Below are 72,089 nucleotides of genomic sequence, written 5' to 3' on the forward strand. Positions count from 1 at the left end.
AATCCCCAAGCTTGTATGTGCAATATAAGTCGTAATAAGTTGATTGACCTTTAGATCTAGGCAAGATTGAGCTCCAAGAGCTCAGATCTGTTACCTTTATGGACACATGTTGCTTGTTCACCCTAGATCTACCCTTTTGAGGCATTTTGAGCCCTAAATCCCTCATTGGTGAGTATCTACACGTAAAGTTGGAAACTTTACGTGTCATTCGTGCTCTAGGAACCCAGATCTGTAAATGGCATGGACTGGAATCGAGCAAAATCGCGTATATATTGATTGCATGGTGACGACTCGGCGAGTCGTTCATCAGACTCGGCGAGTCTGCTCGCAAATCTTCGAGTTGTCCCCTTTTCGTAGAGTCGAGTGTGAGCAGTGAGTCTCGGGGTGTGACTCAGTGAGTTGGAAGCTGAACTCATCCATGGAGGAACTCGGCGAGTCAATGCCCTGACTCGGCGAGTTCAAGGCAATCTCCTTAGATCAAGAACAGACTCGGCGAGTTGTTCATACAACTCGGCGAGTCGCAGCATAAGTGTTCATCGGATGTAGATGAACTCGACGAGTTGTTCATACAACTCGGCGAGTAGGATGAAGGACTTGAATATTAGTTTAGAAGGAGAACTTGTCGAGTCATCGCCTAACTCGACGAGTAGAAATGGGATTCAGGACAATCGTCTGGGTAGGGATCGGTGAGTTGGAGAGCCAACTCGGCGAGTTGGCTCAACTGAAAGTTGACTCTGACTTTGACTTAGGGCATGATCAGGGGTAAAATGGTCATTTTACCCAAAGGACAATTAGCAGTGTTTGATTTAGTATGTTGTGGGAATTGCAGACGGAGGATTTCCGGAGCAGCAGCAGCAGCAGTAGACAGTCAGTTCCTGATCGGTTCGGCAGCTACTTTGAGGTGAGTTACCTTCCAGTAGTGGTGGGTCTAAGGCCTCAGTGTCGGCCCACTAGTAGGAGACGTATGATAGATGATTGTCTCTGTGATATCATCTAGGTTTGCTACTACTTGATATGTTATATGCTAGCATGATATGTTATATGTGATAGTAGTATAGTTCGGTTGTTAGGACCGAAGGGTAGTTCAGACACCCCAGATATGTCTGATAATATATTATGATATGATATGTGATAGTAGTAGCAATAGGGGGTGAAATAGTCCCCGAGGATCGGTTGTCAGGACCGACGGGTAGTCAGCACCCCAGAATGGCTTGACACGGGTAGGACGGCACCCTAGAATGGCCGCACGGGTAATCGGCACCCCAGAATGGTCGTACCGGGTAGTCAGGCACCCCAGAATAGCCTGGCAGTATGTATGATATGTGTTGTATGGTATTTGGTACGATGGGGGAACTCACTAAGGTTGGTGCTTACGGTTTTTAGTTTTGGTTTCAGGTACCTCCTCAGATAGGGGAAAGGAGCCGGCGCGGTAGCAGCATGTCACACACACACACACTCTCTTGTTTCCGTAGTTACAAGTTTATTCTGGGATTGATACTCTGATATTTTGATTGATCGAATGTTGTGGTTTTTAATTTGGTTTTCGATGTGAAGTGGTTCAACTAAACAACGTTTTAATTGTTAACGTTCTCTATGTAATGTTTTATAAACGAAATTTTTGGACGTGAAATTTTGGGTCGTTACATCCTAACTCCAAGTCGTGCGTAGTATAGTTGACCTCGTGTGCTTTCAGCTGTCTCGAGGCATAAGAAATTATCTTTCCTCTTTGCATAAGCACACAGCCTAAGCCTTGATTAGATGCATCGCAGTAGACAACGAAGTCCTCTATTCCTTCGGGCAGGGACAGCACCGGTGCACTACACAAGGCTCGCTTTAATGTTTGGAATGCGTTTTCTTGCGTTTCACTCCAACAAAAGGGTACAGCTTTCTGTGTCATAGTGGTTAGAGGTTTGGCGATTCTGGAAATTTTTTGGATAAATCTCCGATAATAGCCGGCGAGACCCAAGAATTGACGGATTTCTGTTGGTATCTTCGGTGCCGACCAATTCTCTATCGCTTTAATCTTGGAAGGATCCACGTGAATACCCTCCTCGCTTACCACATGACCGAGGAAAGTCACCTTCCGAATCCAGAATTCACACTTGGAGAATTTCGCGTACAACTTCTCGGATCTAAGGGTTTCCAACACTAGCCTCAAGTGTTGTTTGTGATCTTCTTTGCTTCTGGAGTAGACAGGTATGTCATCAATGAACATAATGACAAACTTGTCCAGGAAAGGGCGACACACCCGGTTCATCAGATCCATGAACACCGTCGGTGCATTGGTTAGGCCAAAGGGCATCACTACAAACTCGTAGTGTCCATACTGAGTTCTGAAAGCTGTCTTGGAAACATCACTCTCATGAACTCGTAGCTGATGGTACCCTGACCGAAGGTCTGTCTTTGAGAAGTAGCTAGCTCCCTGGAGTTGATTGAAGAGGTCATCTATTCGCGGGAGAGGATATCGGTTTTTGATGGTTAACTTGTTTAGCTCACAATAGTCGATACACATCCGAAAGGATCCATCTTTCTTCTTTACAAACAATACCGGAGCTCCCCAGGGTGAGGAACTCTGTCTAATGAATCCTTTACTGAGAAACTCACTGTGTTGGCTGGATAACTCCTGCATTTCTGCTGGAGCTAAGCGATACAGAGATTTCGCTACGGGGGTAGCTCCAGGAATTAGGTCAATGCGGAATTCGACCTGACGTTCGGGAGGAATTCCTAGAAGCTCTTCGGGAAACACATCAGGAAAGTTACAAACTTCGGGGATGTTCGCAAGGTCTTTAATTTCCTGTTTCTCATTGATTACATGTGCTAACAATGCATGACACTCCTTACGCAGGAGCTTTTGAGCTTTGATGCAGGAAATGATACGAAGATTGGAGCTGCGTTTATCGCCATAGATTATGAGAGTCTGACCCGAAGGAAGGTTAAGACGGATGGCTTTTTCGAAACAGAGAATATCAGTATGATTGGGACTCAACCAATCCATGCTAATGATAACATCAAAGCTCTTTATGGAAACTGGCATAAGATCGATGGGAAATGAATGATCATTCAGGGTAAGGGTACAACCTACGAACACCTCACTAGCGCTTTCTTTCTCACCGTTAGCCATTTCGACAGAAAACGTTTCGGTTAATGGTTGGGGATTAGGTTTAAGATTATGTTTGAACGCATGACTAACAAAGATTCTTTCAGCACCCGAATCGAAAAGAATACTAGCTTAATAGTTGTCGAGAAGGAACGTACCCGAAACAACGATGGGATCGGCGACTGCCTCTTCCCGTCCCATAGCTAGGACTCTTCCAGTGTTACCAGCAGTTGCCTTCTTGGGGCAGTTTCTCTTGAAATGCTCGACTTCTCCACAATTATAGCAGGCTTGACCAACACCTGCTCCAGAAGATTGATTGGCTGATTGGGCTGGTGCTTTGCAGGATCGGATCGTGTGCCCCTTTTTACCACAGTTGGTGCATGTAAGTTCACGACAAGGGCCGGGGTTATGGTGGTATTTACACTTTTCACACTGGGGAAGGTTACCAACATACCTGCTAGTAGATGTTTGAGCTGAAGATCCCACAACAGAAGCAGCAACAATGGGGGTAGTAGCAGCATGGACCGCTACTGTCTGTTATTTCTTTGAGGACGCTTGAGAAGATTGGCCCTTCTTCTTCTTCCAAAACATCCTTTTTTCACCACTACTCTTGGTCGGTTTGGGGGTGGCGATTGTTTCCTCAACATCATCACTGTGGTCAATCAGGGTTTGGGCTAGGCTTTTGGCACTGTCATATGTATCCGACCTCGCAGCTAAGACATTTCCTTTTGTTGGTTGAGTCAGCCCCCAAATAAATCTCTCTATCTTCTTACTCTCCGGGGTAACCAATCCCGGACAGAGTAGCGCCAGGTCATCAAATCTTCAAGTGTATGCGGCAATATCGGAACCCTTCATCTTCAGATTCCAAAGCTCGTGCTCTAATTTCTGAATTTCCCCCCGAGGGCAATACTCAGCTAGAAGGAGTTCTTTCATGGCTTCCCAACCCATAGCATTGGCTACTTGTAGAGTTAGGGATTTGACTCGGCCGTTCCACCAAGTCAGGGCTTTATCAATAAAGGTACAAGCTGCGAACTTCACTTTGTCAGATTCCGAGCAGGCACAAATTTCAAAGATGAATTCGATTTTCTCGAACCATCGGGTGAGGGAAATGACACCTCCAGTGCCGTCAAAGGACGTGGGTTTCACGTTCATGAAATCTTTATAGGAACCCTCTTTTCGATGCCCTTGGCTATCTTCTTGGTTTTGGGACTGGGGACCACCTCCTGAACCACCAAGGTTCATTTGAGACATGGCGGCTACGACTGCAGCAGTAACAGTTGCCTGGAACAGCACAGGGTCAAATTGAGGAAGAGGTGGTGGCGGAGGAGGAGGATTGTTGTTCTTTGAGCTGGGTCTCTTTCTTGGAGGCATCTTGATCTATAAAGATCAGGAAAGAGAGGATGGTAAGTCCTCTGAATTGAATCAAGAGATATGACAGATATATATTCCGAATAAGCGATAAAGCAGGAATGAATTGTCAAAGCAGATAAATTATCGCTAAAAGAATGATCGAGGAGCAACGCTTGAATGAGGATTTCTACAAATGATTGACTCAAGAAATACTCCCATAGTATTTCATGATTCGCTACGACGACGAATCATTGTTTGGGTATTGGGGTAAGTTTTAGGCATGCCGCATACCGTAATCACTCCCAAGCACATGTTGGCCATGTCTCGAATGAATATAGTTGGCCATGCTATATTGACCCTAGACACGATTACATAACTGCCCAGGTTTAACCGCAGCATACAACACCCATTTACTTATGTTTTGTTCTACTTGTAGTTACGGATCTCGACGGTTAGGTATACTTATATACTTTTCGAATATACTTATATTTTAAAGTATACTTTTAGTTCAGAGCACTTAGGCCCCTTAGGGCTTATAGTCTTATACCATGTAAGGTTTGGTATACTTAGTTCACTATAAACATGGACTCCGATACCAACCTGTCACACCCCGAAAACCGAAGGCGGAAACATTTTCCGGGGCGGACTCCACATTGAGTATCAAATCCAATGTACATAGTAAGCAAAGTAAACAACCATTACATTACATATAAAAGTTTACACTTGTTCAAAAGTAAGTTGTACAAGTGTGATACATAGTATATATGAAACAAAAATAAGACATGCCTTCTATGCACTCCATCTTCGCCAAAAGGGATCATCGGGTACCTGTCTAATGCGGACCTGAGAATACAATCGGTTTGAAAATGAACATAAATCTGGTGAGTTCGTAAGCAGTTTTGTTTTCTGAAAATGTATTTGTTCCTTTTCTGTTTCTGAAAAGTTACGCACCAAGAAAATCCCATATTTTCTTAAAAGTTGGTTACTAATCCGAAATGTAATGTAAAAGATGTTCACTGAAAACATGGTTAATCTTGTGAATTGTAAAGTTTAGTTATCTGGTTTATTACATGAATCTGGTTATGTACAATGTTTCCCAGGAAAATCCCATATTTTCCTAAAAGTTGCTTACTAATCCAAAATGTGAAAGATGTATACTGAAAACCTGGTTGTCCTTGTGAAATGTATTAGTTTTAACACGTATATAAAACTAATAAGTACAAAGTAAACTAGTTACTAAATCCATTATTACTATAAAGTAAATCTCTGTTATCCAAATTGCGAGTTCCATAACCATACGATAGACTAGATATGGCAATAAGTAGTCCACATCACCTTATGACTTTCGTCACCCTTGAACCTTTCGGTTCGGCTGTAGCTAGCAGCCAGGTGTGGGGTAGTCAGCCCCGTATAGATCTATACACTCAAGTCACGCTCTCCCTCCAGGAGATTCTGATTACAGGGGCGGTCCTCCACTCGCGTATCTCTATGGAGTGTTTCCGAGGATGTGTCTCTAATTTATAGGAATAACAGATTTACTAGTAATAATACAGAAAGGTACTGATGCAAACGATGATCCTCCACTTGCGTATCTCTGTGGAGTGTTACCGAGGACAAAACAATGTACTAGGTTTCATGTTCAAAGTTCAAAGGTTATGCTTTTTGTAACACCAAGAATTTAAAAATAATTTTTCGCATTTCATAAAGACAAACTTCATTTAATATTCATAAAAACATCATTGCTTGTAATTCATTTCATAAAATATAAAAACCCCAAGATCACACAATATAGAATCCCGCATGTGTGCACTGATCAGGCCGGCGCCTTCCCGCGATCCTCACTAGTACCTGAAACAAATAACACCAACACTGTAAGCATAAAGCTTAGTGAGTTCCCCAAAATACCACATAACACATATTAGCCACTCGAGGCTATAACTCTGTGGGTCCGTGCACCCATACTCTGTGAACCCTCAGGTTCTAACTCTGTAAACAAGCATAGCATAAATCACATAGAAGAATGCAGTGCAACACATCACATACATAGCATACAAATACTCTATCATATAACTCTGGTTACCTACTCAAGGTAAAGTATAGTGAGAAGACTCACCTCGCGTGTCTCGATATCTCACAACCCTGGGAATCCCTCGTGCCCGATTCTCCGAGCTCTAATCCTCCTATAACATTATATGTCCCTAGTTAACACTTTATATCTCTAATGTTGACTATCCCTAAGAAGTCAACACAGGTCCACTCTGGTCAACGGTCAACGGTCAACTTTGACCGGACTCGGCGAGCGCTAGGGCGACTCGGCGAGTCTAGACGTCCTCACCAATTCTCTAAGATTCCCTTTCTACACGTCGAGTATCTCCCCTGACTCGAAGAGTTCCTCCTGGAAGAATCGCGGGGCCACCCCGACTCAACTCGCCGAGTCTGAAGAACAACTCGGCGAGTCCCAGTTCGAATCAGACCACCTGTTAACCCTCTCTAACTGGCCCTGACTCACCGATCCAACCCATAAACCGGACAGGACCATTCTAAGGCAATCTTCAAGCTACTCGCTGAGTCTGTTCATCAGACTCAGCGAGTCCATGCCCTGCAACCGCTCAAACTGCTTTCTAAGGTCAGATCTGCTCCGGCAATTCATAGGTCTGGCCTTCCTAGACTGGTTCATCACGTAAAGTCCTTATTTCGGTGCTCATAATACACCTCATGACTCATAAGGATTCCAATCCAAAACCTCCATTGATTCTCGAAAAACTCAGGCATGGGACACTCTGGACTTCCAAGGGTCCTAATATAGGGTTCCAATCGTTTGGGGGACTAAGGAAACACTCGATCTAGCCACAAAAGGGTTCAATAAACCCTAAATCCATATACACATCAACATAGAAGGGAACAACTCGAAAATATTACCTGAAGAACGTTGCTCTGTGTCCCCAACCCTCAGAATATGGCTTCTCCTGTTGTTCCCTTAACCAAGCCTCCTCCTCCTTGCAAAATAATACTTCCAAGATCAATAATGGTCTTCTACCTTGCTCCAGATGCTCACAATCGAATTAGGGTTTCACTCAAAGGACTAGGGTGAACAATGACGGCCATAAGGCCCCTTATATATGTCCCAAACCTGGGAAGTTAGGGTTTCGCTAAACAGCACGAACTCGCCGAGTCCATATCCGGACTCGCTGAGTCCAGTCGCGAACCCGCGACCAGATCCGCGATCCTACTCGGCGAGTCTGAGCTCCAACTCGCCGAGTCCCCTCTTAAAATACCCAAAATCATAAATATAACAATACCTGGAATTCCGGGCTGTTACAACTCTCCCCCACTAGGACTAGACTTCGCCCTCGAAGTCTCACTCTGAAAATAGCTCCGGATGCTGCTCCCGCATCTCACGCTCCGGCTCCCAGGTCATTTCCGATCCCTTCCGGTGCTGCCACTGAACTAACACCAGAGGTATTTCCTTATTCCTCAGAACCTTGATCTTCCGATCTCTGATGGCCACTGGTCTCTCGGCATAATTCAGGCTCGCATCCACCTGAATGTCCTCTAATGGAACCACTGCCGACTCATCGGCTATACACTTTCTCAATTGCGACACATGAAAAGTGTCGTGGATCCGTCTCAATTCCGTTGGCAACTCCAAACGGTAGGCCACCCGGCCTACCCTTGCAATCACACGAAAAGGCCCAATATACCGGGCCCCAACTTGCCCCTCTTCCTGAATCGAATCACTCCTTTCCAAGGAGAGACCTTCAGGAGTACGAAATCGCCGACCTGAAACTCAAGCTCGGACCGGCGTCTGTCTGCATAACTTTTCTGTCGGCTCTGGGCGGTCAATAACCTCTGTCTAACCTGCTGAATCTGCTCTGTCGTCTGAAGCACGATCTCTGTACTGCCCATCACTCTCTGTCCCACCTCTCCCCAACAAATGGGGGTCCGACACCTCCTACCATACAACAGCTCAAAGGACGGCATACCGATGCTCGAATGATGGCTGTTGTTGTAGAAAAACTCCGCCAAGGGCAAATACGCATCCCAGCTACCCCCAAAATCCAACACACACGCCCGAAGCATGTCCTCGAGCGTCTGAATCGTCCGCTCACTCTGACCGTCTGTCTGGGGATGATATGCGTTACTAAAATGCAATCTAGTACCCAACTCCTCATGAAATTTCTTCCAGAACCTGGAAGTGAAACGCACATCACGATCTGAAACAATCGAGATCGGCACCCCATGCCGAGATACTACTTCTCTCACATACACCTCCGCCAATTTCTCCGCTGAAGAACTCTCACTAATGGCAAGGAAGTGAGCGCTCTTCGTCAATCTGTCTACAATCACCCAAATTGCATCAACTCCTCTGGCAGTCCTCGGCAATTTGGTGATGAAATCCATAGTGATCTGTTCCCACTTCCACTCGGGAACCTCCAATGGTTGCAACTTGCCATGCGGTCTCTGGTGCTCGGCCTTAACCCTACGGCAGGTCAAGCACCTCTCGACAAACCACGCGACGTCCCTCTTCATGCAGGGCCACCAATATTCTCTCCTCAAATCCAAATACATCTTTGTAGCCCCGGGATGGATCGAGAATTTCGATCGATGTGCCTCCTCCATCAAAGTAGTACGCGTACCGCCCACAAACGGTACCCAAATCCGACCCTGGAAGGTCATCAACCCTCGAACATCCGTAACGAACTCCGAAACCAAACCAACGACCCGTTCTCTCTTCTGCATCTCCGGTTGCATAGCCTCCGATTGTGCCCCACGAATGGCATCCAGTACTGGAGCTATCACGGTCAACCTCAAACATACATTTCGTAGTGGAGTGCTCTCCCCCTTACGGCTCAACGCATCTGCTACCACATTAGCTTTGCCCGGGTGGTACAGGATCTCGCAATCATAATCCTTGACCACATCCAACCACCTCCTCTGACGCATGTTTAGGTTGGGCTGGTCCATCAAGTACTTCAAACTCTTATGGTCCGTGTATATCGTGCAACGAACCCCATACAAGTAATGACGCCAAATCTTGAGGGCGAACACTACCGCCCCCAGCTCTAGATCATGCGTGGGATATCTCGCCTCGTGAGGCTTCAGCTGCCTCGATGCATATGCTATTACATGCCCTCTTTGCATCAGAACTGCACCCAACCCCGAAATAGATGCATCACAATAAACTACAAAATCCTCCATCCCTTCCGGGAGAGCTAACACCGGGGCTTCGCACAATCTCTTGCGAAGTGTCTCAAAAGAGGTCTGCTGCTCGGGTCCCCATGAGAATGCAACCCCCTTTCGGGTCAATCTAGTGAGTGGCACTGCAATTCTGGAGAAGTCCTTAATAAATCTCCGATAATACCCTGCCAACCCAAGGAAACTCCTGATCTCAGAGGGTGACTTCGGCACCTCCCAACTCATCAACGCCTCAACCTTGGCCGGATCGACCAATATCCCTTCCTGATTAACAAGATGTCCTAGGAATTGGACCTCCCGCAACAAGAAGTCACACTTGGAGAACTTTGCATAAAGCTTCTCCGATCTCAAAACCCCAAGGACCTCCCTCAAATGCTCCTCATGCTGCTCTCTAGATCTCGAATACACCAAAATATCATCGATAAATACAATCACTGACCGATCCAACATCGGTCTACATACCCTGTTCATGAGATCCATGAATACAGCCGGGGCGTTGGTGAGCCCAAAAGGCATCACCACAAACTCATAATGCCCATATCGCGTTCTGAATGCTGTCTTCTGTACGTCCTCATCCCGCACTTTCACTTGATGATATCCCGACCTCAAGTCGATCTTGGAAAACCAAGATGCTCCCTGCAACTGATCAAATAAATCGTCGATCCTCGGTAATGGGTAACGGTTCTTGACCGTCAACTTGTTCAACTCTCGGTAATCAATGCACATCCGGTGTGAACCATCTTTCTTCTTGACGAACAGAATAGGTGCTCCCCACGGCGAGCTGCTCGGCCGAATGAATCCCTTCCCCAGCAACTCCTGAAGCTGCGAGGATAACTCTTGCATCTCTGGAGGTGCAAGACGATAAGGCACCTTAGCGATAGGCGCGGCCCCCGGAATCAAATCAATACCAAACTCCACTTGCCTCACAGGAGGTACTCCCGGCAGCTCCTCGGGAAAGACATCTGGAAACTCACGCACCACCGGTACCTCCCCAACTGAACTCGGTCTCTCGGAAGTCGCTCGCGTATCCATCACATACGCCACAAAACCCTTACAGCCCTACTGTAGACACTGCCTCGCTCTAGCGGCCGAACAAAAGGCTGATCCCGAACGCGTACCCTCGCCGTACACCGAAAGAACTCCCCCACTATGGTCTCGTATAGTCACCAGTTGACGCTCGCAGTCGATGACTGCGCCGAATCGGCTCAGCCAGTCCATGCCCACAATGACACATACATCACCCATCGCAATAGGAATCAGGTCAATCAGAAACTCAACCCCGAAAATCTCTAACACACATCCCCGGAAGACCCCCGTGGCACAAATCACTCTATCATCAGCTATGAAAACTCTCAGAGGCCGACTCAATGCCTCACGACCAACACTGATATGCTGACTAAAGGCCAAAGATACAAAAGACCGACTCGCACCCGAGTCAAATAACACTAAAACAGGCACGAAATTCACAAGGAAGGTACCTACGCATAACCTAATATAAGCATAATATTTCGACAACAATATAAATACATGAAAGGAAACGTACCAGCCACCACATCGGGCGCAACGCGGACTTCCTCCGCAGTCAGCTGGAAGGCTCTCCCTCGAGCTCTCGGTGCCTCGGTCTTCATAGGCCGACTCTCTGTAGCTCTGATGGCGGCAGGAGCAGATCCCTGAGGTGCTCCGCGCAGCTGCGGACACTCAGCCTTCCGGTGTCCAGTCTGGTTGTAGTGAAAGCACACTGCAAGCCCCTTGGGGCAGTCCTTGGCCAATTTGCCCCTCCTTGCCACATTTGTAGCAAGACCCCGCTCGACAAACTCCGTCATGCCCCTTGCCGCACTTTCCGCAAGTGCGGCCCTTCTGGCTTCCTGGTCTGGGATCAGCAGGCTTGGGCCGCTTGGCGGCCGGCTGCGACTGTGCCGGTCGCCGATCCCTCCCCTGAGACTCCGCCTCCTCCCTGGCCTGAGTCTCAAGCTCGATCTCCCTCTTCCGGGCATTTGCCTGAAGCTCGGCAAATGTCCGGTACGAGGAGTTCGCAGCGAACTCCCGAATATCCCGCCTCAAGATGCTCAAGTAGCGGCTCATACGTGCCTGCTCAGTGGGCACGTGCTCAGGGCAGAACATCGCCCTCTCGTGGAACATCCTCATGATTGCTGTAACAGACTCAGTACCCTGCTTGAGGGTCAGAAAATCCTGTGCTAAACGCTCCCTGTCCACCTGGGGAACGTACTCATCTCGAAACATGGTGGTGAACCTCTCCCAGGTCACCGCAGAAAGCTCAGCAGGTGTATAATGCGCCGTTGCAAACTTCCACCAGTCCTTCACTCCCAAGCGAAGCTGGTTCAGCGCGAATCAGACCTTCAAATGCTCAGGAGACGAGCAAGTGAAGAAGCACCCCTCAATATCAAATATCCACCTCATCGCTGCCACCGGATCCTGGGTCCCATCGAACTCTGGTGGTTTTGTGTTGCTGAATTCCCGAAATAGTAACGCATCCCCACCCTGCGGCCTTGCAGCAGTCACCGCTGCGGTAGCCGCTGCAGCAGCAGCCTCAGTAAGAGCGGCATAACGCTCGTCGAACGTCTCAATCAGCGTGGTCTTTATGGACCCAAACATCTCCGGAATCTCTGCCCTGATGGCTGCAGCTACCTCCTCCTGGATGATCCGACGGATATCCTCCTCACTGGTACCACTGCTCTCGGACGTGAAACGTGTCCTCACCATGATCTGCTGTTGAAATACGACATACAATAAATTTAGAATCCCCACGAACACACTCACACTCGTCAACTCTTTCCTCCTTGATTCTTGGCATTCCAAAGATTCTTACTTGGGCTGCACCCCGCTCCGGTGCTTCCAGTAGTACGGGCCCAATACTACTGTCCGCACCGCACCAGAATACACTCCAAGTCCTCCTCTTCGGATTCCAGGTCTCAAGTACTCTATCATGCGTAGACCACTCTCTAATAGATCTCTCATAAGTCCCTCGCTGCTACCTACTCACTCTCAAGCGTCTCATAGCAGCTCACCTCTCCCTAGGCTAAGGCATCACAAATCAGGCCAATCTAGTTCTAATAGCAATGCCTAGCCTACTCTAGCATGCAGATACATCATATCAATATTAACATCACATAATGTAAGGGTATTTTGGGAAATCACCGTTCGGGCACGGGCTGATCGTACACACATCTCTTGCTCTGCGTCTTTTCAAAAATCTTTTAATCTTTTGAAAATTACATCTCAAATCCTCAGTTTGAGTTCAAATACGCCCGGAGGTGTACTCGAATCCCTCAAACCAAGGCTTTGATACTAAATTGTAACACCAAGAATTTAAAAATAATTTTTCGCATTTCATAAAGACAAACTTCATTTAATATTCATAAAAACATCATTGCTTGTAATTCATTTCATAACATATAAAAACCCCAAGATCACACAATATAGAATCCCACGTGTGTGCACTGATCAGGCCGGCGCCTTCCCGCGATCCTCACTAGTGCCTGAAACAAATAACACCAGCACTGTAAGCATAAAGCTTAGTGAGTTCCCCAAAATACCACATAACACATATTAGCCACTCGAGGCTATAACTCTGTGGGTCCGTGCACCCATACTCTGTGAACCCTCAGGTTCTAACTCTGTAAACAAGCATAGCATAAATCACATAGAAGAATGCAGTGCAACACATAACATACATAGCATACAAATACTCTATCATATAACTCTAGTTACCTACTCAAGGTAAAGTATAGTGAGAAGACTCACCTCGCGTGTCTCGATATCTCACAACCCTGGGAATCCCTCGTGCCCGATTCTCTGAGCTCTAATCCTCCTATAACATTATATGTCCCTAGTTAACACTTTATATCTCTAATGTTGACTATCCCTAAGAAGTCAACACAGGTCCACTCTGGTCAACGGTCAACGGTCAACATTGACCGGACTCGGCGCGCGCTAGGGCGACTCGGCGAGTCTAGACGTCTTCACCAATTCTCTAAGATTCCCTTTCTACACGTCGAGTATCTCCCCTGACTCGACGAGTTCCTCCTGGAAGAATCGCGGGGCCACCCCGACTCAACTCGCCGAGTCTGAAGAACAACTCGGCGAGTCCCAGTTCGACTCAGACCACCTGTTAACCCTCTCTAACTCGCCCTGACTCACCGATCCAACCCATAACCCGGACAGGACCATTCTAAGGCAATCTTCAAGCTACTCGCTGAGTCTGTTCATCAGACTCGGCGAGTCCATGCCATGCAACCGCTCAAACTGCTTTCTAAGGTCAGATCTGCTCCGACAATTCATAGGTCTGGCCTTCCTAGACTGGTTCATCACGTAAAGTCCTTATTTCGGTGCTCATAATACACCCCATGACTCATAATTGACGTTTTGACCTAAGGCATAAGGATTCCAATCCAAAACCTCCATTGATTCCCGAAAAACTCAGGCATGGGACACTCTGGACTTCCAAGGGTCCCAATATAGGGTTCCAATCGTTTGGGGGACTAAGGAAACACTCGATCTAGCCACAAAAGGGTTCAATAAACCCTAAATCCATATACACATCAACATAGAAGGGAACAACTCGAAAATATTACCTGAATAACGTTGCTCTGTGTCCCCAACCCTCAGAATATGGCTTCTCCTGTTGTTCCCTTAACCAAGCCTCCTCCTCCTTGCAAAATAATACTTCCAAGATCAATAATGGTCTTCTACCTTGCTCCAGATGCTCACAATCGAATTAGGGTTTCACTCAAAGGACTAGGGTGAACAATGACGGCCATAAGGCCCCTTATATATGTCCCAAACCTGGGAAGTTAGGGTTTCGCTAAACAGCGCGGACTCGCCGAGTCCATATCCGGACTCGCCGAGTCCAGTCGCGAACCCACGACCAGATCCGCGATCCTACTCGGCGAGTCTGAGCTCCAACTCGCCGAGTCCCCTCTTAAAATACCCAAAATCATAAATATAACAATACCTGGAATTTCGGGCTGTTACACTTTTAACTGATATAATATGGAAAACCATTTGTGAAAATATAAAATACCGCATTATATAACATTTTTCACAAATAATATGATAATGTATTCTGCAAGTTCTAACTGTTATCTGTTGAGATTATCAGTGTTAAAAGCATATGTAATATGGAACACAACACATGTAAAAAATCATGTTTTGAGTACAAGTATTCCTTGTACTTTGCTTGTATTCCACCTGAAAACAGTGAAAAACATTGAAAAAGAGTAGGGGTATGAACTCACCGCTTAATGTAGGGTTCGAGTGTCAATGGATGCCCTGAACGCCTATGGCCCCTATTATTCATGTGATGACACATAAATGAGTTAGAACTAAGGTGTTTCATGACTAAACATGATGGGAAAACATCCTTAGGGCTTGGAATTACTAAGAACAAGTGTCCTATGATCCAAACTTAATGATTTATGCAAGATTAGGGCCAAATATGGGCATTAGAGTGGGTGTATGGTCTTGAATATGAGTGTGCGGTTGGGGAGTGCGGCCAGGAGTGTGTGTTAGGCAGCACACAAGAGTGTGCGGCCGTACACTCCTTATTTGAGTCCATATGATGATTTTGAAGTGTATGCTCTTCATACTTGGGAGTTTTGAATGTGTGCTACCCCCATATGAAGGTGTGCGGCCGTACACCTTCAAGGGATGATGAATATGATGAACATAATGAGTTTTAAGCTTGGTATTCAAGTGTTTACCACTATAATTAGCTTGAAGATGGAGTAGATCATGATTATGAAGCCTTTAAAGTGTTCTTGGTTGATGATTTAGAGAGAGAAAGTAGAGAGAGGGAAGAGAAACATCTAAATGAATGAATGAAGGGGTTTCCATCCATATATTGAATTGGGTGTGAGGTTGAGGGTGTTTGCGGTTGGGTGTGTGGCCGTAAACACAGGTGTGTGGCCGCATACACCTTATTTGGTGAGTTTGGCCCGATTTTGTGATACTAAACACTCTCCGACCCTTCCTAAGACTCATATCTAGATTATACTAAGTCCAAAGCACCCATATGGAACCACAAGATTTAACAAAAGATGATGGATTCAAATTGTAATGTTGATACGCGGATCAATTACATAGGTTAGAAGCTTCGGGTTGTCACATCATACCCCTACGCTTTTTGATGCGTGCAAATAGATACATAGAATTCTAAATTTATAACCTAACTACTTAACTAACTAAAATGCACCTAGGCCATTAGTTAAATTATAGAATAGTTTGGGTAAGTCTGGTATCGATCACAGGGAACGGTTTTAACTAATTAATCTACCTACTATTAAATTAACCTAATTTCTAATAAAGAAAGGGGTTTTGTCTAATTTTGCAAGTTTATAAGAACTTAATTCTTTAACACAAATTCAATCAATAAACAAAACACTTCTGTTAGTTCGAATCCACTTTCCCTCAATGGTTTATAAATTAGTCATGAAAATTATTGTTGGTTACTAATTAAGATAGTATTAGCAATTTAGTTCTAAATTTACTAACATTAATTAATTCATGTAAATCTATGTATAGTCACACAATAGTCAACACATAATCAATTATTAAATGGAATTGGAGCCATGTAAGATTGATTTGAAAAACACACTTATCGTCATAATATGAGTTCTCTAGCACAACTTAATTCAGTAGTTCAATTACTTATCTAAGATTGGTTTGATCTTAACTCTAATAATCTAGTGTCCACTGAGTTATTAGGTATTCAAATTCATATTCACTAATTACACAAAACAAGAATTTAAAGCAATCAAATATTAAATCAAACATGCTAGGTTCAATCAATCAAGCACAAGTCATGACCAACAAGTAAATCAAATCTAAGGTATTAAAACCATGAGTTCCAGCTTCATCTAGCTAACAGAAGCAGCTAGATTTAGCTGGACATGCTAACAAAAAACTAACATAAATCATATTCAAAGACATATTTAAAAGTACCAAACTATTTAGCTAGTTATGAACTTCTCCTTCTTCCTAGGTATACAACCCAACTTCTAGACCTCCAAACTCTGTAAATTTCAACTTTTGAAACTCTCCAAGTTAGCCAAAAGCCCTTTAAAACGTAATACTCAATACTCACGTTGAGCAAGTATGTCTCATGACGTGAATTTGTAAGTATCCGTGTTTGACAAGGATTCCTCTACGTGATGCTAATCTTCTGGAATATTCTAACTCACGTCATGAGTAAGCAATCCTCATGTCTTGAGTTTAGCTTCTTACGTGGGTTTCTTCTTCTTTTATTCTCCAAGCCTCCAAAGTTCCAAGCTTTGTTGTTTTTAGTCCCTTTTCTTCAAGAATGCTTCTATTTGGCTGCAAAGTATACTTTAAACTTATAAGTATCATTATTCAATGCAAATAACCAAAATATGTATAAAAATATAAGTAAATATTGCCTAAAAACGTGCATAAATATGGCAATATCAGTTTTACTATTTTTAACGTTTTCAGGGGGAGAATACAAGCCAAACACAAATGATTTTTGTGAACTTAAACCAAAGAATTTCAACAGGTTTAAACTTATGCAATTGATACAACCAAAAGATTTCCATATTTTATAAAATATTTAGATATTTTATCCCTTTTGTAACATGCTGAGCACAAGGGACATTTTCAACTTACAACCATAATTGCATAGTTTTCAGATCAATACATGAACCAATTACATAACATACATACAAACTATAATAGGTATAGTTTGGGATTTCAATACACAATTTTACAAACTCAGAGCTTATACATTAACAAACATATAAACTATGGCAGACTTAGTTTATGATATACATTACTACTTTCGAATTCAGGAGTACAATAATAAATAATTATTTAAGTATAAATATTATTATTTTACAAAGTATACAAACGGATTCAAATACAAGAGAAAGATACAAAACTACACGCAAACTAGTTAATATATGCTTGTGAGACATCTCTTCAATTGTACCCTTCGGGGTACGGAATAAATCCTATCATTTAGTCTAACCAAAGTCTCCTGGAGGGAGAGCGTGATATTTGTGAATAGATCTATTCAGGAGTGGCAATCCCACACCTGAACTGCTAGCTACAGTTAGGCAGACATGACTGGGGTGACAAATATCATAACGTCCGACGCCTGAAGAACGTCGCAGAGGTCAATAGTCATATCAAGCATGGTTATATGACTCAAAATAATATAAACTAACCTTTGTTTATAGGATTTCATTCTTCATTAATTAATAAAACTACTATACATTACACTAGAGGATTCCAGGGGAACAATACATGGTTTTATTTTAAATAATGAAACTACTATACATACTGGTGGTAACCAGGGTTTTCAAATAGAACATTCTATACATTACTAGTGATAGCTAGGGTTTTCATTCAAAACAACGATATACAATACAGCTGGTGGTAACCAGACATACGAACTAGTACTATATACTCTACAACAAAACACAGTAACAATCATACATGTTAGAAAATATTGGATTTTCTTGGGATGCATACAAACATTTTTACAGATTCATGATAGGTTTTCATTACAAAAACACTTTTATGAACTCACCAGCTTTATGCTGATACTCTTTCAAAATCGCTTGTATTCTCAGGAATCAGTAGAATGGTACTCCCGCAGGCTTTTGAGAAGACGGTGCGTATAGAGTCACATCTTTTATATTTTTTCATACTTTTGATGTATACAAACTATGTATCAAACAAATGTAAATATCTAAATTTCAATGTAATGGTTGTGTTTGCTTTGATTACTATGATGCAATTGTTGTGATACTGTACATGACGTCCTCCACTCCCGAACGTTTCCGCCGTTTCGGTTTGGGGTTGTGACAGCTGCTGCTATCAATCTCGGGCAATCGGCCTTTTTATGGCCCTTCTAATTGTAGTGGAAGCAAATTAGGTCTGATGTCTGGAAGGTGGGGGTAGGGGCAGTACAATCCTTGCCAAAGTGTCCGAGCTTGCTGCACTTGTAGCAGCATGATGATCCCAATCTACAAACCCCCTCATGGGTCTTGCCGCACTTCCCGCAGCGGCCCCGGCCCTGTTGGTCCTTCGACCTAGTGTCGGATGCCTTGGGCTTCTTCCCCCAAGCCGCAGTAACATGCCAATCTCCTGCCTTCCTCTTCCCGAGGTGTTCTATATCAATCTCCCTCTCCTTCGCCCTCTAGGGATGGCAATCCTCGACCCAACCCGTAACCCGAAACTGACCCAACACAAAAATAAACGGGTTTACGTTGTGATTTTTGACCCGCCAACCCGTTTATTTCATGGGTTGGGTTGGGTTATCTGTTTGGGTTCGCGGGTCAACCCGCCTACCCGATTATATATATATATATATATATATATATATATATATATATATATATATATATATATATATATATATATATATATATATATATATAATGTTTAAAAAATATATTTAATTATTTATCAGTTTTGAATATTTGATTATCGTTTAATCGTTTTCCAAATTCCAAAACTACAAAACATCTTCGAGTCGTCTTAGCATGCCCTAGCCCCTAAAAATCCCCTAATCAAAAAGAAATTCAGTCTTTAGTCTCTAAACTCACAACTCCGTGTCTCCCGTCTCCATCGATTGATGTATTGAGTCATCAAATGTCGCAGTGTCGCGCACACACCACTCGTCTTTTCGTCCTCCACCTATCGCACACCACTCGTTGTCATCACTCCTGTTTATGAATTTATGTTTATGACTTTATGTTGAATATTTAAGACTTTATGACTTCATTTTATTTGTATTTTTTAATTTCATTTTAAAATGTGTTGCTTATTAAATGGGTTATACGGGTTGAGTTCGACCCACTGACCCACGAACCCATATACTTATACAGGTTATATGGGTTTGGGTGGGTTGATGTTTTCAACCCGCCAAACCACCAAACCATATATTATATGGGTTGGGTTGCGTCAATGTATTCTGACATGCCAACCCTCCAACCTGTGACCTACCAACCCGAACCCAACCCAATTGCCAAGCCTATCGCCCTCGCAATCATGTCATCCAAGGTCGGACATGCTGAGTAGCTGACATGTTTCGGGATGTCAGCCCTCAACATGTCGTGATAGCGGGTATTCCGCATCTTCTAATCCCCTGCGTACTGAGGCACCAATAAGGCCCTCTCCCGGAACTTAGCGGTGATCTCCGCCACTGTCTCTGTAATCTGTCTCATGTCAAGAAACTCCCTGGACAACTGTTGGAGCTCCACAGCCGACACAAACTGTGCCCTAAATCGGGCCACAAATTCTGACCAAGTCATGGCCTCGATGGTTGAGGCTCCTAGTGAATCACCAACTAACTCCCACCAATCTCTAGCTCTGTCCCTCAAACAACCTGCATCATACCAGACCTTCGACCCCTCAGGGAAAAAGCTCGTTAACTAAGCAGACTCCATGTCTACAATAAGGCCCTCTCCCGGAACTTAGTGGTGATCTCCGCCACTGTCTTTGTCATCTGTCTCATGTCAAGAAACTCCCTGGACAACTGTTGGAGCTCCACAGCCGACACAAACTCTGCCCTAAATCGGGCCACAAATTCTGACCAAGTCATGGCCTCGATGGTTGAGGCTCCCAGTGAATCATCAACTGACTCCCACCAATCTCTAGCTCTGTCCCTCAAACAACCTGCATCATACCGGACCTTCGACCCCTCAGGGAAAAAGCTCGTCAACTAAGCAGAATCCATGTCTACAATCCATCTCCTGGAAATAGTGGGGTCCTTCACCACGTGGAAGTCTGGTGCACCACATCCCCTGAAGTCCTTGAAGGAGAGTGTACGTGTCCCTGCCTAGCCAGATGCCATATCGCTCCTGAATGCCCTGAGGCGATCCTCCATCAGCTCGATGATCCCTTCCTTGATCGACCTGAAAATCACCGGGATTGACTCAAGGATGCCTCTCGTGATCTCAGACGCGATAAACTCGCGTAGTCCCTCATCAACTGGCTCAGAACCTGAACTCGAACCTGATCCCGATCCTCCTGCTCCGTGACATGTAATCACCACCATTCTAAAACAAAATACATAAGTGTCATGGCCATAAATATTCTCGAGATGTCTCACACACTCTACAAGTTCCCCGGTTCTATCTCGACCCTCCTTGATTCGAGTATGGATCCTCTGCTTTCAGTAGTATGGGCCCATACTACCTTTCACATCTATCCATACTTTCCTCAAGGATTGCTTTGACTTTACCAAGTCCCTTCTACTACTGCTGCACTCTGTGCTAATCTCATCCTAGGCTTATCCTTGATTAACTCTCCAACACACTCTCCGTCATCAGTTGCATAAGAAGTCTCTGTTACCTTTACCTAACTAGCTCGCGAATACCATCATATATTACTAAGACCAGATAATTCTTCGGATGAGAGGTCCTACCTACAACGGTTGGACTCAAACAAGAGCTGTGAAATAGAGCTAGACCTAACCTTTTGAAATTATTTAGTCCCTGCAATATATGACTTAGCGTATTCATTTGCTACTTAGCTAAAGTTAACTAAAACTTCTAAAGCACAAAGCAAGCAGTATTCGGACATCGAGTAACCCAAACCAAGCATATCCGGTCCAGACTATTATATCACTGTCTAATCAGTACTATCATGCAGCTCAGTAAGCACCTACTACAAGCATATTAGGCATCTTCCTAGATCCTTAGCCCTAATCTAGCATGTAGTTTTCATACACATATAGCAGACATAAAAGGCATCCCTCCTAGATCCTTAGCCCTAAGCTAGCATGAAATCCTCATAATCATATCATAACATAACATAAAATGTATGGGTATCTTGGGGAAAACTCACTTGAGCTCGGCTGGTCGCGCACATCACACACCTTGTTCTTTATCAAAACTTTTTACTTTAACTTTTAGAAAAACATTTTCTTGTAAAAAATCTTTCAAACCCTTGATTTGAGTCCATACACTACTGAAGGTGTGTCCGAATCCCTCAAACCAAGGCTCTGATACCAACTTGTAACATCCTAATTTTCAAGACCAAAAAGATCATTTTTGATATAACAGTTTAGAAAATCGTTTATAAGAAAATACCATCAGGTCATATCATTTCATCGAAACCACAATTACATGTCTCAAAGTCATATCTAGAAAACAATAATAACATCATAGTACAATCCCAAGAATGTCATAGTGCAGAAATCTTGTGTTTGTGTGTGTGTGTGTGATGTGTAGCTACCGTGCCAGCTCCTTCCCCTTCGCTGAAGATGTACCTGAAATAAAACTAAAAACTGTAAGCATGAAGCTTAGTAAGGTCCCCCATCATACCACATACCATAAATAACACATACTGTATAACATAACTGGGTACTAACTACCCATTCGATCCTGTCGACCGGTAATTTGCCTAGCATATCCGGGTGCTGGCCTCCCCTTTGGTCCTGTCGATCGGTACCTTGCCAAGCATATCAGGGTGATGGCCTACCCCTTCGGTCCTTTTGACCGGTACAGGGGACTATTTCACCCCTACTCTACCACATAGCATCTCAGTGCATAAACATACAAGTCATATACTACCTAACTTATCTGGGTACTGGCATACCCCTTCGGCTCTATCGACTGGTACTGGGGTCTATCCTACCCCTTCTATTACATATCACATAACATCATAGCATACTAGCACATAATCAAAACAGATAACACTATACCAGATAATTATCACAAAGACAATTATCTCTACTATAACTCTTACTAGTGGGTCGGCCTTGGTGCCTTCGACCCACTTCTATTAGAAGGTAACTCACCTCGGTGTCGTGATGTGTCTAAACTTTCCTCGCTTCCGGGATCAACTCCTCTCAATTCCTACACATAAAAATGTTCCTTAATTACCATTTCATGGTCAACTCAGGTCAAAGTCAAGGTCAACACCTTGGTCAAAGTCAACTCTGGGTCAAAGTCAACATTTGGTTGACTCAATTCGCCGAGTTTACCCAACAACTTGTCAAGTTCCATAATCCTTAGAATGCTAAAACTTCGACCCTACCCGCCGAGTCTTTCAAGAGCTCGCCAAGTTCACTTTTAAACAAAGTCGGGACCTTCTATAACTTACTCGGCGAGTTCATCCTTGAACTCGTCGATTCCTGCATCATGCAAGATGGCACATCTAGTCCTGGACTCATTGAGTTCTCCATGAACTCGTCGAGTTCTTCTTCATGCAGTTAGGGCTTAGTCTCGAACTCGTTGAGTTCCACGATCTTCAGATCCACAATGAACCCAACTGGATGAGTGTTCTTCCAACTCAAACCATTGTCCATTATCAAAAGAGGTTTGGGGGAAACTGCGACCCGACTCACTGAGTCGTATGAGTAACTCGTCGATTCCCTCTATGTCCAAAACTATTCAGTGGATTTCAGTTAATCTTAATGCATCCAAAACATAGATCTGGCCTCCTAGGGTCCATATTACACGTAAAGTTACAAACTTGACATTCATGCATGGGGTATTTGACTCAAATGGTCCTAAAAAGAGGTTTATATGATGCACGGGACTCGCATGGCCACAAAGTTGGCACCTTTATGCCATGGGGTCCCTTTAAGGCTATGGATCCAAAGTTATAACTCCCCAAACAAGCTTGTACCCGTGTATGGTTCCATAAAATGCTCCACAAAACCCTAACTTACCCCCATCGAGGGATCTAAGGAAAGAATAAGCAAGGTATAGGATTTTTACCTCAAATGAGATGGTAAAGTGGCACAATCTTTGGATCTATTTTCTTTTCAAAGAACCTTCAAGCTTTCTCTTCCTTCTCTAGCTTCAAAATCACCACAAACACACAACTATGGCTCAAGAATACTCAAAATGGGCTAGGGTTTCGTGAATGTTGTTTGGAGGTGATGGAGGCTGTAATGAAGGCCAGTTAAGGTGTTTAAATAGGGTGCAATCCCTTAAAATTAGGGTTTTATACAGTTAGGGCTACTCGTCGATTCGGGGCATCTGACTCGGCGAGTAGTCCTTCCACCCGCGTCCAAAATTCGCTTCGACTCGACGAGTTGGGGCCTCCAACTCGCCGAGTCCCAGAGTAAAATGAAAAAATTCATACTTAAGATACGTACCAAGAACCGGGCACTACAAGTTCCCACCTTTATCTTCATGCATGGCCTTTTGGGCTAAAAAGGCCAAAACAACATTTTTAAGCTTGCTTGGGCTTCCATGGTCATAAAGTTTGCACCTTTATGCCATGGAACCCCTTCTAGATCTCAGATTTAAAATGTAGACCATTTGGGACGTCCAAACCCCAAGGGACAAGGTTCTTGAATCAAAACCCTCATACAATGTTAGAGAATAGATCTAATGAATGAATGATCAAGTTAGAGACTTGATTACCAGAAAGTGATGAGGATGGAAGGAAATCCTTGGATCAACAGCCTTTTCCTTGAACCTTCTACCTCCTTCTTCTTCTTTTATCTTCAAGAACACACAAAATCACTCAAAAAATTGCTCACACACTCACAAAATGCTTTAGGGTTTCGTGGATTAAGGTTTAGGACCTGGAGGATGGTGATGCGTGCAAATAGCTACACCTAATTTTATTATTTATAACCTAACTACCTTAACTAACAAATTGCACCTAGGCAGTGTACCTAGTCAAAATTATAGAATAGTTGGGTAAGTCGGGTGTCGATCTCAGGGAACGGTTTTGATTAATTAATTTATCTACTATTAAATTAACCTAATTTTAGAGCAAAGAGGTGGTTTTATCTAATTTTGCAAGACCAGACGAACTTAAATCACAGAATTCAATCAGTTAATTAAAAACACTTCTATCTAGTTTGAATCCACTTCTTTATTTATGTTTAGCTAATAATTATGAATTATCAAAGTTGGTCACCAATTATTATGTAATTAGCAATTCAAGTCCAAATTTACTAATCTTTTTACTAATTCATGAACTACCTTATATGGTCACACATAAGCAAAACACATAATTAGTTATTAATTATAGGTGAGCTATGTAAGATTTATCTAAGCAAACACAATTATGGTTATAAATTATGTCCTCTAGCACAACTAATTAGTTACTGTTATCACTTATCTAAGATTTTGGTCGATCCTAGCTCTAGCAATTCAATGTTCACTAAATCACTAGGTTTCAAGTTCATGTAATTTAATGGTCACTAAGCTACACAGAACATGAATTTAAGCAACTAAGAAACTAAAATAACATGCTAGGTAATGATAATCTAACACAAGCAATTTACCAACTAATCAAATTCAATAGTCATTAAGCTAAAACATAATTCAGAAGCTTCATCTAGCTAGACAAGAGCTGCTAGATTCAGCTACTCATAGTAACAAGTAAGCAAAAACAAATCAAACTATCAAACATGTTCATAACTATCAAACTAATTAACTAATTATCAACCTTTACTCTTTTTGATGTTGAAAGCCTTTTCCAGAACTGTTTTTCTGCTCAAAATCGTCTTCAGGTAACCTTCCAATCAGCCAAAAAACTCCCCAAGTTGTAATGGGGAAGGGAATTTATAGTTTTCTAATTTCCTGAGTTCACGTCGTGAACCATAAGGATTCACGTCGTAAATACGGGATAAGTGTGTTCGGAAAGGACTCTTTCACCCACATGCATATCTTCTAGAATTCTCCACTCACATCGTGAATCATGAACTATTCACGTCGTGAGTGCGTCTTTTGCTGACTTTTTTTGTTCTTCTTTTCTTCAATCTCCAAAGTTCCATATTCTGTCAATTTCAGTCCCTATCTTCGAAAATGCTTCTATTTGGCTGCAAAATAACAATTTAAACTTATAAGTACCATTATTCTATGCAAATAACCAAAATATTAATAGAAATGTAAATAAATATTGCCTAAAAATATGTATAAATATGGCAATATCAAAATACCCCACACTTGTGCTTTGCTTGCCCTCAAGCAAATCTAATTATTAAATCAAACCTTCATCACCAATATCATATAGAACGATCCAACTCAAGCTCAGCCATTATGCTAAGACCTCAATGCATGCATTTGTGTCTAAATTTTTTCCTATGTAACCCCCTCAATTCTAAATACTCACAATCCTCATAAACACGCGCCACTATCTAGGTTCTTACAATCCCATTCGATCTACTTCAACCGGATACCGGGTCTATTTCATCCCTGCCACTATCATACATATCAAACATATTGTGGGCCCCGCTCATCATTTGGTCCCGCCTGACATCGAGCCCCACTCGGTATAACCATACATTGCAGTCACCGCCCCCCGCTTGGTAAGCATACCAACACATAACACATGCAAGAGTCACGTAGATCTATTGTTCTAACATAATAAACCATGGGTTGGCATTGATGCCTTTGACCCGCTAGACACAATGAGGAAACTTACGTCAAGCTCCTAAATCACTTGAATGAATCTCTGGCTGCTGGTTTGGAAAATCATCATGCTATCAATATCAATAACATCCAATTATTAATTGGATCTCAACTCATAACCGGAGCCTAAGCTACTTAACCATAACCAAGGTAAAAGACCATTTTACCTTTTATCTACCTTGACCCAAAGCCAAAGCCCAACTCAACTATTCAAAAGGTCCAAAACCTAAATGGCAACCCAAGGCCCAAATACGACCCAATCTTCTAAATTGGGCCCAAAACACATCATGGGCCTAAAATACAAGGAATCCCAACATGCTAGACCAAATCCCAAAACAAAAGTCTAACAGCCCAACCAGGCCCAAACTTACAAACCCAAACATTAGCCGAATACCGAAAAACGTCAAGCCCAAGGCTCATCTGTTGAGTACGCGGGGCGTACTCAGCTCATATGCTTAACGTACTCCTTCTGGGGCTAGTACATGCAACGTACCAGCTGGGTACGCCCATCGTACTCCTAGTTTTCCATTATACTTCATTAAGCACTTAATTATTTAAGCCTTTCCTTCAAACTCATAGATCTAATCCTTAAATATGGCTTATCACGTAAAGTTGGCAAGTTTATATACATGCTTGGCTTAATGGGGCTCAATAGCTCAAAAAGTGCTTAACAAATGTCTTAATATATGCATGGATCCAAATACTCCATAAAGTTGACATTTTTATGAACATGGGGACTTATTGGAGCTAAGATTTAGCATCCATTGCCTCTAGAGTATATCAAAAGCTCAACTTTAACACAAAGGACTCAAAAAGTGCACAAAATGCTCCATGAACTAGATCTAAAATATAAGAGCATAAAGATGTAAGATTTTTACCTCAAAAAGCTTGCAAATATGGAGATGATCCTGGATCCACAAGCTCAAGCAATCCCCTCAAGTGTTCTTCTTCTTCTTCTTCACAAACCACCCACAAACACTCTTCAAGCTCAAAAACTCACCAAATCATTTTAGGGTTTCATTTTTTGGGATAAGGAGAGGTGGAGGCTGGTTAAACATGTCCAGATGAAGCTATAATGAGGTTTTAAATAGGGTGCAAACCCTAAATTTTATGGTTTTCCTCAGCCTTGCGTACGTCGTGCGTACTCCACGTATGCCCCACGTACGTGGTTAAGAGCCTCTATCAAGAAATGATTCAGTACGCCCGACGTACAAGGAGTACATCCAACGTACTCTAACTTTTCTGAAGTTGGCAAATACGCCCCCTAGGGACCAATTTTGCAAAACATTAACACACCAAGGGTCTAAACTGTAAAGTACTCTGAATCGGGTGTTATAGTCTTTCATACAGGCGATATTGTACCACCATAGTCTTTTATGGTACCACCATACTCCTTCATGTAAAAGTCACAAAGATAAGCTAACATAGATATCAGCACTGATTAACCAACATAGTATAGTGAGAAGACTCACTTGAATCACAAAGTTGAATCTCTATTACTTGAAGTTCCAAATAACCAACTATATGAACTTCCTAAAACAAACAAGGGCTAAACCCTCAGTCTACAGCTCAAATAGTTAATATGGTTAAAAAGTCAATGGTCCATTTAAAGTCAATGCTTAACGACCCTTCGCATCGCGACCAACTCATAGACCGTCACGCTATCACTAAACGCCAAAAGAGTCGCAATTGGCCTTCGCAGCCCGTGTCGTGGCACCCAAGGAACTGCAATGTGATTCACGTCCAACCAACTTAATCCATTAAGCTCTTAATCCTTAATTTCAGAGCTCCAAAGCTCATATCAAAATCGACTAATGTTATGCATGGCTAAAGTTTCTAACTTTATCCCTTTCTTAAGCTTAAAATTCCTAGATCTAGATCTAAATTTCCAAAAAGACGAAAGCTTTATGCATGGCTTGAAATTAGTGACAAGATTACAACTTTATGGGACCAAAAGGTTTAGAAATCACTCATAGCTTAAGCAATGGTTCTGCAGTTTCTCAAGCTCTAAGAATTGTCCTCAAATGATCAAATAAGGGCTTCTACGCATGCACAATCAACTAGAGAGTAGAAAAGGTATGAACTTTATACCTTTCAAATGTATTGGAAGACGCTTAGAAACCTAGATCCCAATAACAACAATCTCAACAAGCAGTGAAATGGCCACCTTCTTCCTCTAAATGACCACAAAGGCTCAAATTTTCACTCGAACACAAAGATACACACCCACAAGGGATAGGGTTTATGTTTCTAAGAGCAGGAGATTGCAAGGATACAACAGTTTTTGTGACGGGTCTGCACTACCTTAATGCCAATTTCAAGTAAACAGAACGACATATGATTATATATATATATATATATATATATATATATATATATATATATATATATATATATATATATATATATATGAAAAAACTATAAACTATGTTTAACAAGCATTTGAAGCCTTCAAGAAGCATCGACACATAATAGACAATCTGATACATCCACGATATAATGAAAATGTTGCAGGTACTATGTATACATGTATCATTTTACACTATGATTCCGAAGGACGAGAGGAAAGAAATATGTATTTACGTAGAAAACATATATATCTCGTCAACTGTGACACCTATAAAACGTAGTACCCAAAAGCCAATTGAAATAAGAAGGGAATTACATGACAATGAGAAACATCATGACGTTCACAACGATTTGACATAATATATATGGAAATTTAATCATATCGATCTCGAACACCGAAATTTTTTTCTTATTGAAGTCCTTGTTTTAGTATTTTTTTTTTTTTTTTTCATTTCGTGTCTATTTTTAATTTTAATTTCATGTGAGGCTTTTAAAGTTGATTGTATGGTTTTTAATTTTAATGTAATTTTTTTCTTAAAAAAATTTAGTTAATGTTTTTCAATTTTAATGTAATGACTTTTTAATTATTTTAATTCATGTTTTTCTAATTTTAATGAAATATTTGTTTTAAAAAAATGAAAAAAATAAATAAATGTTGGAGTCACCACACTCCACAGTCCACACCGCACTCATAGGCAAAAGCATGAGGGATTCTATGTGGCATCGATGCAAATGTGACAGCTAGAATTTTCAACAACTATAAACAAATAAATAGAATGCTAAAAGGATAACATATATACTGGTCTAAAGTCTAAACATTCGAGGTTTCAATACAGCAAACATATCTCAACTTGGAAAAACAAAAACAAAAACAAAAACAAAAAAACAAGGGCATTTCTCACAGACATGACAATTGACATGAGGTCTTTTTTTTTTCTTTTTTTTCCTTTAGGGTTGTTGAAAAAAAAGAATCAAATTACAAAGTAAAGAAAATGTAAGAAAGACTTCCAAAGCAAGTAAGTATATAATGAAGAAGATGAATATGGAACAACAATTAAGGTAAGGTAAGGCAAGGAGTGTGTCAAGTCCAAGGGTCATCCCAGCCATTAGGACCCCCACTCTTGAGAAATTGCATTATTGCCTGGACAGCTTCATCAGTTCTATTCGATAAAGAATGGTTTCCCCATTCTATCTCAACTTTCTCCGCACCCCCCAGTGCTCTACATAATCTGCATGCATGCATTTATTTTACTACTCAGTCACATATCACACACACACAGAGATTGTAATGAAATGACTTGTGTGAATGAACAAAAAAAAAAAGATGGAAGGAAGGAACATTTATTATTTGGAGAAGTTAATAATAAGTAAGGACTTGCCTTTGTGCTAATGCTTTCTTGTCAACATAATCCGGTACATACTCATCAGCCATAGAAAATATTACCTGCACAATCCAATTACATTTTAACCTGAATTTCTTGTTATGGGAAATGAAAAGAAGAAAATAAATTTGTAAAAAAAAAAAAAAAAAAGTACCTGGGAAGGTGTGTTACACATGTGACCAAGTCTCTGTTTGAGTTGGTCATCACTGAGATCAGAACTGAACATGTCATCATCCCCCATGTATGCACAAAGGGAGTGAAATCTGCACGTTCATTCATAAATCATAAATCATAAATCATAAAACATAATCTCCCCCCACTTTAAGAATTAGTTTTTTTTTTTTTTTTTTGTATATATCTTATTATCATCAAAAGTAACATTAATTCATATTTATAGTACAATAAAGTGACTCATACATTTTCCAATCTTTATTAGTGACATTATATAACTCATAGACTTCAGTATGAAAACCAAATTATTTCTAAATGACGAAATAGCATAGACTTTAGGCACACTAGAATAAATATAAAGATTTAAAAAAAAAAAAAAAAAAAAAAAATGGTGACCTATAAGCAGTTATTGGGGTATCTGGATTTGCTTCCCTGGGCATCAAGTCTGATCCTCGGCCTTCAGCTATTAGTTTTGAAGCCAAATCAATCATTCCAGCAGTTTCAGGGAGAGTTGCTCTGAATTCCCGATCACTAACTGGAGCCTGAATTAATCATCAAACTCACATAATAATACATATTTTTTTTTTTTTTGGAAAATAATACAGCTAGCTACATTTTTCAATAATTTCAACTACCTGTAAAATAGCAGCACGGACAGCTCTGGAGCATGCTGCATTGGTACGCATATAATGAACAATATCCTAGTATTACAGAATTTATTATATACAAAAAATTATAATAATCTCTATTTATTTATTTATTGTATGTACAATATGCAAATGCAAGTTCATAGAAAACAAAAGCAAAGCACTTACTTGACAGCCTGTACTATGCCCAAGCAGCACCACCCCCTCCGAATCTTCTTTGTTTATTAAGTAATTGATCAACTGATCAAGCTCCGAGGCATCCTTCCAACCAAAACAGGATCAGATTTAATAACAAGGCTATTTTCGTCTTTTAACAGAAACAGAAAGGATGGAATTGAAATGAATAATGAATAATGAATTCTGAATTCCATTTCCACCCTCGCCTAGGAATCAGGAGGATTGCAAAAGAGTTGAGGTTCAAAATTACTGTATTGTTTCAACTTTTGAGGGTAGGTATTGTAAAAGATCACTACTATTAATTACAATTCTTTGGCTCTTTTAATGCTAAATATCAATTTAAAATAACTTCATAAAACGAAACGTAAAGTTATTAAAAGTATCAATGGTTTAGAGGCTCTTCCTAGAATTGGTGTTGTTTAAAAAATAAAAATACTAATAAGTTTAAAAGGCCTAAGTGAAGGGTGACTACCTCTTTCAAGCTGGAGATGCCATATCCACTATAAGAAGATGAAAGCAAAAACTGAACCAGTGACCATTTTTCTTTATCCAAAGCAATTGCAAGTGGCTCCAAATAACTGTTCGTTTAAAATTAATTATATGCATGTTTCAGAATAGGTTTTTACCCAATAAATCTACAAATGCAAGAAATAGCAATGTACTTTTATCGATTTATCTTTTTTATATACCAACTCTTCAATTGTTTCACTTTCACAATGTTGTTTGTAATGAGTTTATTCAATTCATTATCGTAATAGCATGAAAAAGATAAAAAGTATATGTATATATACTCTATGATATTTTCTTAAACAGGTATATATACTTACTCTGTAGCCAAAAATCCGTCTGTCAATCCACCAATAAAAACGACTTGTTGTTTATAATCACCAGTTTTAAATGCAACCTGCATCAAAGGCAAAGTATATGACTAAATCATATGTAGCATCTATTATCATGCCAATGTTATAACCTATAGTTGTGCTCACAACTTCAAATGGTGGAAAGAATAATATTTAGTAAATTTGGAACATGTTGTTTGTAGATTAAGTCAATCCCATAATCAAGGAATTTGATTTGAAATGATTTCTGGAACCAATTAATATATGTTTGTTATGAAGGAATGGAACCACATATGAATGGAGTGAATAGAGTAATGGAATGAGCAAGGTAATGAAATGGGTCATTACTTCCATTCTCATGTTTGGCTTGGCTTTAATCAAGATAATATATATGCCAAAATATGTTACATAATAACATAATTCATGCTCATTTGAAATAGTACCAATTTTATTCCTATTAAGAACAAAAGATTAGGGCATCCTGGTTTTGCTAATCTTAAAAGGTTTTTCCATACTTTCTTTCATGGAATGAATTGTTCTGAGTTTCATTGTGGAGTTCCCTTGTAGCCCTAGTTTTGCTTAGCCAGCTTTCCTACTTTAATTCTCATGTAGTCTTATTAATATGTAACTTCTTAAAAGTAGGAAACCAACTTTTCTGCTCATAGTTCTTATAACAACTTCAAAAAAATTATGAATGATTAACCAAGAGATCTTCTCGGTTATAAGAAGAAATTGTCATTGCTTGCTCTGCGCAATTACTTTTATCTTCAAGTTCCATGAATAATGCAGGACTAACTAACACAACTGCATCTGAAGTAGATCGACAGAAACCATGGGCTGAATTACATTGCACGCGGAAATTGACTAGAAAGAGAACAATCTAATCATCTCTATTAGCAACTATTATCAACTTAAATCATCAAATGCAATTAAAATCTGAAGATCAGAAAGATTTTATAGAATTGGAGAGGAGCAAAAACGAATATCGATGTATTCTCAATCACCTATATTTCCAAATCTCGAAACGATTATATAAATTGAATTCAAAATTAAGTACCAACCACAGCTCGACTTCTAAAAACTAAGATATAGCAAAAGAGTGAGAATATTCAATTTAATTATCCCATACCTGAACAGGCTTAGAACCGTACTTGAACATGATACCACGAAACTGATTCTTGCGATTGATTGGGCCGACGGTGCCGCCCCCACCGCCGGTAACGGCAGATTTGATAGCCATTGTAGAACTGTTTGACTTGCGGCCACGTACAATGCCGGAAAACCAAGAAGATGATCCTGATGTAGAAGAAGATGCAAGAGGAGACGAAGACGAGGTGTTGGGGTTCATATTAACATCGATGCTACATAATTCACGTTACTTAATTAATAAATTCTAGGGTTCTCAGAAGTCAGAACTATCTCAATGACAGTTATGTAGATGCCAGAAACGAGTGAGGTGCAACTAATGTGAATTCAAGGTTTTGGATGATACGATTTAGAATTGGGAAATGACTTGGTAATTACCTTTTTTTTTTTTTTTTTTTTTTTTTTTTTTTTTTTTTTTTTTTTTGGGGGGGGGGGGGGGGGGGGCGTGCAAGGGTTGAACTCAAACCGAACCCAAACCGAGGATGATCGGTTTATGAAAATTTGAACCCAAACCGAAACTCAAACCAATGGGTTCGGTTTATCGGTTTACGGTTTTAAACTTTGGTTTCATGGTTTGGTTTCAGTTTTATAATTCAAACCAAACCTCAAACTTATTTCTTAATCCTATCTCAACTCATCAACTATATAATGGTGAGGATATGTGATATTTAGATATCCCAAACGATGTGGGACTCAATCAAGGTTAGGGATAATAGAATGAAAGAGGGTGGCCAAGTTATATAGAAGAGAATAATGGTTGAGTTTCAGTAATAGGGCGATGTGGGATGTAGTTAACTCGTTTCCAAAATAAATCACGAAAAAGGACGCTAGGAAGTTTCAAACCTGCACCGTTTCCTACAATCGCCCAACGCGCTAACCACTAGAGCAACGCTTCTGCTTGTGTTTATAAACCAAGGACTACGTATATATACATATATAACTCACAAAATACATATAATATATGAAATTCGGTTCGGTCTGGTTTCTTTCGGTTTTACCAAACCCAAACCGAAAATTTCGGTTTTTGAAAATTCTAAACCCAAACCGTCGGTTTATGCTTCGGTTTCGGTTTTGTCGGTTTTTCGGTTTCCGTGTTCGGTTTTGCTCACCCGTAATTTTTTTTGTTTTTTTTTGTTTATGGCAACTTTTACTTTATTTTTAGGAAAATGACTTGTAAAATGATTTGTGAACCATGTTCAAAATATACTATTGACTAATTTTTATAAAAATACCATTAATATGTGTTTCGTGTACACATTTTACCATTGGCAACTGCATACAAGAGGTAATCTTAGTATTTTGAAATTAAAAATAAAAAAACAGGTAATGTGGAAGTTGGGTATGTATACGTGGCTATTACACCAACATCTGCCTTACTAATGGACCTTAGGGCACGATTTCTTCGTTCTTCAAAACTGTTGCAAGATTTCTCTCATGGCTTCCTTCTCTACGCACAACTTCAACTCGAGATTGAAGAAACCCATGTCATAATCGAAACTTGATTTTGCAAATCCTTGTGATTGTGGCTACTCTTCTCGTATTTGGACTTCAACGACCAAAGATAATCCTAGAAGAGAGTTTAGGTTTTGCCCTAATTCAACAGTATGTGGGGTTTAATCCATATCTAGTAAGGTTTTTTTTCACTAATTTTCGTATTATTTGTTTTAGGATAACCTAGAAATTAAATGCAAATTCTGGGAATGGGTTAATGAAGAAGATACTGCCAACAAGAAGAAAAGAGATGAAGTGGGGGCACAATCCTGTGAAGTGAGGATTGCCATTATGGACCATGATTTCAATATTTACAACAAGAAGACAAATGAAAATTTTGATAAGATGAGTAGGAAAATTAGTAGTCTCAAAAGTTATGTAATTGTGTTGTTTATGTTGTTTGTAGTGTCACTTTTAAGGGCATAAATGTCAAATTGTAAGTGGATCAAATTTAATGAAAAGTTAGCATGTCCTTTTTTGTTGAATTGACAATTTGAATCTTATGGTTGAATATGATTTATGGGAATAAATGTGAAAAATTATAGTTGGATGTGATGTCGATTCCAACACCTGTAGGCTGCAAATCATGAGTGTAAAATGAGTGTGCTTTGCATAATTTTACCCCTGTTTAGTGGATTTCATCCAATAATTCAAGATGAGAAACCACTTACCAAATGATGTAGCATGTGCAATCCATAATAGTGTGAAGGGCATAATAGTAAAAAAGAAGGAATCCTATGTAAAAGCAACATTGAATAATGTAGATTCTATTTAAAGGGCAATAACAAACAAAAGCATAGTTTTTAATGTGCAGATTTACATCAACTTTAAAATACCAAAAGACAAAAGCATAGTGTTTACCAAAAGACAAAAGCATAGTGTTTTCTGCCCTAAACAAAATATATACTTAAAAAAAGACATAATTAAACCATCAAGGGGAATCATTCCAAAGTAACAGTTTAGTCACACTTAAACCACATCCATCCTTGGTGATGACAACCTCTTTAATGCCAATTCAGTGATCCTCTCTGAGTATTTCCTTTGCCTTTTCAATGGTTGTGCCAGTTGTTCAACTTCAACAACAAGTTGTGCAACTTGTTCCTCAACCACATGTTTATTATCATGTTCAACTTCAACATGTTCAATCACAGGTTCAACTTCTACTTCTTGGTGATCTACAACAACTCTTCCTTATGCCACTTCAACAACAGGTTCAACAACATGTTCCAAGTCAACCACACGTTCTTCTTCTCCTTCTTCAACTTCAATCTTATTTTCCAAGTCAATCACATGTTCTTCTTCTCTTTCTTCCACTTCAATCTCGGGTTCTAAGTCAATCACATGTTCCATTTCTCCTTCTTCAACCACCTTTTCAATCTCATATTCTAACTCATCTTCAACTTCAGGAACATGTTTACTCTTCTTCTTTTTGGGATTAGTACGTGGTCCTACATTTAAATTTATTATGCATTAATAGATAACACTTATATTTTTATAAATGAATGAAAGTTGATATGAAAACAACCTTCTTTGGCCAATGGACATCTGATTTTGTTGTGACCTGATTGTCTACAGATGTTGCATTTTGTAACAGCCCCTTTCTTGCTAATAGTATGTCGACCTTCTTTTTCCGAAGCATCTTCCTATTGACTCTAGGCTTGCCTGGTAATCTTCTACGTTTCGGGGGCAACATAGTCTGACCAATGTTAGTTGGCCACATTTCACTTCCATTTAAAGACTTAATTGTATACCTATAGCAATTTCTAAACATTTGTGGTGTGAACCAAATTGCCACATAGTCTTCCACATTCTCATTTAGATAACTAATAGTAGCCATGACATGTACACATGGTATACTGGTTAGTTGCCATCCTCTACATGCACATGTTCTTTGGTTCAAGTACACAACATAAACCTTATGTACTAACCTCGCTTCAAATTGCTGCACTCCACTTGCAATTGCATGCCAATACCTATAAAATAAAGGTATATAGTATGAAAGTAGTACTTGGGAATCAATTTACATGGTTGGAATACAATAAAAGTATACATACCTTAGATGTGTCCTCATGTCCACTATTTTCATTCTAATGGATGAACATATGTCTAGATTCCATTTCTGCCCCTTCGTTCTTTTACAATACATCCTATCCATCATAAACCTCCTAATTTCTTCTAACATTGTTATAATCGGCTTTTTCCTAGCATCCACAATTGCAACATTAAATGATTTACAAATACCATTCTCAATGGCATCACAACACCTGTCCAATACAAAAAAAACCCTAGACCAGGTTTTTGGATCTCTTTCCATCAAGTGCTTGTATATCAATCACCCTAATCTCTTTCATTATACCTTCAAACCTTTGGACAGTTGTGGCATTTGCAACCCTCCAAAAAAGCTTCTTATATTCAGCACTAGTAAATTTTTTCTTAAAATTAGCATAGATGTGCCTAGCAGATTGCCTATGTTCAACATCTAGTACTCTTTCTTTAACAGCCTCAATAAGACCCTAAACATGCAAGATAAAGAAAACATTAAGATAAATAAAACAATAACCAATTAAAATAGAGGTAAAGATTGTGAAAACATACCTTGTGTTGGTCAGAAAGTAGGCTTAATCCTGCTCCATTTCCCATGTTAATGTCATTAAGTAGGAAGTCTAGAAACCACTTCCAAGTTTCTTTGTTCTCAACTGCAACTACTGACCAAGCAATGGGGTAAATATGGTAGTTAGCATCTCTTCCTACAGCTGAAAGAAGCTCACCTCTTCAAATACCTTTTAAAAAACAACCATCTACACCTATAACCCTCCTGCATTGTAACGCTTGGTCTAGGTATTATGCATTTCTCAAAATATTGGAATTCTATGGGAAATCGACAAGTTGAGGAGCTCTAACTCATCGTGTTAAGAATTTTGTGGTCGCGGGTTTTAATGACCCAACTCGATGAGTCGGGAGTCCCAACTCGACGAGTTGGCGGCTGAAGATGAAACCCTAATTTTAGGGTGTGCACCCTACTTAAAGGACTTAAACCCCCTTGGTTGGCCTCCTTACCATCCACCCTTGTCCAGAAACCCTAGATTCATGTATCACCTTTCAAGATTAAGTGTGTGAGCTTTGAGAATTGATTTTGGTGGTTCTTTTGGAAGGAGCTTGGAAGTTGGAATCATCTAGCTTAGAAGAAGGAGTATTGATCCAAAAAATCTTCACCAATAGCAGTCTTCTTGAGGTATAAAGTCGACATTTGGCTTTGTTATCATCTAGATTTCTTTAGTGGAAGTTTTAGCATGATTTTGGGATTTTGGTTGGGCTAGCCAAGATGTTGAAGGTTCCAGGGTTTATTATGTTAGATCTAACCCCTTCATGACTTTTCATGACTGAAAGTTGCAAACTTTATTAGTTCCAAGCCCTATTCATGCAATAAGTCCCTCATTAAGTCCTTATTAAGCTCTAGAGTGTATTTCTAGTTTGCATGGACGTAAATTTGGAAACTTTACATGATTATCTGACCTTTAGACTCTATATCTATGTTTTGGGACTATATTGGGAGAGTTTAAGGGCTTAATGGACTAAGACTCACTCTAAAGAGCCTAGGGTTTGGGTTTGCTTCTTCTTAGATGGTTCTTAAGGGTAAAGTTGGAAACTTTACCCTTTTAGAACTCATTTTGGATGAAATATGAGATTTGGAGTCCCTAGATTCGATGGTATCACCTTAATACATTAAGAGGTTGGATTTCTGGCCAACTCGACGAGTTCATTAGTGAAATCGACGAGTTGATGGGATTTTTGCCGATCTGTATGGGTGATAGAGAAACTCGACGAGTTGAGGGACAACTCGCGAGTTGGATCAACTCAGGATGTTGACTTTGACCTTTGACCTTAGTCTTTGACCAAGTTTGACCTTTAAGGGGTTTTGGGGAATTTTGAGTTGTATTTAAGAAATTGTTCTGTTATAGGGTTGTGTAGAGTAGATATTAGAGTCCCAACCTAGTAAGCTTCTGTGCAGTATTAAGGTGAGTCTTCTCACCACACTCATGGGTCGAAGGCACCAAGGACGACCCATTAATTGATATGAGATGATTAGTATTGGGATGTGTAATGGTTTGCTATTTGATTTATGTATGGGTTTATGTGAAGACCATGGGAGGAGCCCATGACACCTGGCAAGAACATGGGAGGAGCCCATGACATGAGGATATAAGACCATGGGGGCAGCCCATGGCATTCCATTGAAGACCATGGAGGGAGTCGATGGAAACTTGTATGTATATGTATAATCATGACATTATGTGATTATATGATTTGTGTGATTGGGAAACTCACTAAGCTTGTGCTTACAGTTTTATTGAATGTTTCAGGTACTTCTATTGATAATGGCAAGGGCCCAACTTGATGATGTGGCATGCATTCTCTAGTGTTTTCACATTTAGCTTTTTGTACTATGAATTCAAAAATAATATGGATATTTATTGGGATTTTTGTACTTCCTATGAATGATGTTTATGAAATTAAAAGTTAAAATTTTTCTAAAAATTAGGCTGTTACAAGTTGGTATCAGAGCCTTGGTTTGAGGAAATGGATGTGTCAGAGCTCAAGTAAGTATTTCCAATGTTTTAGTCATATTATAGTATATATTGAAATATGATTGTATGTATTATTTGCTAAGTGTATGCTTTCAAAATTGTACATGTTTAAGATGGCATATCCCTAGAATGAGGGGATCTGCTTTATCCCTGTTCCTTGTTTGGTTGTGGTTTAGGATAGAAGCTTTATTTGACAGCCTATGTGACTATCTTTGTGTATAACTTGCATGCATAGGGCAACCTGCTATGATTAATCCGGGTTGCTGGTTTGGTGAGGGTTGAAAATCCTAGGGCAGTCTAGGATCAGAGTCAGTGTTGTGTTTATGAGTTATGATTGGATGATTTAGGGATATCAGGTATGGCCTTGGGGAAGGTACATGTAGGTGTGGAAGGTAGTATTAGGCCCGTACTACGGAAAGCACAGGACCTGTACCTGAAGAAATGAAAGATCTGATAGTTCTGACAATTCCGGTGAGGAGGAATCTCTTTCGAATTCCTTATCTTGGTTATTTGTGATATTTTCAGTTGAGGATGGTGATGATCACGCAAGGTTCAGGATAAGGACCAGGATCAGGTTCGGGCTCCGGTGCAGAGCCCATGGATGAGAGGTTGTACGATCTTATCGCAGCCGAGGTTACTCGTGGCATCCTTGATGCTCCCCCGGTGATTTTTAGTATTGTCAAGGAGGGCATCATGAAGATCATAGAGGAGAGGCTCAGGTCCTTCCGAGACGAGATTGATGCAGGCCAGATTAGGGACCGAGCTCCCTCGTTCAGGGAGTTCAAGGCGTGTGGAGCGCCTAAGTTCTTCGTGGTCAGGGATCCAATCACTAGGCGACGTTGGGTGGCAGACATGGAGAATGCCCAACGCATGAGTTTTTGCCCTAATGCGGCAAAGGTGGGGTTCACATCTTGTATGTTGAGGGATCGAGCACGAGACTGGTGGGAGCAGGTGACCCGTGAGGTGGGATCTATTGGGTTATGAGCATAATAACATTCATATGGTGTTCATGCAACCCTAATTGCTTTGATATAGGGTTTTCTACTATGAACACAACAATATTGAATACCAAAGCAATGATCCTATGAATTAGCATATAACAATCAAATTCACATATAAACTAGGGTTTAGATCTTACCTTTCTTGTTATGTAGTAATAACAAGTTCTCCTTGAATATCCTTGACCTTTGAAAGCTTAGTTCCTTAAATGATGCACCTCTAATGGAGTCACAAACACCACTAGCAACAAGATGACTTAGGAGATGGGAGGAAATCGGCTAAGGCAATACAATGAAGCATAGGGCCGAAATCCTTATGTTAGGGGGTCTATTTATACTTGTGGCTGCTAGGGATTTTTTTAGCTAGAAACCCTAATATGACTGCTTAAGCCTTAAGCAGCCCATGCACTCCTTCTAGAATATCCTTTGGACGATTTCCTTATGGGCTTCCCATAGAATTTGTGACAACCCGAAATTTTCATTCTGAACAAACCATATCAAGCCAATAGAAGTTGGAACAGTTACAGAGAAATTCCAGACTTTGGGTATAAGTTTGAGTATTTCAGGTTTAACACTTAAGGAGATATCAGGAGAGTGGATGCACTAGGGTTTTGTGCAACACTATTATACCAATACTCTATGATATTAGAGATCATTCCGGGAATAAAATATTTTCTGCCAAAAATCTCAGGACTATAAATAGAATTCTGAACCAATTTCATTCATTATTCACATTTTTAACTAGAGAAAAGCCATTTTCTCTCTCACGGATCTTCAGGTTTTCATCCCAAATCGTGAGTACCTCTCTCTAGTAGTGTTATATAGCTTATAATGTGTTTATAACATAGATATCATAGCTAAACATCTAGATTTAGGAGTTTACTCCCCAAGGTGTTCTTGGGCGGTAAACTCCCGAAACAATGCCTAGCCTTTCCCCCGTGATATGTTACTACCTTAGGATTGTATATAGGTGTAATTGGGACAAGAAAACAACAATGAAACACCAAAGTTTGGGTGTTCACGGCCCAAGAAGATCTTGGACCGTGAACTCCAAAAACATGGACCAAAGGGTGCTTTTGGCACTCCTAAAGTCTAGGACAGGTTTACTCCTACATAAATCAAGGACTTTAAAACTTCAAAAACCCCTCTCAAAGAGAGATTACGGCCCTAATATTGTGCTTGGGCCGTAAACATGAAAGAAGGGCACCAATGTGTGCCTAAGGCCTTCATTTGCCTTAGATAAATGTCTAGAACCTATCCTACATGTGCATGGGACTTGAAAGCATCAAGAACACCCCTTCCATATGAGTTTACGGCAGTAAATTCAAAGGGAATTGGCCTTGGGGCCGTAAACTCCTCAAAGGAGTGTATTAGTGCCTTAAAACCTTCCAAGAATTAATCCACCAAGTTGGAATACTTATAGGGATCATTTTGAACTTCAAAACACAAAATGTCACTAAATCTAGGAGTTCACGGCCGTAAACACAAGGGTTTACGACCGTAAACTCCTTGTGTGATGTTTATGAGTGAGTAAACTCATGTATAGGGTCCTTTGGAACCCTAAGCCCAATTGCCTTGTCCCACAACAACTTAGATGCAATCCTTAGGGCTTATAACACTTATATAAAGTGTTTATTAGGTTCTAAGATGTCTTAACATTTTCAATTAGTAATTTAAGACTAATTGGTTACATATATGTGTGATTATATGTTCATTAGGATCATAGTGTGTGTACAAGTCCTCACTTGACACCTAACAATCCTACACCGTTCAGTTCATCCAAACCACCATCTACAGGTGCTTTCATACCCTAAATCAATGTTTTAAATGATTTTAAATGCTTTAATTGGGGGGGGGGGGAATACAAGTAGAAAACAGCATGTTATTAAATCATCCATATGTATTTTATAACTGTGTTTTCATTCAGCAGATTTCACATACTACAAAATGTGACGCATGAAATGGTTTTCTATCTTAAAAGTACTTTGTTATCAAATGTATTACTTTTGAAATGTTTATTAAAATGACATCAATTCATTGTTAATTATTGTTCAAAACTCTTAGATATCTTACAAAACCATTATTTTTACCTTCTTGAAACGAAACTATACATATACACTTATGTTCATATAAATGTTTTGAGATTATAGTTTTCATCCTTCATTCAGTTTCCCACACTCTTGTGTAGCAAGGGTGTATAAACCTACTTGAACAACCAATTACCTTTTAGTTAACTATCATAGGGATAGTTAGAAGATATCAAACATTATTCCTATTACAAGGAATCACACAAGAGTCAGTTCATTCATGAGTCTATACCAGTACATTACCTGATACATGAGTACATATACATATACTTACCTGATACATGAGTACGTTTACATATGCTTACATGATACATGAACACGCTTACATGAATACTTGTATCTCGGTTTGCGAGGATGATTTATTAGTACTTTCTGTGTAAATTGTCCGGCCTATCCCTAGTACCTCGGGATATCTAGGTGAGACTAACCATTCTGAATTCCAACTGATTAGCACCGGTGGTTGATGACCATCTACGGAGGTCTACGGTTAATACTTATACTAGGAAGATCGATTACGGGACTAACCCTTCCTTCCCCCTACTGTTGCTACAAAGGATAAGTGGACAAGCTTCGGATGTTCATTAGGTTATACATTTCGCTTATTGCGATGTTGTGTTAGTCCTAGTACCCAAATATAACACTTACATTAGTACTTTTTCCTATTTACTTTGGTTATATGTTGTGTTAGTCCTAGTACCCAAGGATAATACTTGCATTAGTACTTTTTCATGTTTACTTTATTTTGTGATACATTCACATAAACGATGAGTTAGACTAATTACTGTTTGTAATAGTCAAAAAGGAGGAAAAACTATCATTTTCATAACAGAACATTCAGGTCTTGGTAGAAGACTATCATATTCTTTTCCTAATTTACTTTATTTTGTGATACATTCACATAAACGATGAGTTAGACTAATTACTGTTTGTAATAGTTAAAAAGGAGGAAAAACTATCATTTTCATAACAGAACATTCAGGTCTTGGTAGAAGACTATCATATTCTTTTCCTAATTTACTTTATTTTGTGATACATTCACATAAACGATGAGTTAGACTAAGTACTGTTTGTAATAGTCAAAAAGAAGGAAAAACTATCATTTTCATAGTAAAACATTCGGGTCTTGGTAGAAGACTAGATTTTATACTAGTAGGAAATAAGGGATTTTCTAGGGTTTTCAAACCTATATCAATTGTTTCATTTAAAGATTTACAAGACATTCATAACAGTTTTCCGACACTTAAATACATATGAATTCACCAGCTTTAGGCTGATACTTGCTTTCAAAATAACTTGTATTCTCAGGTCACCAGTTAGACAGGTACGGTGGCCAGGTTTTGAGAAGACGGAGCACAGTCAAGACTCGTCTTATTTTGATTATTCATTTTATTGTTGTACATTATGAAAGAACACACATGTATTAACACTTTACTTTTAATGCAATGGATGATGTTGTTGCTTGTTTACTACTTTACACTGTTATGATACTTCACATGACGTCCTCCACCCCAGAACGTTTCCGCCGTTCTTGGTTTTGGGGTGTGACAGATTGGTATCAGAGCATTGTTTATAGTGAATTAAGTATATCAACCCATAAAAGATATACTAACTATAAATACATTGGGATTAAAACACTCTGTCTAAGAGTTTATACTTTTAAATAATAAAACATTTAACAAAGTATACGTGCCTGCATTCATACTAAAATCCGTGTCACAATGACAAGAACAAAAGTATTGAGATTGTTGAATATTACAGGTAAGCTCGGGGATGTATGGTCAGTCTTGGGAGTGGCATAGCCTGATCAACTATGCTGTTCCTAGGAGTGATTAGCACATGCCCAAGAATGGTTGTGATATGGCAACAAGTTTAAAAAAAACTTACCAACATTACCATAATGAGAACATTATAACAGAACCTAAGTCTAAAATACCATAGGGGTGTTTTGTGTTACTATAAGTACTTTATACTTGAGAACTAAAGCGGAATCTTCATTACCAAGTTGATAGTTGCTAAGTGGATACACTAAAGTTATATGTAACTAGGATGTTATAGACTTAGAATCGGTGAAATTTTTGCTTTATCCCTATTCCTTGTGAATTTGGATTTGAGTCACTTATTCGTAGGCCTATCCTGTGTTGATTTCATATAACTGGTATGCACTTTACAAATAGCGATGTAACTAATGAAGATTTCCTAAATAATTATCTAGATAGTTCGTCTAATAATTATTTTCATACCCCAATTCTCGCGTAGATAACATGGCTGGATTCCATCCCCACGACAACCTGTTCCTTCCGAACGAGGTTATTGCTGGGTGGTTTGGAGAAGAACCAGATAATAATCATCTGATCCCTCTGAATGATCCCCATGATGAAGACCTTCCAGACAGTGCTATCTCCGAACCTGAGGTTGAGAACCTACCCCAGGCAGCTCCCTTTCCAATTCCTAACCCTCGTACGACTTTTCATGGCCCAACGCCTGAGTGGGTGGAATGTTTGGAAACATGGAGCCAAGGACAAGATCAGCCCATGCCATTTAATGGTGACCGAAGCTTCTATGACCTGAGCAATGGGGGCTCAACAGACAGAATCATGCCAATTCTGATTCGAAGAGTTGCCCGAAACGAAATTCAAGGCATGACAGCTCTACAACGTATCGCAGAAGTTGATACAAATGGAGGAATTCATATGCTTCGCACCAGTCGCCTTGAACATGCTCGTGAGAGGTCTGAGAGAGACCATGAAACCCTGCTGCAAGCACTGGCTGAATCACGAGCCGAAGTCATAGAACTTCGAGTACGCCAGAGAGTGTATGAAAGACACCTACTTGATGTGGAACGCCAACTGGCTGAACTGAGAGTTCACTAGAGGGATGACCGTCGCTAGTAGTAGATACTTTACTTTATATTCCTTGTTAGAAGGGAATTGTGTTCCTGTCTATGCCCGCTGTGGCATTTTCTATGAAACTATCTTGTACTGTAAGTACTTTTGGTTAAGTCTTTATGCTGTCAAGAACTATCTTCTCTGGATATGATGTAAGACCTTTTTACAAGGTCATTTTCCCGAACTTGTACATCATGAATATCAAAGATATTGACAGTCGGCTAACTTCTGTGCCACTCTTTATTCAAAAACCCTTATCATACTTTCATTAGAGTCTATCTGAAACATGCTTTAGTCAAGTCATTGGACTATATCAATGTGACTCCGGAGACATCTCCAAGTCTCTTTTAATGGTTGGATCATGTTATTCACCAACCAACGCTACCTCGGTTCGAACGACAAACGTCTTGAGACCACTGTATGAGCTTACTTCCGATCTTTTCTAGGACTGCATCATAGGGATGTAGGTCAAACCTTCGTGAACATACTTCCATTCCGTATTAGGACTGCATCATAGGGATGTAGGTCAAACCTTAGAGAACATACTTCTATTCTTTACATAAGTGATCAATCTACGTCTAGGTTCAACCATTCTCGCTCACAAATTCATTTTCTTTCGGTATAACAGAATCATGTCGCCCAAGAAAAACGATCAGCCCATCAACCAAACACCAACTCTTCAGATTGATACAACTACCTTTCAAAAGCCATTGTAGCTTTCAAAAGCCATTGTCAACTCTGTTCTTATCAGAAACGCTTCCTTTAGACAAGGGATCAAATATTCCTCCATTCCAGATATCGTATGAACTGAGACATGGATTTTGATCATATTTTATGTTCATGTGTTGTTTCTCGATTTCCGATTTATGACGACTGACAATAGACTACAATTAAACACATCAAATTAGTCTAGGCTTGGCAAAGCACTTAGGGTGTCATCACTAAATCATCGAGAGGCCCACAAATATCGCTTTTATCCCACTTTGGGTAAAAGGAACAGATAAACTTCGACTCAAATGATCGCTTGTACCTACTCATCAAATCACACACAACAATATGTTTTATAACACCAAGTTACTAGTGCGTTTACATATTATCAATGTGAAACCGACTTGTAAATTACAACTCACACGTCTCCGTTTCAAGAATATAAGATATTATCGTCTCACTAATCACTCGTGATAAAATCCATGAAGTGATTCAAGTGAGAGTGGGTTTAATCCAATACTCAAATCTTATTTCAGGAGCACTCATGAACACTGCACCAAACTTTTTCTATGTCTAAAACGCTTCAGATAATCTACAGTTGGATTCATGACAGTCTAGCTTCAATACCTACTTCCAAAGTATTTATCGACTATGGATGGTTTGAATAATCTTATTATTCAGGAAGTCAAAACATGCAAAGTGAAACACAAGAATAATAATAATACTATATGGCCCCAAACTTTTGAGTATAAGTAAAACACCTTTATTTAATCACTATATTGATTACTCATTATTCATTGTATAATGTTTTGGATAATCAACTTATTACTTGAATTATAACAGCAGTTGTCCCATGCTCCAAGCATGCACACTCTGTTTTCTTATGGTCCATACTTTGTGAAATAGATCAATTGAACACATTTCCAATGATACTCATTTCACAAATCCTAATCCTTGTCATAAGTGTAAGAATACCAAATTCTTGCCACCATTAGAATATGTTAGATTCTAACATTTTATGCAATGATCCTTTTGTAATGTCACAACACCAAAGCCACCAAGACTTTGCAAATAATATTACAAAGTGCTCTAATGGAGATTGTTACAAGGCAGTTCCATGGATGTGAAGTCTCATATTCAAAGTACATTCCTTTGAACATCCTTCTTACATAAAAGTTTATAATCTAAACATAGATTCTCGATATTCAATTCCCAATATGGAAACATTTCCATATTTTCCATACGACAACTCATTATTAATAGAATCATATCTAATCATAATAATAATGTCACTATGGTCCATACGTTATTATACTTCCAACTGCCCATAAGTGACCAATCCTCGGCAAACCTTAGATTGTCCTTGACAGTCGTTTAATTATTTTAGTCAAATCCCGTTCTAGTCCTTTTTCCTTCTTAATGTCATAGGCATTCAGAAAATTTAGAACGTTCGAATATTATAGCATATGCAATCGATCCTATACCTGAAGTGTATGGGACACGATTCATAATGAAAAACGTGATACTTTACCAGTTTCTTGCTATAATATTGTCATATATTAGAATTCTTTTAAGTTGAACCTTTTCAACATAACATCCATATATGTCCTTTGACTAAATTTGATTAAAATTTATCGATCCAAACTTTTAGACTTTTGAAATGAAGTATAATATTCTCTCACTTAATTATAGCAAAACAACTTTTCAACCCTTGCAACTTTGCAAAGTGAAACTTTGTTTTATATAATTAATATTGCTAACTTGCAACACTTAAAATATTAATCATGCTCCCACTAACATGATAATTATATCCATACCAACATAACATTTATGCTCCCACTAGCTTTGACACGTATTCAGAAAGTATTTGGACTTCTAGAAATCAATACTTATTGACTTCCAAAGTTCATATTTCTAATACGATATGCTTTGATAAGACTTTATCTAAGCTTCTCAAACCCATACACCTTTCCTTAGATAGCTCATATGTATGTCTAAACCATTTCGGAACCTACAATAGTAAGTCCCGAATGTTCAGACTTATTGCCATTTCCCACAATTCGAATTATGAAGAGGGATACGTAATCATAATCGAGTTTGAGAATGCAAATATCACAATTTCTATCTCCTTAAAATCTTTCTTAGTGAAAGCGTTTCCTCACAATCATTTTCATGAAACGGAGAGAAACCTTATGACACTTAGATTTTATGGTGTATGTGCTCATATCCATGTGAATTTGTCATAACCATAATCGCAAGACAATGTTTGTGACAAATCCAAACTCATATGGACTGAACTTGTTTAATCTTAATTTCTTGCCGCTTGGCAGCACAAGGGCCTACCATGTCTTCCAAGTAGTCAGGCAGCTCACCCATACAAATCAATGAACTTTCATTGATCAAGGTGCATTGCCTTTATGCATTTAAATGAGAACTCATAGGACTCACATGCATTGTCAACTTTAAATGGAATGGGCACAGAAACAAGAATGTGTCAACATGATAGGTTACAAACCTCAAGTCGGGTGCTAGTGTTTAATAGATTTACTCTTGATTAGTTCTTGAACCTTTTCTAGATCATTTAGAATCCTACTGACCTCTTGACATATAAGATTCTCTTGTCAAGATACATTTCTTCACAAACAAATATTCAAGAGTTAGTGCGGGTTCTTATCAAGACAAACACTACACATAATTGGTCTTAGTTGGTCTTTGTCTTATCCAAGACATCACAACTTATCAATTTCAAACGTGCAAGAGTAAGAAAAAAATTTCTACTCCACATTTGATGAGTGTGTTAAAAACTTCTTAAGATGTGTCACTCAAGTCACAATCTTGGAGTATGACTCTAAGACTTGATTTTGGAACGAAGTATGATTCATATTTTGATTTAACCATTTCAATAATTTTCGATTCCTTTTCTTAGCCATACTAGTGCACTAAGGTGTCCTTAGAGTATCAATTGTGATATGGTTTCATAATCAATGAGAGGATCATAAAACATGATACTAAAGTACTCTCCCATCTTTTCAGATTTGAGAAACTTTTATCTTTCTGCCTTATTGATTCTTCTTATTCGTTCTGCCATATATTGAGACTTTTCAATGATTCAGAATTATACTTAATCTTGTAAGTATAACCATAATTACTAAACTTTTAGCAAATCATGACGAATACTCTTATCATTCTTTGTGGCGGACTTGACCTAGTGCACAACAATGCAGAGTAGATCATTTATTCCTTCACTTGACTCACATACTTATGCGAACAAGGAATTAGTCTTAATTTCCCAAATACTAAGGTTCTCATTCATCATACTACAAGTCGCATGATTCCAAGTTTCTGTCCATTTGAAACTTCGGTGACGAGAATATTCCTTATTTGGTAAATTCTAACACTACTACAAATAACACAACTAAGAATCACATCCACTTAATATTGCTTATAATAGAAACACACAAGCATCAATTTTCACAATTTTCACAAACCATATAAGTGTGTATTTCCAATGTATGATGTTTGGTTGCTATGTTTCATTCATATTCAATTGTTATGATACTGTACATGAAGTCATCCGCCCCCGGACGTTTCCACCGTCCCGATTCGGGGGTGTGACAGATTGGTATCATAGCATTGTTTATAGTGAACTAGTATATCTAACCATACAATATATACAACTATAAATACAATGGGACTAAAAACACTCTAACTAAAAGTATATCTTAAGAATATAAGTATCTTCTAAAAGTATACATACTTGATAGAACCGTATCATAATAAGAACAAAACAAAAGTATTTAGATGTTGAACACTACAGTCAAACCTGGGCAGTTATGTAACCATATCTGGGATAAATATAGCTTGATCAACTATATTCATCTTTCCATGCTCCACATCCATACTTCTTCTTAGCCCCTAAAAATCAAAACAAATGTGGAAACCACATCCAGTATCAAGGAAAAAAGAACTAGCATGTGATGAGTTATTAGATTGAATAGTATAAATACCTGTGAAGGAGGGCTTTATCTTCCCATCCTTGATATCCTGTAAGTATTTTAGGCAGCTTCGTTTCCAATGCGCCTTCTCGTGACAATAGAAACACATTGCTTCTTTAGGATCAGATGAGGGAGTGACATAACCAGCTTTTCCTTTGGATCCACTTGAAGAAGATCCATCATGGAACTTTCCCTTGTGGCTTTTAGAGGGAGATTTCCTCTTTTTCCCTTTTCCATTTCCTATAGAAAGGACCGGTGAAGTAGAAGTAGGGGTGGACTCGACAGCTTTGCCTTTAAGTCCACTTTCATCAGTTCTCAACAAACCTTGAAGTTTCCTCAAGGTGACTTCCTCCTTGTTCATATGATAAGTCATCTTGAACTAATCATAACAAGGAGGTAAAAAGTGTAGGATTATATCAATCACCAACACTTCGTGAAAGTTGACATTCAACTTGAGCAAACGATCCACATGCTTTTTCATCCTTTGCAAGTGGCTTGTGATGGACTTTCCATATTTCATCTTGGTTGTTATTAGCGAGGGACAATCTTGTACCTTTCTTGATGCACGCTTTGACGGTACTTTTCCATCAAATCCTGGCACATGTTGTAAGGCCAGTAGTCCTTGTAGAACCGTTGCAGCTTAGGAGCATAGTGGCTACCATAATACATGATACCTTTGTCGCGTCCTTTTTGTGAGCCCTATACTCAGCTATTTGTTCAGCAGTAGCTTTGGTTTCATCTATCTCTTTGAGTTCTTTGTTGAGGACGTATTCTTTCTCCTTAGGGCCATTCGAATGTTGTGAATCCAATCATTGAAATTGGATACATCGAAAGTGACCCTCCCACAAATGTTCTGTCACACCCCCAAACCAAGGATGGCGGAAACGTCTGGGGGTGGAGGACTTCATGTATAGTATCATAACAACAAATGTAATAGTGAAGAAAGCAAACACAACCATCATCAATATAATTGAAAGAGTTACATCATAGAGTAAGTTTACATGTTTCAAAATCAATTACATCATGATGACAAAATAAGTTTGAGTTTATCGCTTTAGCGTCCCGTCCTCGAAAGCAGTTGATTTACCTGTTTAGTAATTCCCTGAGAATACAAGTTGTTTGAAAAAGTGTCAACACAAAGGTTGGTGAGTTCATAAGAGTTTTAAAGTGAGAAATAAACTGTTTTTCCCCGTAAAAGCAATTAAGTTGTTCCAGAAAATCTGATATTTTCCTCAAAATGTGAAATGTAAGCTTCTATGTTATGAAATAGTGCATCCTAGAATTCCCTATAGATTCCTTCTATAATTTCCTTGTGTATATAAGTTATATAAAATTAAAGTTAGATAAAACATCGAATGTAATGGGTCTGCCCTAGGCCCACAACCAAACGAGGAACAGGAAATAAGGCGGAACCACTAATTCTAAGCCAATCATGACTAGGTTCTATATAACTCTAGTATATACACTTAGAAATTATAGCTGAAAACTAACAATGCGAGATTGAATGTGGTCTTAAATCCAAAAACCGGAACCAAACCCTAGTGTAGTGTACAAAATAGTAATAGTGGCTGTGAACATAAACTATACATATTATAGTTCATCGGATAGTGATAGTGACTAGTGAACATGAACTATACATATTATAGTTTATCACTTTGTTTGTAATATATATATATATATATATATATATATATATATATATATATATATATGCCATAACTATACCGATTATAACTAGCGTGTTCGTTTGTGGGGGTATAATGGACTTAACTATACTTGTTATAGTTTATCTTAATTATTCATAGTGGTAATAACCCTTTTTTTATGTGTAATACCTTTAATAATGTGTTTGTCATGTAAATGAATCCTAAAATATACCTATTATAGTTTATTAAATATTTGTTTGGGTAGTGAGCATAAACTATACTTGTCATAGTTTACCAATGTTTGTATTTTAATGGATATAGCCTTGTAATACCATATATATATATATATTTACCATACTTATGAAGGTAAGAATCCATTTTTTTTCTGATGTATGTCTATATAATAAGCCAATATGACATATATGGTAATAACATATCATCACATGAAGGTACACACCTTGCTCAACAAGTTACAAGGTGTAAATGAAATTGAAAACATTTTTCTAGTATTGCCATTTCTATTCTGTTTTTAGAAAATTCATAGAAAAATAATTAAAGGTGAAAATCAGAATTCGTAAATTCTGAGAGTTTGGAAAATGAGTCTAGTTTGTTCATAATTTTTATTATAAATTTTAATCACCTCTAACTTATGTGAAAAAGTCCATAATCACAGACTGGTCTGGATTGATGTTTGAAATGATAGGCAATTTTGTAAAAATCAACAAAAATTGTAGAAAAATCGTATGGAGATGTGAAAGTAGTCATTTTAAAGCTAAGAACTGGAAATACTTGCATCTAAAACAGTTTTGAAAACTGAAATGTTTAATTTGTCCAAAACAGTCCGTGAATGGAGTCCAACTTTTCTGATGAAAGCTGTTAGAAAATTTTAGTTATGTTCTTGGTGTTTTAACTTGTATTCCCCCCTAAAAACTTGAGAAAACATGAAAATGTAGGGGTATGAACTCACCTTAGGTGATTTCAGTAGATGAGTGTTGAAGAAGAGAAGTGTCCAACTCAAGAACACTTGGAGAATCACTTGAAGATTCGAAGATCTAACAAGAATGTGATGATGTTTGTGTAAGCAATCTATGATTTTGAGTAGGAGGATGTGTAATAATCATAAGAAAGATGATGGTACTTACTAAATGAAGGAGAAAAGCCTTGGAGTATGCCTTTAAGTTCTCGAAATTGAGAGAGAAAGATGAGAGAGTTTGGCGTGTGATTCTTGGTGGAAAAATGAGAGAATGAATGAAGTGTGAGGAGAGAGGGTGGATGTTCCAGCTCTAAGAACGTGGGAAATGGATGGAAATAATGAGAAAGGACTATGAAGTGACTAGGGATGGTGGGGAGGGGTGTGGGTTAGTCGTGGAGTGGGTATGGGAACTTGCTTGTGTCATAGAATAAAGAAAAGTCAACACTCCACCTCTTGTACTTTACCCACTCTTTTTGGATAAAGTTTTATCCTTAAAAACGTGATAAATCATCAATTATGGGTCCTTATATGTTAAAATAAAGTTTTGAGTGAAAATCCTGCGTTAAAATAATTAAAAACGACGCTAAAGTGAAGTCGTAGTCTAAAACCGGAAAGAAAAGACATTACAGCGAGGCTTCTCAGAAGGGGGCCGAAGGTTCGGTCCCTTCTGATGCTGGGTCCGAAGCGAGGCGAGGCAGTAGGAAGCGAACCAGCAAGAAGCGAAATAGACCGAAGTGAACAGTACCTTCGGGTTCGGTTCCAGGAGCCTTCGGGTTCGAGTGTGTGTGCGAGGTTCGGTCCTGAGAGGACCCTTCGGGTTCGGTTCTGAGAAGGCTTTCGGTTCAGCAGATGTTCGGTCCTCTAAGAGGACTTTCGGCCCTAAGAGGGGTTTCGGGTCCTTAAGAGGGTTTTCGGGTCCTTAAGCCCTTTTTGTCCGTTTTTGCCCCGTTTCAAGCCGTTTTTGACCCGGTTAAGGGTCGGAATGACCCGAATGACTTCAAAAAGTTACGAAAACTTTTGAGAGAGATTTGGGAGAGATTTCACATTCTTGAAGAGATTTCTCATACAAAGAGAGATTTGGGAGAGATTTCACATACTTGGAGAGATTTCTCATACAAAGAGAGATTTGGGAGAGATTTCACATGCTTGGAGAGATTTGGGAGAGATTCTCGATTAAAGTGAGATAGAGTGAAAACGACTGAGAGACATTTTGTTTGTGACCTTTTTGGAGTGTCCGGCTTCGTAATGCAAGGTCCGTAAACCCTGTTAAGCCTTGTTTAAGGATCTTACACACTCCCGATGAGTATGCAGCATTGTTTTATCGGTTTGGTTCGTCACTTACCACAGTTTTAGGTTAAGGAGATCTAGATGTACGTACTTTTCGATTTATGATCTCTCATTAGAATAGCGAGTTGTTTAGTAATTACATAACGTAAGCCCTAGTACACAAGGGTTAGTTGAGTTGACCGGTTTGACTTGTTGACTTTATTTGACTTTGAATTGACCAGAATTTGACGGTTGTCACATGTTCAAAAGAGAAAAGGAGCTTGAGGAGTTGGAGTTCGAGCCAGAAGCGTTGTTTGATCCAGATATCTAAAAAAGAAAAGGAACAAAGTTTTGATTAGATAAAGAATCCTTAATATAACACCCAAATGAAATATTAACGCTAGGACCCAACAAAATAATTCACAATTCGGAAGAGGGATGTCGTAATCCAATTGTAAATTATTTGAAGGTAGGTAAATGACGATTTACCAGTTCCACCGCGAAAAAACGAAATGAAGAATTAGGTTTTAAATGAAATGAAATTCCTAGATTCTTTTGAGATTCATTGAACTTTTCAATGACATGTTTAATCTTGATTATGCTCTTCAACTTTGTGATTGGGATACCGAGGATCACAAACAAGGTGTGAATAACCATGCAAATTAGCTTGGCACTCTCGATGTAATTTACCACCTAATCAATTGACTGTTTAACCACACACGCTCCATTGATCTATGGTAATTCTCGAGCTACCCTTTGCCACCGTTGTTAGTCTAAGTTAGTGTGCCGGTTAACCACACACGCTCCACTAACGACTTAGCAAGGTGCAAAGTGAAATTTCATGAACTAACATCATTTTCACGTTTTCCTACAATAACTAAGATTGGGAATGTATAAAAACATTTAGTTACTTTATTATAATCATTATACTTTTTAATGAGAGAATTAATGTCTTATCCTACCCGTTCAGCTAACGACCCTCCACTAGTCAAGAGTGTGGTGGGTAAGAGTGGATACCTAATGACGGTCATTTTATCGGCCGCTTCCTTAAACACCCCTTATAGACCAGCTTTGTGAATGAGACCTACTAACGGTAAGACTGATTCATCTTATACATACATACATACATACATACACACACACACACATATATATATATATATATATATATATATATATATATATATATATATATATATATATATATATATATAAAATAAGGGTTGTATTTTAAACTTTTAAAACACTAGGGATTTAGAATTTAATATTTCAAAATTAAAACTTTTAATCAAATTTTAAATTCCAAAACTTGAGGGTAAATTTTGAAACTTTTCAAAACTTTCTAGATCAAATTTTAAATAATTAAACTAATCACATAATTTTGAACATTATCTTAAAATTTGTCCATTATCTTTTAATTAGATGAGGATATTCATTACCATATCAAAAAGTTTGTTTTTAAACAGTTAAAACAATTTAAGGTAATGATCCTTATCTAATTTAGTTTGGAAATCCGAAAAATCTGCCAACAAACGAACCAACTCATCGAGTCAGGACATGGACTTGTCGAGTTGGTCCAACTCGTTGAGTTCATCTTTGGACTCGTCGAGTTCAGCAGACAGTGAGCAAAAACGATTTTGATTCAACTTTGAACAAATTACAATTGCATCATATGTAACAGAAAAACACCCTAAGCTCTGATACCACTGATGGGTTTTGAGCATTACAACATTCATAAGTGCACATGAAAACCTTTTTGCTTTGAATCTAGGTTTTTCTCAAGTTATAGATACAAATTAATTTTCCAAAGCAAAACCCTAATCTGGCATACTAGAAAAATGAAATCTAATCATATTAGGTTTTAGAAGAATACCTTTCTTGTTAGTAGCTTGATCTTGACCTTCAAGAGCTTAGTGCCTCAAGCGTTGCACCTCTAATAGAGTCACAAACACCACAAGAAAAGAATGAGGAGAAGGAGAGCAGAATTTCAGCTAGGGTTTCCCTTGGAAGCAGTGGCCAAAATTGAGAGGTCAGGGGGCCTTTAAATACTTTTGGCTGCTAGGGTTTCCAGGTGAAAAACCTAATCCTTGACTTAGGCTCCAAGCAGTCCATGAACCCCCTTTCTAGAAGGACTTGGACGATTTCTATAGGGCCTCCTATAGATTTCGTCCAACCCTTTACAAGGGAGTCCAGTAGCCCAATATTGCAACTATCAGTGATCTGCAATATCAGTCCATGTACTTTCAATTACTCCCTTTAATCCTGAAATTAATTCCAAATTTATTTCTGATTAATACTAATTAAATAGTATGATTTCTCAATTAATATATTATTCTTATAATATATTAATAAATCATTAATTAACCTCTTTCTCCGAAACTCATCCTGTCTAGTTGCTATGGTGAAGGCAACCCAAAAGGACCATGCTACTATTAAATCAAGTACATACCAATTATAGTTATGGGCTTAGACACCTAAGCCAACAACAAGTGCCCGAATTTGAGATATTTTTTTATCAAGTACATTCCAATAATAGTTATGGTCTTAGACACTTAATCCAACAACAAGTGCCCCGATTTGAGATATTTCCTTAAGGATGACGGTGATTTCACCTTTATTGGATATGATTAAGGAGACACAATTGGAGGGTTTTAAAAGGGAGAACTAGAAGATCGAGCGGATTTGGGGGCAAATTTCGTTGTTTGTTCGAGATGGTCGAGGGTTATTGACTCAGTGTGGCAGAGTTTGGGTTCCGGCGTCCGGGGGTGTGATGCAAAGAATCTTGGAGGAGGTACACAAGTCCAAATTTTCTATCCATCTGGGGCCCACAAAGATGTATCGAGACCTGATATTGAGTTATTGGTGGCCCTACATGAAGCAGGAGGTTACTTGGTTTGTCAAACAGTGTTTGAGCTGCAGGAAGGTCAACGCTGAACATCAGAGGCCTCACGGAAAGATGTAGCTACTACCTATTCCCATGTGGAAATGGGAAGAGATTTCTATGGATTTCATCATGAAGTTACCAAGGACGACACAGAGTGGTGATTCCATTTGGGTTATTATGGACAGGTTGACCAAGAGTGCTCATTTTATTCTGATCTTCGAGAGTATCTCCACCGAGAAATTAGCAAATATTTATGTGTGGTAAGTGGTGGTTAGACATGGTGTGCCAGTGTCTGTGCTCTCAGACTGTGATGTTTGTTTTACCTCCACGTTTTGGAGGAAGTTCCATGAGGAGTTGGGAACTTAGTTGCATTTCAGCACTACTTACCACCCCCACACCGGCGGTTAGAATGAGCGGATGATTCAGACGCTCGAGGATATGCTTCAGACATGTGTATTGGATTTCGGAGGGAGTTAGGATACTTACCTTCCACTAGAAGAGTTCTCATACAACAATAGTTATCATGCTAGTATTGACCAACCCCCATTTGATTCACTTTATGGTCAGAGGTGTAGGACTCCAGTTTGCTGGGGGGAGGTTGGGCATCGAGTTATGGGAAGTACCGAAGTGGTTCTTAAGACAAACGAGCTGATTTAGCAGGTTCGCGACCGACTTCAGACAACACAGAGCAGACAAAAGAGCTATGTAGATAGGCGCAGATCGGCCTTGGAGTTCCATTTTGGGGACATTGTGCTCCTGAAGGTGTCACCCTAGAAGGGTGTTATCCGGTTCAAGAGGTGGGCCAAGTTGGGCCCCAGGTATATTGGCCCATTTTGGATTATCGCCCGGGTGGGCAAGGTTGGGTACCATTTCGACTTGCTTGAGGAGATTGGGCAGATCCATAATACATTTCACATTTTGTAGCTGTGAAAGCGTGCGGCTGACGAGTCGATGGTTGTATTGCTAAATGATATTCAGACTGATAAGAGCTTGAATTATGTGGAAAATCCCATTGCGATTCTGGACTGAGAAACGAAAGCCCTTCGGAATAAGGAAGTGAAGTTAGTAAAGGTGCAATGACAGCATCGAAGAGGCTCTAAATGGACTTGGGAGCCAGAGGATGAGATGAGGAAGCACTATCCAGACCTTTTTTGCATCAGCAGACTTTGAGGACTCAGTCTAGTTCAAGTGGGGGAGATTTGTAATTCTTGGTCTAGATATTATGCATTCCTCAAAATATTGGAATTTTGTGGGAACTTGATGAGTTGGGGAGCTCCAACTCGTCAATTTGAGATTTTTGTGGTTGCGGGTTTTAATGACCTAACTCAACGAGTCGGGGAGTCCCAACTCGACAAGTTGGTGGCAGAAGATGAAACCCTAATTTTAGGGTGTTGCTCCCTACTTAAATGACTTAAACCCCCTTGGCTGGCCTCCCTACCAACCACCCTTATACAGAAACCCTAGCTTCATGTATCACCTTTCCAAATTGAGTGTGTGAGCTTTGAGAATTGATTTTGGTGGTTCTTTGGAAGAAGCTTGGAAGTTGGAAGCATCTAGCTTAGAAGGAGTATAGATCCATAAAATCTTCACCATTAGCAGTCTTTTAGAGGTATAAAGTCAACATCTTGCTTTGTTATCATCTAGATTTTTTTAATGGAAGTTTTAGCATGATTTTGGGATTTTGGTTGGGCTAGCCACGATATTGAAGGTTCCAGGATTTATTATGTTAGATCTAACCTCTTCATGACTTTTCATGGCTGAAAGTTGCAAATTTATTAGTTCCAAGCCCCATTCATTCAATAAGTCCCTCATTAAGCCCTTATAAGCTCTAGAGTGTATTTCTAGTTTGTATGGACATAAAGTTGGAAACTTTACATGATTATCCGACCTTTGGATTCTAGATTTGTGTTTTGGGACTATATTGGGAGAGTTCAAGGGCTTAATGCACTAAGACTCACTCTAAAGCGCCTAGGATTTGGGTTTGCTTCTTGTTGGATGGTTCATAAGGGTAAAGTTGGAAACTTTACCCTTCTAGACATCATTTTGGATGAGATATGAGATTTGGAGTCCCTAGATTCGATGGTATCACCTTAATGCATTAAGAGGTTCGATTTATGGCCAACTCGACGAGTTTATTAGTGAACTCGATGAGTTGATGGGATTTTTCCCGATCTGTATGGGTGATAGAGAAACTCGACGAGTTAGGTCAACTCAGGACGTTAACTTTGACCTTTGACCTTATTCTTTGACCAAGTTTGACCTTTAAGGGGTTTTGGGGAATTCTGAGTTGTATTTAAGAAATTATTTTTGTTATAGGGTTGTGTAGAGCAGATATTAGAGTCCCGACCTAGTTAGTTTCCATGCAATATTGAGGTGAGTCTTCTTACCACACTCATGGTTCGAAGGCACTAAGGCCGACCCATTAATTGATATGAGAAGATTAGTATTGGAATGTGTAATGGCTTGCTGTTTGATTTATGTATGGGTTTATGTGAAGACCATGGAAGGAGCCCATGGCACATGGCAAGACCATGGGAGGAGCCCATGACATGAGGATATAAGACCATGGGGGTAACCCATGGATTCCATTGAAGACCACGGAGGGAGTCTATGGAAAACTTGTATGTATGTGTATGAGCATGACATTATTTGATTATATGATTTGTGTGATTGGGAAACTCACTAAGCTTGTGCTTATAGTTTTATTGAATGTTTCATGTACCTTTATTGACAAGGTTAAGGGCTCGGCTTGATGATGTGGCGTGCATTCTTAAGTGTTTTCACATTTATCTTTTTGTACTCTAAATTCAGAAATAATATGGACACGTATTGGGATTTTTGTACTTCCTATGGATGATGTTTATGAAATTAAAAGTTTAAAAATTTTCTAAAAATTACGCTGTTACATGCATCCTTCAATCCAACCATCCTTTTACCTTTGATACAAACGTACATCCTTGAAAAATATACTATGGAATCACAGATTGTATCCCTCCCAATTTTCACAATTAACCCTGGATTTGCTCTCAATATCTCATCTCCATAACTCCATAATTTTTCATAATGTGTGTTGAAACTGCCTTCAATCTCATTAAGTGGAAACTTCTTTGCATTCCTGCATTGTCCAAGACTAACCTTCATATTGAAATTTTCCCCAACTTTATCCCTTATTTCCCTACAACTCATTTTGGGATTTTCTAAAATATCTTTCACAAAATGTTTCCCTACCCATGAGTATGACATAATTGTGACAACTGTCAATTTTCGGTCAAGTCAAAGTCAACTAAAGTCAACAAGTCAAACCGGTCAACTCAATTTGCCCGGAGGTACTAGAGTTTACGTTATGTAATTTCTAAACAACTCTCTATTCTAATGAGAGATCATAAATCGAAAAGTGTGTTCATCTAGATCTCCTTAACCTAAAACGGTGGTACGTGGAGAGCCAAACCGATAAAACAATGTTACATACTCATCAGGAGTATGCAAGATCCTTAAACAAGGCTTAACGGGGTTCACGGACCCTGCAGTGCGTAGCCGGACACTCAAAAAGGTCGTCAATGAAACCTCTTTCAATCATTTTCACTCCATCTCTTCGTATCAGAAATCTCTCCCAAATCTCTCTAAGTATGAGAAATCTCTCCCAAAACTCTCTAAGTATGTCAAACCTCTCCCAAAACTCTCTAAGTATGTGAAATCTCTCCCAAATCTCTCTTTGTATGAGAAATCTCTCTAAGAATGTCAAATCTCTCCCAAAACTCTCTAAGTATGTCAAACCTCTCCCAAAACTCTCTAAGTATGTGAAATCTCTCCCAAATCTCTCTTTGTATGAGAAATCTCTCCAAGAATGTCAAATCTCTCCCAAATCTCTCTAAGTATGTGAAATCTCTCCCAAATCTCTCTAAGTATGTGAAATCTCTCCCAAATCTCTCTCTGAATGAGAAATCTCTCCAAGAATGTCAAATCTCTCCCAAAACTCTCTAAGTATGTCAAACCTCTCCCAAAACTTTCTAAGTATGTGAAATCTCTCCCAAATCTCTCTTTGTATGAGAAATCTCTCCAAGAATGTCAAATCTCTCCCAAATCTCTCTAAGTATGTGAAATCTCTCCCAAATCTCTCTAAGTATGTGAAATCTCTCCCAAATCTCTCTCTGAATGAGAAATCTCTCCAAGAATGTCAAATCTCTCCCAAAACTCTCTAAGAATGTGAAATCTCTCCCAAATATCTCTTTGTATGTGAAATCTCCCCAAGTATGTCAAATCTCTCCCAAATCTCTCTGAGTATGTGAAATCTCTCTCAAATCTCTCTCGAAATCTCTCCCCAACTTTCTATAATCACTCGGGGCATCCCAACCCTCGAACTTGGCGAAAATAGCCCAAAAACGGAAGTCTACGCGAAAAACGGACCTTAGGAACCGAAACCCCTCTTAGGAACCAAACCCTCCGAACCGAGAGTACTGTTCATCCTAGCCGAACCTCGCATAGAAGGAAGAACCGAACCCGAAGGTACTGTTCATTACTGTTCACTACAGTCCGTTCGGTTCTGGCTTCTCTTCGGACCGAACCTTCTGACCTTCGCTTCTGACTTCTCTTCGGACCGAGCCTTCGGACGAACCCTCGCCTTCGCTCTTTCTTCTGGCTCGCGCCTTCGCTTCCGAACCATGCACCCTCCTGACCGAACCTCGGCCTAGGGACCGAACCTCGGCCTAGGACCGAGAGGTCTCGCTGGGAAGCTCATTTTTCTCCCGGTTTTCGCGTAGTTTTGCGTTTAAGGCCCGTTTTTTAATTATTTTAACGCGGGATTTTCACCAAAAATCATATTTTAACATAATAAACCCTAAATATTCACAATTTAATCATATTTTCATAAAAATCTCTATTTAAATAATAAAAGCAAGTGGGTAAAAGTACAAATAGGAGGAGTGTTGACTTTGCTTTACTTTATGACACAAACAACCACTCCCACACCCACTCTATGATCATCCATACCTCCCCACCTTACCTAGGTCACATCAATGTCCTTTCCACTCAATCATCACTCCTTCCCACGTTTTTGAGAGCTGGATATTCATCCTTTCTCCTCATTTTCTCTCATTTCACAAGAAGATCAAACTCTTTTCTCTCTCACTTTCTCTCTCTAGAAATTCGAGATTCAAGGGCTGATCTTGAGTTTTTCCTCCACATTTGGTAAGCATAATCCATTTCCTTTATGATTATCTCAATTATTTCCACTCAAATCATGGATACCTTACACAAAACTCCATTATATTTGTGTTAGAGCTTCGAATCTTCAAGGGATTCTTCAAGTGTTCTTGGGTTGAATACTTCTCTTCTTCAACACTTATCTACTGAAATCACACAAGGTGAGTTCATACCCCTACATTTTCATGTTTTCTCAAGTTTTTAGGGGGGGGGGGGGGGGGATACAAGCTAAAACACCAAGAACATAACTAAATTTTTCTAACAGCTTTCATCAGAAAAGTTAGACTCCATTCACGGACTGTTTTGGACGACTTAAACATTTTTGTTTGAAAAACTGTTTTAGGTGTAAGTAGTTCCAGTTCTTAGCTTTAAAATGACTACTTGCACATCTCCATACGATTTTTCTACAATTTATGGTGATTTTTACAAAACTGCCTATCATTTCAAACACCAATCCGGACCAGTCTGTGATTATGGACTTTTTCACCTAAGTTGCAGGTCATTAAAAATCATGATAAAAATTATGAGTAAACTAGACACATTTTGGGAACTCTCAGAATTTACGGAATTAGTTTTCGACTTTGTATGATTTTTCTATGGCTTTTCTAAAACAGTGCAGGAAGGTCTAATTTAGTTAACATCATATAATTTTCATAACACTTTGTATTATGTTGAGCAAAGTGTATAATAATAAATTCTAAGTATTTGAATGTGTTTCTTTGTAAATTTTATCATCATAAACTGAAAAATAAGTCATTCATGATAAGATTTATTCATTCATTTAGAACACGTATATAAACTATAATAAGCATAGTTTAATGGATTTCGTAATCCTAACGCTTTTTCATAAAAGAATTCTTATATATTACAAACGTTTTGGATAAAACTATAATAGGTATAGTTTATGATACATCACATAACACACACGTACAAAGAGGGTACATTCATACAGAAAGGTTTTACACTCCCGCACACGACTTGTAAACTTGTTAACCTAAATTGTGAGACAATCTCTTTCCGTACTTCCGAGTGCGGGATATAAAATCCTGTTAGTTATAATCAGAGTCTCGTGGAGGGAGAACGTGATAGTTGTGTATAGATCTATATTGGGTTTGACACCCCACACCTTCTTCTTCCTTTTCTCCCTCTATCCAGTCAAACATCGGTTGATTGTAGTCATAAACATATACATTAATCTTTCCCTCATTACCATTTGCAGCATCAAGAAACCTCGTGTAGTCATCATCATTTGTCAATGGTCTTAACCCATCACGCAATGACTTATGCCCAAGACAGTAGTAGCCATCAGGTTGCTTCCCCTTTGTGAAATCTTCAAGAACATAAATGAAATCCTTGAAATCTAATCCACCAAAATCGACATCTGTAATTGAAGAGTTTAGATGCGTGTACTAGATAAGAGTTTTGGGGGAAAATATATGCTGGTAATTAACACCTACTTGAATAAAAGTTGATCCTTTTGCATTAGATGGACTAGCCATCCTCGATTTCTCAAAGAAAGCTTCGATTGTATAAGAAAACCCTCGACAAAGTGTTTGGTTTTAAAAACTCAAATTTCCACCGACCATTTTGATTTTGAGAGTGTTTACATTGGAAACAGGTGATTAATGCCATGTAATCATACATAATTGGGTGTAATAGCCACGTATACATACCCAATTTCCACATCACTCATTTTTTATTTTTAATTACAAAATACCGAGATTACCTCTTGTATCTGGTTGCCCAATGGTAAATTGTGTACACGAAATACATATTTATGGTTTTTTTTGTACAAAAAAAGGTGAATGGTATATTTTGAACACGGGTCAAAGATCATCACCCTTACAAGTCATTTTCCCTTTATTTTCTTTAACCATTTAACTTCTTAACGTGTTTATATATTATCATTGTCACCTATTATAACAGTTAACATATGACAATGGTAATATATGTACACATTTGACAAGTTAAATGGCCAAATGTGTATAAAAAAGAAAATTGCTTAAATGCGAACAATTTTTTTTTGAAATTTTTTGAAGACTTTTTACAATTTCTTACAACATTTATATGATATTATTTTGCTATAGTTTTTTCTAATACAATGTTTTAAACTTTGCTTTTATTTTTTTTTTATAATTTTTTATACTTTCATATAATTTTAATACAAGTTCTTTTAAACCAAATGTTTTAAATTTTTTCTTATAAGTGCTTAACTTTATTTTTTATTTTACATTTTCATACAATTTTTTTATAACTTTCATATAGTTATTTCTAAACTTTATTTTACAATAGTTTTAAAGTGTTCCACAGATTTTGTACAACAGTTTAATATTTTTTTTTTATAACATTTTAAAATACTTTCTTCAAATACTAGTTTAGAATGTTGTATTAAAAAAAAATAAAAGTTTATAAACTTCTAATTAAAAAGTATTAAAAAATTGTAATACTTTTAAAACATTTACATTATATATATATATATATATATATATATATATATATATATATATATATATATATATATATATATATATATATATATATATTGTTTTTTATTTGCTAAGTAATATTTCCTTTTTATTTTTTTAAAAGACCCTCCATACTTATTGTTACATATTTAATTTTATTGTTAGATACTATTTACTTCAAAAATATTATATATAGTTAAAAAAAAAATTATAAGAGGCTATATAAAAGATTTCAGAAAACAAAAACATGTTTATTAATTAAAAGGCAAAGTTTAGAATTGATCAATATTTAATTAATATTTAGGAAATTATGGATATTTTAAAAATAAAGTTTGAAAAAATAATATAAATAAATATGGAAAATAAAATCGCTATTAAAAGTGGGGGAAAAGATTTATTAGAGTAATTAACTTTTTGTTTTGTTCACATTTATGCAACTTTTTTTTTGAACACATTTAATCATTTAACTTGTTAATGTGCTCACATATTACCATTTAACTTTAGTAGGTGAAAATTGTAATATGTGAGCACATTAACAAGTTAAGTTAAATGGTAATATGTGAGCACATTAACAAGTTAAATGATCAAATGTGTAAAAAAATAAAGAAGTTGCCTATATATATGTGAACAAAACGACAAATATGATTATCATGGTAAGCCATATTTCCTTTATAATTAAACATATTTTAAGAACTCAACTTAACTAGTAGAAAAAAGTAAAAAATTTAAGATTTGGAGAAAAATAACAAGATGATTAATTTTTCTTTCACTTCTTTTCAACTAAAAAACACAAAATACAAATTTATTTTTCTTTCATTTCTCTTTCTTTCTCACTCTTTTCTTTCCTTTGCTAAAATTCGGAAACTAGGTGGGTCTTCAGAAACTTAAAAAAAATTGTTACATCTGCTCATTATGAAAATCTTTTAAAAGTTTTATATGGACGTAGCAGGTAAACAAGCAACAAGCTGTGTCACAACCATTTTATGGATAGCAAAAACTAATTCTTTTAAAAACTTCATCCATATATCTAGGGTCACAACATTACTATGCATGAACCGTTGGACTCTACTGGGGACCTCCACAGGATCTTACGCAGTGAAACCAAAAGCATTAAATGCCAAAGGTATAAATATGTGTTGATTTCTGTCACACCCGGAAACCGGAACGGCGGAAACGTTCTGGGGTGGAGGACGTCATGTCAAGTATCACAACATATGTAGTATAGTAATCAAAGTACAACAACCATTGCATTAATAGTAATAATTTTACATAGGTTACATTTAACAACAACATCAAAGTAGATATAGAAAATAACATAAGCTGCAGCTTGGTACTAGGCTGACTTCGCAAAAGCTCCCGGAGTGTAATTGTCTACTGATGACCTGAGAATACAAGTTATTTTGAAAGCGAGTATCAACATTTTAATGTTGGTGAGTTCATAAGTATTTAATGACATTGTTATAAATACATGTTTTTCTTCAAAATAATCTCACTAGATGATGGTGATTTGAGTTTACAGGGTATTATAATTCCTTCCTGAAAATCCTATATTTTCTCATAAAAGTAGTCTTCTACCAAGACCCAATTGTTTTATGTTTAAACCAAGGAGTTTCTCTATTAAAAGCAGTCTTCTACCAAGACCTAACTGTTTTATGTTTAAGGAGTAATTTTCCCCAAAGGTAACTATCATTATCAAAATATAGTTTATACTTTTAATAAATATGAGAGAAGGTCACAAGTAAAAGTAATAGGGAAATAATACTTTTCTTCAGCAATGATGTTGCTGTTTATAAGGAAATAAAATACAAACTCCAGGTAGTATTAAATGAACAATACACCTCGGGGAGTCTAAAGTAGGAAAATACAGACTCCAGGCGGTATTAAATGAACAATACGCCTCAGAGAGTCTAAGGTAGCCTTTAATCCTAAGTAGGTTAGTTTAAAGGTTTAAAATATGGCCTAGTGTATAACTAGGAAAATATATCATGAGGATTTCATATGTAGAAAATACCGTGATAACACTCATTACCTTAAAGCCATGAATTATAAGGTAAATGTAAAGATACTCGTAACCATACTGATTGACGGATGCAAACTTGACGACCTGCTGGCGTCAGAATGAATGTGACATTTGTCACCCCTTGGCTTGGTCGTTCGGGACTGTAGCTAGCATTCGGGATGTGGGATTGTCTGTCCCGTATAGATCTATACACACAATGCCCGCTCTCCCTCCAGGAGACTCTGGTTACCACTCGACAACGGTGAAATCCGCGTTTGAGGATGTATCTCGTGTTTTGGAATCTATATACCTTTCTTTTACTAAAAGTAAAAGTGTTTAGAATATAGATATAACTACGTTCTTCTTCATGACAGTTATGGTTGGTTTCTAAACTATACCTATTATAGTTTACTTGAGAAGTTATCTAGATGCCTTTGCTACCCAAAGGTGTTGAACTGGAATAAGAATTTTAATATCTAACCAGATATACATAATATATAACTAGGATTTCAATGACACCCGGACAAATAACCGGATGATCTAAGTCCACAACCAAACAAGGACATGAAATAAAGCGGGCTACCAGTCCTAAGTCTTTCAAGCCCTACTTAGATAACTATATCTATATAGACATGAATCTATCAAGAAAACAAGTTTAAAGGTCTTTGATAAAAAGCTTTAACAATCTAAAAAGGGATTTTTATACTTTAAAAGAGATTTGAAAACAAGATGTGAAAACCTTTAGCTTGATAAAACAGTTTAACATGCAAAAATCTATTTGCTAGATAGTTATTAATCACATGTGATTGATATAATAACTTACTAGTTCAACTTGTATTCCCCCCATAAAAGCATTTAAAATCATTTAAAAGGTTAATTAAGGGGTATGAACTCACCTGACGTGGGTGATTCGGATGAACGGATGGTATAGGATGCTATGTATCAAGTGAGGACTTGAACACACACTCAGATCCTATTGAGCATGAAATGATACATTTATGTATCTAATTAATCATTTAATAAATAATTAAGTAAGTTAAGACACCCTAATACATGAAAACACTTTGCTACAAGTGCTAGGAGTACTAAGGGTTGCATATAAAGAGAGTATGGCCTCACATTGGAGTTTACTCCCCATATAATAACACCATATGGGTTTACGGTTCTGGGACCATTTCCCCCATGATTTTATGGCCGTAAACTCATGGCAATGGTGTCATTGGGTGTTTTAAGGTCCTAAACCACATAAGGAAGTAAGCTAGACTCGAATCAAGGGCTTAGGAAGTGACTGGGGCTCAAAATGGCCCCTTGGTGGAGTTTACGGTCCTCGAACCACTCCTTGGGAGTTTACGGTCATAAACCCATTAGTTTATGGCCGTAAACTCTTGGTCACTTCTATATTTTCGTGTTTTAGGGTTTCTAGTTCATGCATGCAAGGTTCAACTCCTTTATACAAGCATTATAAGGCATTAGGGGTACCAAAACCCCATTTGGATGTGTTTACGGTTCTAGGAGATCTCCATAAACCGTAAACACATATGTTCTTGGAGATTTTGATGTTCTTCAAGGGTTTAACATGAATTCTAAGAAAATAACTAGATAGGAGGAGTATACTTACTTATAGGAAGCTTGTAGGAGTGTTTATGGGCTAAGAACACTAGTGTGTGTTCTTGGTGTTTTGAAGAACACTTGAAGATCCAAGAAAAGAGGAGATTTCTATGGATGAAATAGAGTATAAGCACTAGATAAAGTGTTATATGAACGAATCTAGGAAGAAAACACTTACATTTTGACGGATTATGATCTTATGATAGTTGAGAGAAAATCTTGGTGTTCTTGAAGTTGGAAGTGAAAAATGAGCCAAAAATGACTAAGTGTCATATTTATACACTTTAGAGTTTATGGCTGTAAACTCCATGTTTGGGGCCGTAAACTCCAAACTCTTGGAGTTTTGAGACTTACGTGATGCACGACAACCTCTAAAGTATAGTTCCTTTTATTTGTTCGCTTGACGAATATAAAATAAAAATAAAATACTCAAACGGACTTAAAATCAACCAAAAATGTTTTGAGATGAATTTGACTAATATTTGATGTGCTTTACTGCAGAGTTGATACAAATGAAAATTTCGGGTTGTCACAATTTCCATGCACGCTTTCTCATATTTTTTCACCTTGCATGAGACATCTTTTAAAGTAGTTTGCCCCATAGTGAAAATTCAAATCCCCAAGCCCACAAAAAGGGAAACATCTGTAAGAACCAGACATCATGTTTCCCTCCAACCAATCCAAAACCAGAACATATCTACCTTCCAACAGGTCAGTCAAGAAGTTTATAGGCGCCTCTTTCTTGACAGAAACTTCGGCACACCAAAAAATGTCAAAAAGAACGTCTCTAACCAGATTGTGTCGATACTTGTAACCTAGGAGCTCTCTATAATGTACTACATGCTCCTTGAAAAGAATCCAAGCATGAATTGCGACAAATAGTGCATATCTCGTCAATTGGAAATAAACGGATCGTAAGGCAATACTTGAGGATATCACGATACTTTGGTGAATATGTTGACCAAGACCATCAATAGGAATGGCAATAAGAAAAACTTGAATTAAAATTTAAACTTTATTTAATAAGAGAATTAAATTAGAAAGACAAGATTATAAATTTAAAAGGTTTAAATATATTATATGGTATTATTTAGTATACATAAAACCATTATACCACATGTATCCTCTCACATGTTAATAAAAGACATTGTCACTGAATCAAGACTAGGCTTACCCACTCTAATACTAGTTTAAGGAGGTCTCTTTGATTTCTAATGAGATCTCTTTTTAAAATGCTTCGTGCTTACCACCCTTACCTCCTTTCGTATTTTGAGAATGGGGTTACAGAAATGGTTCAATCTAATTTTGTCTTTCAAAATTAAAAGTATTATTCAAGTAATCAAACAAAATTCTCATTTTATATAAATAAAAAACATGAGTCTTGTGCTACCCATGAAAACACATTTTTAGTTATATTTTGATGAAGGGGCGTATGTGGTTAACCGACACGTCATTTGCGAGAATATAATTTTAATATGATGAGTTGCTCGTGAGATTATTATGATGATGGAATGTGTATGTCTAACTGACACGTCAATGTGAAAATAATTTTATATTGAGGATCTAGCGGTTTTGCATGGTTGATTCACCATCTATTTAATGATTTGCGGTATCCACGTCATTAAATTTTTGATGAGCACAATAAAGATTAATATGCTATTGAACGTCAATGAATCTTATATGATCTAGGAGTTTCAAAAGTTTGAAGCTGGCAAGTTGCTTTGCCTACCTAAATAACTTTATTGTGTGTTTACGACCTGACATGTCATTCGCGAGAATACAATTTTAATATGACGAGTCGCTCATGAGATTATTATGTTGATGAAGTGTGTGTGGCTAACCGACATGTCAATATGAGAATAATTTTATATCGAGGATCTAGCGGTTTTGCATGGTTGATTCACCATCTATTTAATGGTTCACGGTATCCCCGTAATTAAATTTAAGATGAGCACAATCGAGATTAACATACCATTGGACGTCAATGAATCTCTCAAATGATCTAGGAGTTTCAAAAGTTTGAAGCTGGCAAGTTGCTTTGCATACTAAATAACTTTATTGTTTGTTTATGACATCCCTTTATACATCGTAAAGCGAAATATGAATCCTAGCCTTGTTAAAAATTTATTTAGGGTTGAAAATGATTTTAAGGATAAATTCAAACTAACTGAATTATCTTGTAGATATAGAACGAGAACAACAATCCTCCTCCTCATCGTCCCTCCTCAAACTTGAACATCTCGTTTATCTCGATCCTACATAAAGAGAAACTCACCAGTCAAAACTCTTTGGGCTAGATTCGTAACCTAAGGATTGCCTTGAGGTACGATGGAAAAGAGTATGTCCTCGATGAGGATCTCCCTTATGTAGATGATAATGACAATCCATAAGAATTAGATGATTACAACAAGCATTACAAATAGTCTACTAAAGTTTCTTGTATTATGTTGGTGACCATGTCACCTGAGCTTCAAAAGAGCTTTAAGAACATTAGGGCATCTGAAATATTTCCAAGAAGAAGCTTGACAAGAAAGATCCGAGATCATCAAGTCCTTGATGGCATGTAAACATCAAGATGGGAGTTTTGTGTATGCGCATGTTCAAAAGACGAAGTCGTACATTAACAAACTTGGGAATTTGTGTGTCGAAATTTCAAATGAGTTAGCCATTGAAATGGTCTTGAACTCACTTTCTAGTTCATATCATCAGTTCGTCATGAACTATAATATGAACAATCTCAACAAGAACCTTACGAAGCTTCATGACATATTGAAAACAACTGAGGCAAGTTTGATTATGAGCAAAAACTCCAAAACTATTTCTCTTGTCTTAGCTATTCGACATGATGGTGCGAATAAGAAGAAAAAGTTTTTTTTATAGTAAAGGTAAAGACAATGTTGGATCTTCCAATCAAGGCCTTAAGAGAAAATACGATTATGATATTGCACCTAATGTTGGATAAGGTGTCTAAGTCCATAACTTATTTGGTATATACTTGACCCGACCCGGCATGGTCCATTTGGGTTGCATTTCATCCAAACTATTTATGGATAATTTTATGAGAGTTATACACATATGTTTATTAATATATTATAAGTTATAATATATTAATATGAAGTCATGTTATTTAACTAGTCTTAGTCTTAAATTAATTATGAATTAATTTAGAGATTAAAAGGAAGACTAATTAGATTGTGGGCTATTGGTTTTATATGGTGTGGGCTAACACTCATTTGTTAATGGGCTAGGCTTGTATGGAAGTCCATGGATGATCCATGGAGCTTTTAAACCTATGGATCCTTGGAAAAGGAAAGGTCATGGGTTATTAGGGTTTCACCCTAATCATGTACACTATATAAACATGCTTATGTTGCATGAAATAGCCACTAGTGGCACTAGTTGTGTGAGACTTTGTGTGTGGCCGATTTTTATGTGTGTATACACTCTCTCAAAGTTTTCCAAGAGTTTGTGGTGATTTGTGATTCCATTTAAGGCATTCACACTATTGGCTTAGGAATCAAACTCATCATCAAAAGGTATGTAATCTCATCTAATTCTTTTATGTTTAAAAGTACCCCATGCCATGTTAGATAGGTTATGAACCTTGGAAAAATTATTATTTTGCATGTATTTAGACAAACATAGATCCAAGGTTTATTAGGGTTGCATGTACACTTAGGAAGTGTTAGATTGCTCAAAACCCAACAGTGGTATCAAAGCCTAGGCTTGCTTGTTTGAATACTTGATGCAAATTGCTGAAAAACGAAGATTTTATGTTGTCTGCACAGCTGACTCGCCGAGTCCATGAAGGGACTCGACGAGTCCAAGGCAAAACTCATCCAACTTGGCGAGTTGGTTCATGCACTCGACGAGTTGGACCCCCAGACAACATATCTTCGAGTTTTGGTGCTGGAATTGGTCTAGAATCATTACCTTAAACTGTTTTGGACTCATAAAACCTGTTTTTGATGTGGTGATGATGATGGTGGACCAATTTCAAAGTTATAATCAAAATTTCAAGTTTATATGTGTTCATAAGATTCTTAAAATTTTGATGATCATGTTCATGTTCTTATGAATTTAGAAGATGATAGGAATTATTTGCTGAATTGTTTAGAATTAATTCTTGGTCATTTATGTGTTTTAATGGAGTCCATAATTTGTCCTCAAGTTATGGATATCCAAAGGGCACTTTTCTTTAACACACATTTAAACACATAAGTTACATGAAAATGAAGAGTCTTCATTTTTATGAACCTTTAATTCATAAGTTATGAAATGAAAAGTTTTGGATGGTTACAAAAGATGAAGAGTCTTGTCCTTAAGTTATGGAGGTTCAAAAGTCACTTCATTAATAAATATATAAATAAAGTGTAACCTTAATTAATTCCATAAGTTATAAAAATAAAGAAAAGTAATTCTTTTATTAGTTTAAAGTCTTCCATAACTTGTCCTCAAGTTATGGAACTTGAAGAGTTTTTGGATTAAAACTACTTTAAACACATAAATCATGGAATTAATTAGTTTTGAATAGTTTCAAAACTTGCCCTCAAGTTTTGGAATTTGGAAAAGTTT

The 72,089-nt window shown here is 38.4% G+C and overlaps 1 protein-coding gene across 1 annotated transcript; it reads right to left on the reverse strand.

Annotated features, from left to right (window-relative positions):
* Nucleotides 1-29,130: 29,130 nt before the first annotated feature.
* LOC111895119 (UPF0613 protein PB24D3.06c) lies at nucleotides 29,131-33,061 on the reverse strand. Its single transcript, XM_023891219.3, has 9 exons — nucleotides 32,708-33,061; nucleotides 31,567-31,643; nucleotides 31,212-31,317; nucleotides 30,731-30,823; nucleotides 30,551-30,616; nucleotides 30,312-30,457; nucleotides 29,899-30,007; nucleotides 29,742-29,806; nucleotides 29,131-29,591 (listed from the first exon to the last, which is right to left on the reverse strand). The coding sequence occupies exons 1-9, from the start codon at nucleotides 32,924-32,926 to the stop codon at nucleotides 29,444-29,446; spliced, it is 1,029 nt and encodes a 342-aa protein (XP_023746987.1). The 5' UTR covers nucleotides 32,927-33,061; the 3' UTR covers nucleotides 29,131-29,443.
* Nucleotides 33,062-72,089: the final 39,028 nt, after the last annotated feature.

This window comes from Lactuca sativa, chromosome 7, assembly GCF_002870075.4.
Source record: "Lactuca sativa cultivar Salinas chromosome 7, Lsat_Salinas_v11, whole genome shotgun sequence".
Lineage (NCBI taxonomy): Eukaryota > Viridiplantae > Streptophyta > Magnoliopsida > Asterales > Asteraceae > Lactuca > Lactuca sativa.

Excerpts from the sequence above, each read along its gene's own strand:
- LOC111895119 (XM_023891219.3), bottom strand. The coding sequence starts at position 32,926 with ATGAACCCCAACACCTCGTCTTCGTCTCCTCTTGCATCTTCTTCTACA. Across the intron at positions 30,458-30,550 it reads TCCGTGCTGCTATTTTACAG|GCTCCAGTTAGTGATCGGGA; the intron begins GTAGTTGAAATT and ends TGATTAATTCAG. Across the intron at positions 29,807-29,898 it reads TGTGTAACACACCTTCCCAG|GTAATATTTTCTATGGCTGA; the intron begins GTACTTTTTTTT and ends TGGATTGTGCAG.